Below are 71,039 nucleotides of genomic sequence, written 5' to 3' on the forward strand. Positions count from 1 at the left end.
CAAGTGTGTCTTTGTGTCTGATTCAGTCTGAGATTCATTCGTTCCTCTCCTACACTTTTCTCCTTCTTTATTATGTGTTTCCTCTCTGTAGAGTTTCCCGTCTCTCTGTGTTCCTCCTGGATGTGAGGACTCACCCAGCATCACTGTCAATCAACATCTCTCATTTGATGGAGTGAGGAAATCTCTCTCAGATCTGAAAAAACGAGTCGAGGAAATCTGTGAGCAGGAATTCAACAAAATCCCAACAGAAGGTAAGAGAAGTTGTCCTGGTGGAAAATATTCATTTGCTTAACGGTCAGTAAAAAGAGTCATAATATTCATGCAACAGGAATAAAGAGTTACATGACTGCCTAAAATTACAAAATAATAAGCTTAGTGCACTCAGTTGTGCACAATTTTAGCATCAGTTTCCCAGACAGCAACTGATTTTAGTTCAAGATCTGTCCTTATTCTGTCTGAGAAGAAGAGAGCAGTGAAAGACAGGGGGTCATAATTATTATCACCCATAATAAAAACAAACCGGACATGATTTCTGCTAATGCACAGTATAAAAACAGATCCTTTTTTGTACTATACTTCCAGTTCTCTTTGCAGAACAGACAATTCTCGCTGCTCACATTTCCCCAACCAATCCTTCCTCCAGTTTTTTAACATTTCTCTGTTTCTTTTTTCCAAATAGTGACAAAGCCACAAAGTCACATGATAGGAGCGCTCACATTTATTTTGGTGAGAACTCATGATCTGGGCATCAGGTCACATTCAGCATGAAGTTTATGCAGTGTGTGAGCCTCGTCTGCTCTTGTAGTCTGCACACCCTACGTCCACCAACAACTGATCACAAGCGATGAAGGCTGTGTAGTGTGAAAGGGCCAGTGATTCTGAGATTCTGAAACTTGTGCAGTGTGCACTTGTCTTTACTCTGATGTACGATTATGTAAAATTACATTTACGACATAAACATAAGATTCTCGCTACAGCTAATGTGATGGTCAATAACCTTGTAAGTTACATCAAGATAAACAGATAAACAGATAAACAAAGTGAATAGGTTAAAGAACAACTAATCAGTACTAAAGAGAAATAAAGAGGAAACTCACCTCACCAGCAGCTATAATCCTGGCTTAAAGAAAAACTTTATAATTAACACGTGATCTTTAACCGTGTCCAAGATTTATTCTGTGGTGAAATTTTGAGTTGGTTTTTAAGGTTAAACTTATTTCCCTGACATGTTAGTCTCTTTTCACACTGGTTAACAGTTTCCTATATTACCCACAATGCCAGTCGATTACCTGTTAATAGTGATGCCAGTGGGATTTAACCCTTATTTCATATCTACCTAAAGTGATGCAGCAGCACTTTAGTCCTTTAGTCTGTCCAGCTCTCTCACCTCCTCATCTGTACACTCTGCTCAAACAGATCAGCTTCCAAAGCTGCCATCACTCTTGTCATCTCAGAGATTATTAACTAGTTAAGCCAACTCTGCAAGTGGGTTGTATAGCTGTGTTGTATAGCTGCACTGTATTCTGGGACTTTGAGTCCAGCATTTGTTGAGTCTGCTACTTCTACATCGGAGTTCTCATTAATATGATGTTGAACATCACTGGAAAAATGGTGAGTGAGGAAAGAAGCTCACGCTCTTTTGTTTTAGGAGCTAACATCCCTAACATTATCCCTTGTGTTTGGTGTCACTGATTTTTTTTTCTCTTATTACAGTCCATCGTAAATACTGTGATATGAGCTTGGCACACAACCACAAACTTCTCATGAGAAGAACGAGAATACAGCACCAGCCACGTTCATTTGTCTGCCCGAGATCATGATGCATATAGTTTTTATATCTGCGCTTTATCTTTTACAGTGCCTGATTTTTCTCCATGTTGTCTCTGTGTCTCCACAGCAGCAGCAGTTCAGGTGATTTTACCCTCAGAACCAAAGAGCAGAGAAGATTTTCTGCCGTGTAGGTGTTCTAAGTTGATCTAAATCTGATTCATTTTTACCTGATGACTGATGTTGAGTAATATTTGAAATATTTCATAGAGAGCATCATTAGGAGGATAGAAACACAGACAGTTGCCTCACACACTCTTACTGTAAATCCTGTGATTAACATCTAACCTGTGGACATTTTATTCTTTTAGATTTCTGTTATCTGACTCTGGATCCCAACACAGTACATTCTGTCCTTATTCTGTCGGAGAATAACAGAGTGGTGAAATACTCAGGGACAAATCAGCGATACTCCGATCATCCAGAGAGATTTGACATTTACACTCAGTTGTTGTGTAAGGAGAGTGTGAGTGGACGCTGTTACTGGGAGGTGGAGTGGAGCAGTCAAAAATGGGTGTCCATATCAGTCTCTTATAAAGAAATCAGGAGGAAAGGAGGATGTAAAGAGAGTGGATTTGGATTCAACAGTCAGTCCTGGAGTCTGGTGTGTTCTTCTTCCTCTGTCTCTTTCTGGCACAACAGTGTTAAAGCTGAGCTCCGAGGTCCAGCATCGTCCAGAATAGGAGTGTATGTGGATCACAGCGCAGGAACTCTGTCCTTCTACAGCGTCTCTGACACGATGAGGCTCCTCCACAGTGTCCACACCACATTCACTCAGCCTCTGTACACTGGGTTCAGTGTAAGTTATGACTCAACTGTGAGGTTATGTGTTTAATAAAATGAAACCTTGGATGTCAAATTAAATTTCAGCTTGAGATACAGTGGCACATTTGGCTGCCTTGTAAAGACCACAAACTGTAACACTAATGAAGTATTAATATTATTATCATTTTCTAATTGCACCTATTCTATAGATTAATAAATTACACAAATAACCTCTTAATGAAGAATGATGGTTTCTAGAATTTCTAGAATGTTTCTAGATGTTTCTAGAAAAAGAATAGTTAATAAACAAATTAAAATTGTTTTTACTGCAATATCACATTTGCACAAGTTTTCAGACCCTATGCCATGACACTTAAAATTGAGCTCAGGTGCATCCTGATTCCACTGATCATCAGACATGTTTCTAAGTCCTCCTGTAGTAAACTCAACTGATTGAACATGATTTGTATTTGAAGAAACACCTCTTTCTATATAAAGCCCCACAACTGGTGGTGCATTTCTGAGCAAAAGTCAAGCCAAAAGTCAAATGAGGTCAAAGGAATCATTCATAGTGACTTCTGAGACATGATTGTATCAAGCCCCAGATCTGTGTCTTACCCTCCAGTTCTCCAGTTTTGAAGGTCCCTAAGTCCCTGTGGACATGAGAGAATCTGACAGAAGGACAACCATCTCTGCTGGCATTTCTGGTACAGAAGCCACTCACTGGAGATGGCAAAAGCCACCCAAGAACTCTTAGAGTATGCGAAATAAGATTCTATGATCTGATGAAACCAAAACCGAACACTTTGGCCTGAATTTCAAGCAATACATCTGGAAGAACTCAGGCAGCCATCATCACATGGCCAATTCCATTCCTATTGTGAAGCTTATCAGGATAGAAGAAAAGATGAACAGATCAAAGTTTAAAGATATCCTCAAGGAAAACCTGCTCAGAACCACTCAGGAACTCAGATTGCAGCGAAACACATCCACACCAATGCGTTGGGACAAATCTGTGAATGTTCTCCAGTTGCTCAGCCTGAATATTGGATGTGATTCCAATACATCATTTTTGGTGAGGCCTGAAAACAGTACTACAGCAACACGCCTCATCCAACCTGACAGATCTTGAGAGGTTCTGAAGAGAGGAAATGGAGATGATCCTCGAACCCAGGTGTGCCATCCTTATAACATCATACCCAGGAATATTTAGGGTACTGTGGAAAGTGTCTGTATACAGTAGATTTGATATTTCACTGTTTCTTCTGTGTGTTTTTGTTTCAGTAATTTTACAAACATTTTCATTATAGAGTATGATTTTGGAGAATAGTGAGAGAGTAAAAAAGATATGTAGTGTGTATGTAAATAACATTAATACTACTTCTCTTGTTAAATTTTACATGGGTTAAAAATAATTTAACAAGAGTGAATGTTTATCTGAATTTTCTACTTTGATTTCTAAGTGAAATTAAGATCTGTTCCTGGGATTGTCATCCATTAATAAGTTTAACTATTGGATGGTGGAGAGGTGATTCTGGAGGTTTTTCCAGGAATAAAAGGGATAAAAATGGATCCCTTTTATTTATTATCTATACAAAAAGGGATAATTCAGAGGTGGCTTCCTTCCAAAAGTAGGTTTTGGGAGACAGTATTCCAGTCTGGCCCATGTATTAATAGGATTTTATGGATTTGTTCCTGTTTGTATTGTACGCTGATACAGTATATGTGGAAGTAAAATTCATTTTAAAATTCATCAAACCTTTTGTCTGTATAATGATGGATGCTGCTTTTTTTATTTTTTTTTTTAACATACTGTAACCTCATATAAACTCCAGTCCTATTACAGTCATTAAGCCTGGATCAAATAAGTGCAATTTTGGCAGATATAAAGGACAGAAATTATGTGGACTACACACACACACACACACACCATCCATCCAGCACAAACTGTTCACAACCATGGTAATGTTAGCTAATAGGAGGCTAGCATCTACTTAATTTAGTAAAAATAAAACTCACTGAGTGAAGTAATGTGTGTGTTTTTTCTGTTGGCGACAGAAGAGAATAAATTGTTAATTTTATTTTAATGTCTATTTTAGCACAATTCATCTGTGTAATACTTGTGAATTGGCTCTCTAAATTTGTTTATTGATTCACATTTCTGAATGTTTTGAATGTTTAAGAGTCATTTAGGTGATTGAACACTCAAAATAATGTCTGGCTTTTATTATTATTATTATTATTATTATTATTATTATTATTATTATGTTCAAAAGGGCATTGATCGAATAGTTGTAGGAGTTTTTATTTATTTATTTATTTGCTAGATATTTATCTGTTGTATTCAATATATAGGATATTAAAATAAATGCATTAATCAGAGATTTATTTATTTATTATTTTATATTATTTTTTAATTTGAGGAGAATGAAAAAAAACAGGATAGCAAAGCTCAAATGTTGCTTTGGTCATTTTTTTGTAATTCAGTTTAGTCCACATTTATTTTAAAAGCTATCGTGACATGAAGGTGCCATTCTTTTGTGGAGTCATAACAATGAGGTACTGTCAGTGATTTATTTTAAATTCACAAGCATTGCACTGATAATGTAAAAACACATTCAAATTCAAACTTCAATTAATCTGACTCAGTATATAAATCAATAAAGTCAATCAATCACAGAGAAGCTCTTTGCACACAAAAAAACCCTCTCTTTCTGTTTTCACTTTTTCTTTTAAAACTCCCTCACTCTTTAAAGCCACGCCCGGTCTCTCTGTCGGACTATAACACACGCAGAACCAGGAAGTTCATTTCAGAGAAAAAAACTAAGAAAACTAACATCTCTCTCTCTCAGCTAAGTGTGTGAGTGCAGGAAAATGGCACAGGCCGGTGTTTCAGTAGATCAGTTGACACTGGATCACTTCAGCTGTCCAATCTGTCTGGATTTCCTGAAGGATCCAGTGACTACACCCTGTGGACACTGTTTCTGTAAGGTGTGTATTAATGGCTTCTGGGATGAGGAAGATCTGTGGAGGGTTTACAGTTGTCCCTATTGCAAAGAGCCTTTTACTCCAAGGCCTGTTCTACAAAGGAACAACATGCTGGCTGAAGTGGTGGAGAAACTGAAGACTGAACACCAAGCTGCTCCTCCTGCTCACTGTTACGCTGGACCTGGAGATGTGGAGTGTGATTTCTGCACTGAGAGAAAACACAAAGCTCTCAAGACCTGTCTGGTGTGTCAGGCCTCCTATTGTGAAGATCATCTTCAACCTCACTATCAGTCTCCTGCCTTTAAGAAGCACAAGTTAGTTGAAGCCTGTGCTGAACTCCAAGAGAAGATCTGCTCTCAGCACCACAAACCGATCGAGATCTACTGTCGTACTGACCAAAGCTTCATCTGTTATCTGTGTACGATGGATCAACACAGATTCCATGACACAGTTGCAGCTAAAGCAGAAAGAACTGAAAAACAGGTGAGAACCAGACATCCTTATTCTTTTCCATGTCTAATTTCTGTTCATTTCAGTTGATTAAATTGGTTTTATATGACCGTCATTGACTGTAAAGTGAATTGTTCTAAATAGTGAAAGTATTGCTGTTAAACAAGTCAGACCCGTCAGTGTGAACAGCCAACACCAAACAGCATTCTTACAGCATTTTACAGCTGACGTGCACAAAGACTGTGTTAAACCTCTGTAACAGTGTTATTATGCAGTTAATGTTTATATTATTTTAAAACTCTGATTTATTTTAGGTCTGTTAGTTCATAATAGATATTTTAGCCATGTTAATATTATGACATCACTAATAATAACATTATTAACATCACTAGAATGTGCAAAACATGTTTAAGGTCTCAATTGCAGACCACACCCTTAACTAAATGCCATAAAGAGCTCTGAGAGCTTGAGTTTGATTTCTCAAGCTTTGTGCTAGATAGACAAGCCCCAAAGAGCTCCAAGTTAAAGTGCTATATCTTGTGAACCTTTATTAAGAGCCCATATGTTGATCTGGTTGTAGTTGTAGTGTGTCTAGGAGATGAGCTTATAGTGATGCTGTTATCAGAATGTCCTTGGAGGAAGCATGAAGAGATTCAGTTAAAGACCTTCTCAATGTTAGCTGTAGCCAGATTTGTACAATGGAAGAGTGAAAGCTGAGCTTTGAGTGATGTAACAAAGGAATGTCATAAACCTTACAAAGTAAGCTGTGCTTTTTGACTGTGAATGATTATCAATCAATTATCACTTTATTAGAATGACTCTCTCTGTCTGCAACAAGGATTGGGAGGTTTGTCCCCAAGTGACTCAAGAGTGTAGTTTCAGCAGGTCAAAAAGGTAGTTCCAGAGACAAAAACGTCTGTGAGATCTCGGTGTGTTAGATGACATCAGACATTTCAGGGCTGCTGAAATGGTGTAAAGGGGAAGGGGACACAGACATGGCCACCAGAGTAAGAATTACCTTATAGTGCTTCTGTAATGGAACTGTGCCTGAGAGGTCCTAGAGGTGCCAGTGCCTTAATGTCCGATGAATTAAGGCGCAAATGTACTTCACTTTCACCATGTGTATGTGCGTTTACATCTAGAGGATTAAAAGCAGTGACCACTAGATGGCACATCTGAGCCATAACATCTCTGTCCATCTGGTTTCCAAGTTGAGCTTTAATGTTTAGTAATGCATGCACAGCAACATTAAATAGACAAGCTCAGTTTCTCTTTAAAACTTTCTGTTGTCGTTGTGAATGTTGTCATGATCTACGTCTCAAATCAAAACCCTTCACAATACATTCAAAATTATTTACTAATCTAGAAAATCCAGAAGCCTGGTACTCAAACAGAGCTTTCAGTAGGTTTGTTTTAATTCAAACACTTACTGTAATAGTAAAACAGCTAGTGGTAGTACTCAATAATGGTCTAGAATAGTACATAAGTATGTGATTTGAGACACGATGCTAGTTTATTTATTTAGTTGCAGACACAGTGTCACATGGTGCTATACAGTGGTATTGCACCATGAAGACGTGTCTCATTAATTTCTGAGGACGCGCACAACTGATGTAGCAAGCGACTGCAGGATGTCGGAGAGACTGAGCGAGAGTGTACGTGATCCTTGGGAGAGAGCATGCCAGTGAAAGAGAATTTATGCAATACTTCAGAGAGAAATAGCATCAGTGATTCCTAAGAGAGAGGGAGATCCTTATCTGTCTGAATGTGTGTAGATGCATGCTGTATTTCAGTACAGTGAATATTGAACTACCTTAATGTTTTTGTAACAGAAATAACATTATTGTTTCTGCCAGTGTGCCATTTTCACACTGGTTCTTTATTGTATTTTAGTTTGTTCTAAACAACTTTAGGTCATTTAGGTTTTTGTTTGTTTGTTTTCAAATTTATAATTATTTTTATTATTTATTTATTTATTTTTTTTACTATACCTCTGTAGAACATGAGTGAACTTCAACACATAAGCTGCACTTAATATTCATACACTAAGCACTACGCTCCTCATCCAATGAAAATGATTTTTTCTTAGAACGAGCTAAAGGAGCAGCAGATGAAATCCCAGCAGAGAATCCAGAAGAAGCAGGAGAAAGTGCAGCAGCTGAAACAGGCTGTGAGCATTATTAAGGTGAGGAGAGAGCAGATTCTCCTAAACATACACACACGCATTCACACACACAAACACACACACACACATATATTCTCTCTGGAGAATATAGGGTCACTGTAAGAGATAGATATTAATTAAATAATCTCCATCCTTTTGTGTATATGTGTGTGTCTTCTAACAGAGGCGTTCCCAGGCAGCAGTAGATGACAGTGAGAGGATCTTTACTGAGCTGATCAGCTCCCTGGAGAAAAAGCGCTCGGAGGTGAAGAAGCTGATCAGAGCTCAGGAGAAAGCTGAACTGAGTCCAGCTGAACGACTCCTGGAGCAACTGGAGCAGGAGATTGCTGATCATAAGAGGAGAGTCACTGAGCTGGAGCAGCTTTCACACACACACAATCACATCCACTTCCTCCAGGTAACACTCACTGTCTGATCTACAGAGGCCGCTGTTCCTCACAAAGTTTCCTCCTAAAAGCTCATTACAGCAACAATAAATGTTCCTGTCTGAGATCACAAGTGTGTCTTTGTGTCTGATTCAGTCTGAGATTCATTCGTTCCTCTCCTACACTTTTCTCCTTCTCTATTATGTGTTTCCTCTCTGTAGAGTTTCCCGTCTCTCTGTGTTCCTCCTGGATGTGAGGACTCACCCAGCATCACTGTCAATCAACATCTCTCATTTGATGGAGTGAGAAAATCTCTCTCAGATCTGAAAAAACGAGTCGAGGAAATCTGTGAGGAGGAATTTAACAACATCTGTCCTCAAGGTTAGAGAGTTTAAAGTTAGAGTTGTCCTGCCTGAAATATTTATTTGCTCTAAAGACAGACACAAAGTAATCTTTCTGAACTTCACACAAATATAATGAACAATACCTAAGAACTGAGCAAGTTAAAGAGAAGCTAATTGTCACATAAAGATGGCTCAGATAGATGCAAATGCAGTTAGGCAGTGTTTAATGGAGAGAACATCAAACAAATCCAAAACACAGGACAATATTCAGATCTAGGGACAGGCAGAGGTCAGGCGACCAGCAAACAGTGTATCTGAGGTAAGGCAACAGGCATAAAGAGAAAACAGGCACAAAATCAGCAATGTAATAATCAGGCAGGGAAAAAGGCTTGGTATAGTCACAAACACTAAGGAATGGAACGTATACTTCATGGTGAGTGAAAGTTCTGAAGGTCTTTAAATACTGTGAGTGAGTAATGAGATAATTGAGTCCAGGTGTGTGTGATCAGGAGGCTTGTGATTGTGAACGTGGCAATGTGTGTGTAATCTGGGAAATGGAGTCTGTGGCGGCCATGTTCACAGGCCGCGATGCAGGGTGGGAAGTGGAGTTTACTGATTGGGTTGACCTGGAAGTACTGGTTTCAGTCTGGAGACGTGGAATGATGGAGCAATGCGACAGTGGCATGGAAGATCGAGTTTATAGGTTACTTCATTGATTTGTTCAAGAATTTTAAATGGACCTATGTAGCTGGGAGTGAGTTTCATGCAAGTGTGAAGTTGTCTGAGGTCCTGTGTGGACAGCCATACCCGGTGTCCTGGTTGATACTGGGGGTGTTGGCTTCAATGCTGATCGGCGAATGCTTGGTTAAATTGTGCTACCTGCTCAAGGCATTGATGGGTGCTCTCCCAAACCTGCTCACTGAACCGAAACCAGTCGTTAATGGCAGGCGAGTCTGTGGAATTGGCATTCCAGGGGAATAGTGGTGGTTGATACCCGAGGATGCACTGGAAAGGAGTCAACTGGGTGGCAGAGAGTTGCAGGGAATTTTGTGAGTATTTAGCCCAGGGCAGGAACTGGGCCCAGTCTCCTGGATTGGCCAAGCAGTAGGTGTGCAGGAAACGGCCTATTTTTTGGTTCGCCTATTCTGCCTACCCATTCGATTGGGGGTGGTAGCCAGATGTGAGACTTACTGTTATGCATATTTTCTCCATAAAACTGGTCCACTCTCTTGACGTGAATTGTAGCCCTCTGTCACTTACCATATCTTCTGGTATTCCGAAATACCTGAATACATTGTGAAATAAGAGTTCAGCAGTAACAAAGGCAGATGGCAGAGTAGGAAGAGGAATGAGGCGGAGGGACTTGGATTACTAGGATCATGGTATTACTTTTTGATTCTGGTAGATAAAGCCGACAGCTAGGTGGGATCAGGGCCATTGGGATATGGGCAGAGGCAAGAGTTTTCCTGTATTTTTCCAGTATTTTTCTCACAGCAGGTGGTAAGTACATTGTGCTCCCGGATGGCCGGTGGCAACAGCAGTGTGGTCCCTTTAATATCCCTTTAATATATCCCTTTAATAAAATAAGTTTAATTCTCAAGAAGAGGTACAAAGCTTTTGTTGGTTGGACATGTGGATGGTACTTGCTCTCTGGGGGTGTTAATGATCTCCCAGTCAGTGGAGGGCAAGACACAAGCTGGTGGGAGGATGAATTCCTCACTGTCAGTACGAGGTTCTGGTGCGTGCATTCGGGACAGAGCATCAGCCTTTGTGTTCTTAGAACCAGGCAGTAGGACAGGGTGAAGTTAAAATGGGCAAAGAATAGGGACCAGCGAGCTTGTTGGGGTTAAGGGGTTTGGCTGTACGGAGATATTCGAGATTTTTATGATCCGTGTATATGGTAAAATGGTGTATATGTGTATATGGTAAATGAAGTGGGTCGCGGTATTTAACTGTGCACTGATTTAGTCCTCTATAGTCAATGCAGGGCCTGAGTACCACCCCCCCCCCCCCCCACCCCGCTTTTTTCTCCACAAACAAAAAAACAGCTGATACAGGAGATGTAGAAGGTCTGATGTACCCCTGTTGAAGAGCTTCCTGAATATAATCATCCATAGCTTTCTGCTCAATCACAGAGAGTGAGTAAACTCTGCCATGAGGAGGAGTGGCTCCAGGAAGCAGCTTGATGGCACAGTCATAGGGTCGGTGGGGTGGCAGACCACTGGCTTTGGCCTTACTGAATACGTTGTTCAGGTCCTGGTTTTCTGGAGGAATGATCAAGAAGGAAGGGCTCTCTGGGCTCTCAATGGAGGTAGAAGCTATGATGAGTTCAGGGGTTTGAAGACAGTGGGTTTGACAATATGAAGACCAGCACGTTAATTGTTTACCTGACCAGGAGAGTTGAGGGTTATGTAGTGCCATCCAGGGAAGTCCCAGAATAATGGGGTGTTTAGGAGAAACAGTGATCAATAGGGAGATGAGCTCTTGATGTGAAACACTGACTTGGAGGAGAAGGGGCTTGGTGTGATCAGTCCCTCTCCAATGGGGCTACCATTGATGGCTTGGATCCTTTTGGGTTGGAGTAGTGATTCAGTGGGGATTTTGAGCAGGTTCACAGTTTCCTGGTCAATGAAGTTTCCGGCTGCTCCAGAGTCAATCATCGCTGTCAACCCAGAAACAGATCCTGAGAGTTGCAACACTGATTGATGGGTCTGGGGACTCAAGATTTTTTTAAAAACTAAATTCTACAGATTGTCTATCACCCATTTCCATATTTCCTTTATAGTTAGGTTGACAGCAGATACATCAGATGTCTCTTGGTGACAACTCTGCATTTCCATCGCTGTACGGCACAACTGTCTAGGATAGGACAGGATGCCACCCTAATATAAAGCTATTTTTATATTGTTTTCTAGATATATTATCATGGCTCTCAGAGGTGGATGGGGTAGGATTTTTTTTTTTTTTTTTCAAGTATAGATCTCTGACAGTTAAGTGGGTGAGTTCAACATATGAATGATTTTTTTTAAAGGTTCACAGAGCCCCGCCCCCAGGACCCGGTGACCTGTAGAGTACAGTTCAGTTAGAGTTACCAAGTTCAATAATCATGAGGATTAGTATTATCCTCTTCAAATAGCAAGGTAAGCTGTTTATGAAGTAAGGCCATTGGCTTACTTTGTTATTTAGATATAGGTGATTATCTATAAAAGTACCTTTCTACTGAATAATGATAGAATAACAGAATAGTGAGGAAATGCATAATAATAAACAGTAGAGTAGTAATTATGATAATACACAGCAAAACTGTAAGTCACTACAGAATAATAAGGAACTGTGGAGCTCTCTCGATACAACCTTTTGCTTAGCATGATAGCCAAGTTATAGACTCAAGATTCAAGATTCAAGAGGTTTATAGCACTAGAAATAAGGGAAATTTGACTTGTACTGATTAGTTAGCATAGCTACACAGTTATCTAATATTACATACATTTCAAGGTGGTTAATCCAAAGCATCTCCTTCTTTAAGTGATAAAAATATATTTATTGGATTTATGTAAAGAACTCCACTGAAACAGTTCAAAGCTTACAGATTGTGTTTATAGACCTGTTGAGGAACAACATCACAAATTCCAGGTCCAGCTTCATTCCTTCATTGGTAATAAAATACTCCATCTTGGGAAATCTCTCCCATTGTTTATCCTGGTGTTACTGGATTTCATGTCTTTATGTTGTTTCTTCCCTGAAACACAGCATGATTTTCGTTAACAATTATAGTTAAAATATCATTATTTTCGTTAAGAATTATCTGCACTGGGAACTCACAGGCTTCGGTTATGTTACTGTACCTATAATTCCTGTATAAAACCACACATATTTTCCCAGAACTTCACCTGGGAAAAGTGAGTCCTTCTTCTCTCTATTTGCGATGTCGGTGATACTTGCAATCAAATGCTGAAAAATGCTACAAAAATCATAGCTGACATCTTAAATTAAATTCAATTCAATTAAAGTCGCTCTGGATAGTCTCCTTAGTGAGATGGCAGTGTCTGTATCTATTTTGTCTCTTTGTCTCCACAGATGCAGCAGTTCAGATGTTTTCACCCTCAGAACTGAAAAGCAGAAAAGATTTTCTACAGTGTAGGTGTAAAACACACACACACACACACACATTTCATATAGAGCAGCATTGGGAGGAAACACAGACAGGTGTCTCTCACACTTATTCTAAATCCTGTGATTAACATCTGACCTGTGGACATTTCATTGTTTTAGATTTCTGTTATCTGACTCTGGACCCCAACACAGCAAATTGTCGACTCATTCTGTCAGAGAGGAACAGAGCAGTGACACGCAGTGGACAGAACAGCGATACTCGGATCATCCAGAGAGATTTGACCCCTTTCCTCAGGTGTTGTGTAAGGAGAGTGTGTGTGGACGCTGTTACTGGGAGGTGGAGCATAACCATTGTGGTAATGTGTTCATATCGGTCTCATATAAAGATATCATGAGGAATGAAGGGTTAATTGATGGAGTTTTGGGATACAACAATCAGTCGTGGTGTCTCAAGTGTTGTTCTTCCCAAAGTGAAGTATATTTCCTGCACAATAGCATTCTTACTGAGCTCCGAGGTCCAGCGTCCTCCAGAATAGGAGTGTATGTGGATCACAGTGCAGGAACTCTGTCCTTCTACAGTGTCTCTGACACGATGAGGCTCCTCCACAGAGTCCACACCACATTCACTCAGCCTCTATACGCTGGGTTCAGTATGTGGTGGGATAAGTCAACTATGAGATTATGTGACCCATGAAATGTTCTTAACAGTGTATTATTATTATTATTTATAATAATAATAATAATAATAATAATAATAATAATAATCATCTTTATATAGCACTTAATTTTGACTCAAAATCTCAAAGTGCTCTACATAAAAGAATGGAAATACAATGAAGAATAAAACAATAAACAATATATAACAGGACAGAAGAGATAATGTTTTTAATATATATATATATATATATATATATATATATATATATATATATATATATATATATATATATAAAGAATTAATCAATGAAAAACAAAGAATCACAGTGAAGATAAAAGGTAAAAAAAAAAACAACATTTAAGAATAATTGTCGATAAATTAATAAAACAATTAAAATTTGGTAAAACAATCTAAAGGTATTAAAAACTCAATAGGTTTATCACAATCACAGATAGGACCATTAGAACATGCAGAATTTTAAACCTGGATTTAAAAGCATTTAAAGAGCCTGCGTTCCTAATATCCTCCTGAATGCTAGAATGAGATATTGAAAATCCTAATTGATAATAATTAATTAAATGTAAACTGATAATAAACCTGCCTCAGCTGGATGAAGAGGTTGAGATGGGTTGTACTGTTCCAGAAGATTGGTAAAATTCTGGCAAAAATATCATATCACAGTTTTTCAGTTTGGATTATGATCCAAGATTTTATCACAAAAACCCCTGATGGGATGCAAGTCCATTACGTGACTTTGAATTTACAAAATATGAAAAATTTACAATGTCTCTAAAATCGTACGCACAACATACTCTGTGCAAAGGCCATTTTTAGTTCATATCTTTAACCATTTTCTTGTTAACGCAGAGTGCATTCCAAAAATATTCAGACACATTCATTTGTTCGTCATTTTGTTACAGCCTTATTAAGTGATTAAAGTAATGAACTTTATTAATTATTCATAAGTGAATCAATTAAATTCCACAGTTTTTTAAATGTTAAATGAAATATCACCGTTGCAGAAGTTCAGATCCTTTGCTATGGCACTTGAAACTGATCTCAGGTGCGTCCCATTTCCATTGATCAGTTTAGAGATGTTTCTACAACTTGATTAAAGTTCTGAAGTTTTCTGTGTCAGCTGATTGAACATGATTTAGAAATAATTCTGTATATAAAAAGCCCCACAGCTGATTGTGTAAAAAAAAAAAAAAAAGCCATGTGCTCAAAGGAACTGTCTATAGACCTTGGAGTCAGGATTGTTTTGAGGCATAGATCTGGGAAAGGGAACTGAAAATTTTCTGCTATTTTGAAGGTCCCAAATAAAAAAATTGGCTTCCTTGATGCTAAAATAGGAGATGTTTGAAACTACCAAGACGCTTCCTAAAGCTGAAGCCAAACTGAGCATATAGGGAGAAGCACTTGAGTCATGGAGTTGACCAAAGTCACTCTGATGGGACGTCAGAAGTCCTGTGTGGAGAATCTGACAGAAGGACAACCATCTCTGCAGGCCTTTATGGTACAGAAGCCCCTCCTTAGTTAAAGAAACATGATACCTCACATTAGGTATTTCAGAATGCCACCTAAAGGACTAGTAGAGCATGACAAACAAAATGCTATAGTCTGATGTTGGGACAAGTCTGTGAATGTTCTTGAGTGGCCCAGCCAGAGCCACTGGGCATGATAGCGCTTTAGAGGTTACTCAGAGAGGAAATGGGAGATTATCAAATCCAGGTTTGCCAAGCCTGAATATGTACATTTGATATTTCTATGTTTCTTGTGTTTTTTAAACTAAATGTTGAATACATACAGTATACAAAAACATAATTGCTTCTTCATTATAGAGTACTTTTGGAGATTGATGAGAGAAAAAGCCAGTGGTTTATTGAATAATAAGTAAATAATAGTAGTAAAATAGTAAATAATAATGGATAGTTGAACACCTTTGTCTAATACTACACAAAAGTGTAAAACTTTGTATAATAAATGATAATAACTAATGCTAATTTTGAATAGTAAAGTAGTTTAATATCTTGTATAACAGGATTTCTAAATACAAACTTTCTAAATATATATATATATATATATAAAATTCTGTTTCAACATTGAACTAAAAACAATGGAATTTTATTGCTTTGCTTTAAAACCTTATTAAAGTTGAAGAGACAACACTTGTTAAGTGTCTTCCTTTGATAAATCCTGTTTAATCTGGGCGTATAAGGTGGATGACTGTTTCAAGTATGGTTGATGCTAGTTCTTCAATGTTACCCAGTAGTCACCCTTGAATAAAAGTTATTTAAAAAAAAAAAAAAAAAAACTTACTGGGATATGGTTCAGGTACAATTTACAGTAACTCATGAAAAAGCTACTTTAGTAGAAGTTGGTGCTTGGATATCAAAAATTGAGAAAATGCTGTATGATCTTTCCATGTTGCTTTTCATATTTTATCTGAAAAATAAAAAGTGGACACAAAATTCCAGTCTGCCAAACTATTGTGTTGCTATAGTAATAAAACAAAAGAAACAAACACAGTATGAATGTAATATACATGTGAAAGCAAAAGGCACTTCGAAAATTCATCACTCTTTTTGTTTATATCAGTATGGATGCTGTTTTCTACATACTGTAACATTATACACTATATTACCAAAAGTATTCGGTCACCCCTCCAAATGATCAGAATCAGGTATCCTAATCACTTGGCCTGGCCACAGGTGTATAAAATCAAGCACTTTGGCATGCAGACTGTTTTTACAAACATTTGTGAAAGAATGGGCCGCTCTCAGGAGCTCAGTGAATTCCAGCGTGGAACTGTCATAGGATGCCACCTGTGCAACAAATCCAGTCGTGAAATTTCCTCGCTCCTAAATATTCCACAGTCAACTGTCAGCTTTATCATAACAAAATGGAAGAGTTTGGGAACAACAGCAACTCAGCCACGAAGTGGTAGGCCACGTAAACTGACGGAGAGGGGTCAGCGGATGCTGAAGCGCATAGTGCAAAGAGGTCGTCGACTTTCTTCACAGTCAATTGCTACAGAGCTCCAAACTTCACGTGACCTTCAGATTAGCCCAAGTACAGTACGCAGAGAGCTTCATGGAATGGGTTTCCATGGCCGAGCAGCTGCATCCAAGCCACACATCACCAAGTGCAATGCAAAGCGTCGGATGCAGTGGTGTAAAGCACGCCGCCACTGGACTCTAGAGCAGTGGAGACGCGTTCTCTGGAGTGATGAATCACGCTTTTCCATCTGGCAATCTGATGGACGAGTCTGGGTTTGGAGGAATGACAGGAATGACAGGAATGACAGGGATGACAGAGTCTGGTGTGGATGAACTTGACTGGCCTGCACAGAGTCCTGACCTGAACCCGATAGAACACCTTTGGGATGAATTAGAGCGGAGACTGAGAGCCAGGCCTTCTCGTCCAACATCAGTGTGTGACCTCACCAATGTGCTTTTGGAAGAATGGTCAAAAATTCCTATAAACACACTCCTCAACCTTGTGGACAGCCTTCCCAGAAGAGTTGAAGCTGTAATAGCTGCAAAAGGTGGACCGACATCATATTGAACCCTATGGGTTAGGAATGGGATGGCACTTAAGTTCATATGTGAGTCAAGGCAGGTGACCGAATACTTTTGGTAATATAGTGTATAAGCACCAGTCCCATGACAGTCATTTTAACTTGAGCCAAATAAGTGCAACTTTGGCAGATATAAAGGACAGAAGGTATAAAGCAGATATAAATGCCATACACACATCATCCTTTCAGCATGAGCTGCTTGTAACCATGATAAACTTAGTTACCTGGTGGCTAGCTGTAAGGGGCAGGCCACTATGTCCCCAGCCTGCCACCAGAGGGAGATAGAGAGCTGCCTCTCTGTAATTAGTGGCAACCAGCTGCACCTGTGACTGGCCTATTTAAGAGCCGCTTACAGGTTGCTTAAAAGCTTAGTCTTGCGTTCACCCCATGAGGGTAAGACTAAGTTGGTATTGTTATTTTGAGAATTAGCGCTCTAGCCTTTCCTCTGTGCCAGGGTGGCCTTGCCTTGTCAACCTAGCCATCCTCTTGAGCCTTTGGGTTCCTTCTCTTCTTGGGAAGAAAAAAACTCTTTTGTTTCCATTTGTTATTGGCTGATGTCTGATTGTCTGCTTTCTAAAAAAAAAAAAAAAAGTATAGTTAATAATGGATTGTTTCTATGTTGCTTGTATTTATGTTTTGGAAGGGTTAATTTGCTAGGTATTTAGCTGATGTTGCATTCAAAGTGTAGGGTGTTTAAAGGAACAAAGGGGTAACGAGAGATGTGAGGAGAAAGAAGGAAAAGACAGGGCTAAGACATACACTAGACCAAGACAGAAATGGAAAACCAACACAAAGCACTGGCGATCTGGGAGCCAAACTCAGTGAAGTTACTAACTGGGTTCTCTGCACATGAAGCTACCAAAGTTTCATCTGAATTTTTCATATTTTGGATTTAGTCCCCATAATTTGTCATAACTTATCTTTTTTGAAAGGCAACTAGAGTAGGAAGCAGGTTATTATCTATAACCTGAGATTCTCAATACATTCAAATGACTGATATATTCAAATGCTTTTGATGCTTTTTGTTTGTTTTTATTAATTTCATTTGCATCAGGAGCAGTTGAAAGGCTTTTGTGACATGGATGCGTCCCTCATTTGTTGAATGAGTCAGTGTCGTAACAGTTTTATTCACAAACATTCCAGCGATGATGTAAACACATTCAAATACACAACAAAGATATGTGAAATAAATCAGACTTTAACCTGACTCCTTCAATCACAGAGAAGCTCTTTACACACAAAATTGTTTCCTATTGCTCTCTCTCCTGTTGTGTAGCTACACTTTTTCTTTAAAAACTTCACTCCCTTTTTCTTTAAGACCACGCCCACTCTCTCACAGTATAACACATGCTGAACCAGTACATTCATTTTAGAGAAAACAAAACTCAGAAAACTCAGTGTTGCTTTCTCTCTCTCTCTCTGTCATTGTGTGTGAGTGCAGGAAAATGGCAGAGGCTGACATTTCAATAGATCAGGATCAGTTCAGCTGTCCAGTGTGTCTGGATCTCCTGAAGGATCCAGTAGGTACTCCATGTGGACACTGTTACTGTAAAGTGTGTATTAATGGCTTCTGGGATCAGGAGGACTTGAAGGGTGTCTACAGCTGCCCCCAGTGTAGAGAGACTTTCACTCCAAGGCCTGTTCTACACAGGAACAACATGCTGGCTGAAGTGGTGGAGAAACTGAAGAAGACTGAACTCCAAGCTGCTTCTCCTGCTCACTGTTACGCTGGACCTGGAGATGTGGAATGTGATTTCTGCACTGGGAGAAAACACAAAGCTCTCAAGTCCTGTCTGGTGTGTCTGGCCTCCTACTGTGAAGATCATCTTCAACCTCACTATCAGTCTCCTGCCTTTAAGAAACACAAGTTAGTTGAAGCCTGTGCTGAACTCCAAGAGAAGATCTGCTCTCAGCACCACAAACTGATGGAGATCTACTGTCGTACTGACCAAAGCTTCATCTGTTATCAGTGTATGATGGATGAACACAAAGGCCACAATATGGTTTCACCAGAAGAAGAAAGAACTGAAAAACAGGTGAGAACTGGACATCATTATTCTTTCCATGTGAATTTACTGTATACAAATAATTCTGTTTCCTGTTGGTAAAGAAGTGTTAAACAGGTCAGCCCAGTCAGTCTCCTGTTAGGTATGCTACTTCATGCAATAAAGTTAAACAAAGTTAAACAAGTTATGGCTCTTAAAAGATTTCCTTCCTGATTACCCCCTTAAACCAACAGTGCCCACTGGTATGTTCACATTCCTCACTCTCATACCTCACTCTCATACCTGTCCTGTACATTTTTTTCTGCAGATTTAATAATTCATAATAGTTACTGAAGGTACTCAAGGAACCAGCCAACTCAGGGTGAACTTGATCATCAGCTTATTTATTTTACTGCAAACACAATGGTAAAAAAAAAAAAAAAGAAAGAAAGAAGGGATTAAAAACACTCTCTACTTCTTTTCTAAACACAGACACCTTCAGCTCATTGAGAGAGAGAGAGAGAGATTGTTAATATAACTAGCACAGACAGGTGTTGGGTATGTCATGTTAATTAGCATATACACTCCTGTTTAATCACGTCTTGCTACCATTTGCAAGATATTTTTTGCAATGTTTGAAAAATTCATCTTTCTAACACATTCTCACATGCAAAATTATGGTGTTTCTTTCAAAATGCCACAAAGACGCTTTTTATGAAGTGGCTTGTATTTGTCATCAAGAGTCTGTATCTTTTGCCAGATGAGAGAGGTTGAAATATGACATGTCTCTGTTGGGCTTCCTTGATGATGGAGGTGATATTCAGGTCCCACGTAAGCAAGCTGCTGATGTGTGTGGCCAGGAATTTGAATCAGTATTGTTCCCAGAAGTTGAAGGCTTGTTTGACTGAAGAGTGTGATCTCAACAGGCCAATAAGAGAGGCAAGTTTCTGTGAGAGATCCATGTGTTAGATGACACTATCTATGTAGCAACCCATGGTAGGTTACAGGAGGATGAATTAGTTTATAGTGCTTCTGTAACAGAATTGAACCCAGAGATGTCTTAGAGGTCCTAGATGTCTTAGAACTCCCACTGAACAAGCCTGAGGTAACAGACAAAAGGAAAAAAAAATCCCTTGCATAGAACTAGGAGAGAGATCACATCCTCCTCTGGCTAAGATGGGAAACAATTAGAAGTAAGCAAGGATAGAATTCTAGTTATGGATGAGATCAATGTAGTAAGATTGGCAACGGGTGGAATGTGTAAATGAGGGGATGGAATGAATAGGTGAGTAGGGTTGGGATGAACTGAGCAGGAAACGCTGTGATCCTTGGGAGAGACCCTGTTGATGAGAGAGAACATCTGACATGCTTCAGAGACAGGGAGCATGAGAGCACCTGTGATGCTTCGTAGGAAGAGACAGAGCATGTGCAATGTCTCAGAGAGACGTTATCTCACAGGAGTCAGTGTAGCAACGTTATCTCGCTGACACAGTTTGAGGCCTAGTCTTCAGCTTTTATGATGCCAAGGTAGAACAAAAAAGACTCGCTTTTAAAGGTGTTTAGAAGAATTGAGGAACATTCTTCTACACGTAAATGGCAATACTGGAATGAGAATGCATGCAAATGCACCAAAGCTGCTGTGTTTATGGTGCACCATTGCCCAAACAGGTGTGTAGAGCTGGGAAGAAGCATAGCTGTTTACTCCAGGGTGAAACACAGTGCTATGTAAGGATATCAAGTGGAGAAAGCAGCGAATGAAAAGGCTGGACAAATCTGTTGTGTTGATTTTCAAATGGGAAACTCAAATGGGAAAAAGTGAATATTGCTGAATTATCTTCATGTTTCTGTAAAAGAAATAACAATGATATTCCACACAAAAGCAACTCATTCATGTTGCGTATTTATTTTAGTTTGTTTCAGAGGCAATATTTCTAGTTTTCTTTTAGTTTATTGATTTATTTTTTTCAATTTTGGTCTCAGAATCAGCTAAAGGAGGAGCAGATGAAATCCCAGCAGAGGATCCAGGAGAAGCAGAAGAAGGTGCAGGAGCTGAAACAGACTGTGGACACTATTAAGGTGAGATTCTCCTAAACACACCCACAGAGAGAGAGAGAGAGAAAGAGATAGACTATGAACAATATCAGGTCACTTTTAAGAAAGAGTTGATCTTTAAATGGAGCTTAATCTTGTGTGTGTCTCTATGTGTTCTAACAGAAGCGTTCCCAGGCAGCAGTAGATGACAGTGAGAGGATCTTTACTGAGCTGATCAGCTCCATGGAGAAAAAGCGCTCTGAGGTGACGGAGCTGATCAGAGCTCAGGAGAAAGCTGAACTGAGTCCAGCTGAACGACTCCTGGAGCAACTGGAGCAGGAGATTGCTGATCTTAAGAAGAGAGTCACTGAGCTGGAGCAGCTTTCACACACACACGATCACATCCACTTCCTCCAGGTAATACTCACTGTCTGATTTACAGATTCAGTCTGAGATTCATTCATTCCTCTCTCACACTTTTCTCCTTCTATTATGTGTTTCCTCTCTGTAGAGTTTCTCGTCTCTCTGTGCTTCTCCTGGATGTGAGGACTCACCCAGCATCACTGTCAATCAACATCTCTCATTTGATGTAGTGAGGAAATGTCTCTCAGATCTGAAAAAACAAGTCGAGGAAATCTGTGAGGAGAAATTCATCAAAATCCGTCCACAAGGTAGGTTGTCCTGCCTGAAATATTTATTTGTTTTGCATCACAGTTAAAAGTTTAATGATTTAAGATTATGTAGAATTACCTTAACAACAACAAATGATAGCTAATGCTATTACGATGGACATTCTGTTTATGTACTATATGGCCAAAAGTATGTGGACACCTGACCATCGTGTCCATGTGCTTGTTGAAAATCCCATTCCACATTTATTCCCCCTTTGCTGTTATAATAAGCTCCGCTCTTCTGGGAAGGCTTTCCACTAGATGTTGGAGCGTGGCTGTGGGGATTTGTGTTCATTCAGCTACAAGAGCATTAGTGAGGACAGGCACTGATGTTGGGATGTTGAGGAGGTCTGGGGTGCAGTCGGTGTTCCAGTTCATCCCAAAGGTGTTCAGTGGGGTTGAGGTCAGGACTCTGTGCAGGACACTCGAGTTCTTCCACTCCAACCTTCACACACCATGTCTTCATGGAGCTCACTTTGTGCTCAGGGGCATTGTCATGCTGGATCAGGTTTGGGCCTCTTAGTTCCAGTGAAGGGAAATTGTAATGTTACAGCATACATAGACAATCTATACAATTGTGTGCCTCCAACGTTGTGGCAACAGTGTGGGGAAGAACCACATATGGGTGTAATGGTCAGGTGTCCACAAACTTTTGGCCATATAGTGTGTGTAATATATATTACAAAAAATTGTCAGGATTCAGTTGAGGACACAGGTACAGGTAACAAGACAAACAACAGGCAAGGGTCAGGCGATGGTCAAACAACCTTAAATAGGGAAGGCAAGAGCAAAACGTGAATAATAGAAACTAGACTATAAAGACTATCACAATATCAAAAAGGCTTAGGCCACGCTGAGTTCTGGGCAGTGTGGTTGGATGCTGATTTTGGCATCGACATGACAGAAACTCCCTCCAAAGCACTACCTCTGGGAGAGATTCTTCTCCTAGGCTTCACCCTAGGTTGTGGACCTGGACGATTGGGGTGGCATGCATGAAAAGTCCTGACATCGTAGGGGGTCAACTACGTTGCAAGCTGGCACCCAGCACCTATCCTCGGGGCCTTAGCCTTCTCAGTCAATCAGATACTGCAGCTTAACCTCTTGGCGTCGTGAATCCAATATCTCTTTTATGGATTAAACCGGTTTGCCTTCAATGTCCAGGGGTGTTGGGGGGTGGAGGAGGGAACGCCATCTGCAAGGGGACCTAGACTGACTGGTTTCAGGCAGGAAACATGGAAGAATGGGGCTAAGTGACTGTGGCATGGTAACCCTCGCTTGTAGGTGACGTCATTAATTCTTTGGAGGGCTTTGAATGGGATGATGTATCAGTATGAGAATTTTCAGCTTCCGTCCGTGACCCGTAGGTCTCGGGCGGAAAGCCATATCCGGTCACCTGGTTTATTGCTGGGTGTCTCTCCATGCCTCTTGTCTGCAAATTTCTTGTTTGCCTGGGGTGCATGCTCTAGATTTTGGTGGGCCTGTTCCGGTAACATGGTTAGTTGCAGAGTGCTTCAGAGAGTTTTGGGTGTACTTGGGCCAAGAGACGAATCATGCCCAGTCCTCCTGATTATTGGCACAAAAAGCCCATAGGAGACGGCCAGTCTTCTTGTTCGCCCTTTCCACTTGGCCGTTCGCTTGGTGGTAGCCAGAAGTAAGGTTTACCAAGACACCAAGTTTCTCCATGAATCTTTTCCAGACATGGGACATGATCTGAACCCCCCCAGTCATGTCTTCTGGGATGCCATAGTCCCGGAACACTCAAACACCATTTTGGACATTTCGAAGGCTGAAGGCAGTCCTGGCAGTGAATCAGGCATAGGGAATTGGAGAACTGGTCCACAATGACCATGATAACAATTTTGTTCTGAAATGGAGAGAGGACAGTTATGAAATCTAATGTATGGCGATGTGTGACCACAGTCTTTGGGGTTTGGATTATGGGAGGAGTTTTCCTGCAGGTAGTGTTTGTGGTGAGCCCAAGTGAATAATTTGTAGTCACGAGGTTACAAACTTCTGTCTCACTGGGCACTGAGTGGGGACTGAACTCTCACTCCCTGATCTCCCTCAGTCACCCTGTCAGTGTCCCAAGTGAATGTTCCAACAAAACATAATTCAGGCAGGATGCATTCTTCAGTTGTTTCACAAGGGGGCACTGGGTACTTACAGGAGCGGGAGTCAGCTTTAGAGTTCAGTAATCCAGGGCAGTAGGAGAGAGTGAAGTCAAATTTCATTAAGAATAGTGCTCAGAGGGCCTGACGGGAATTCAGATGTTTTGACGTCCAAGTTCTTGTGGTCAGTGTAGTTCTTCTTGGCAGGGGACAACTTCTTAGAGAAGAGGGCCACTGGGTGGAGCTTGGGTTTCTTCCCTGCTGCTGGGAGAGGACGGCCCATACTACAGTCTTTGAAGCATCAACTTCTACTACGAAGGACTTGGTGGGGTCAGGATGTTTCAGAATTTGCGGAGTTGAAAGCTTTTTTAAGCTGCTCAAACACTTGGTCTGGTGAAATGTCACGTTGCAGCTGTTTAATCCCCTTCTTTAATAGGGCAGTCAACAGAGCCATGATGCTGCTGAAGTCCCTTATGAAACAGTGATAGAAATTGGCAAATCCCAGGAACTGTTGTGGTTCTTTCACATTGGTAGGTACGTGCCAGTTGGTTATGGCTGAAACTTTTTGTCCTGGTCCATAAGCAATCCCTCTGGTCCTTTGATGTAGCCCAGGAAGGCCCTTTGTACACATGGAATTCACATTTTTCCCCCTTTACATAGAGCTGGTGCTTGAGTAACTGCAACAGGACCCTCCTGAAGTGCTGGATGTGACTGGTTTCATCAGGGGAGTAGATCAGAATGTCATCAATATAAGTGATCACATACTTCCTGAATATTTGCCATAGCATGTTGTTGATGAGACATTGGAACACTGCTGACACGAAAGAGAGCCCATATGGCATTATGCAGTACTCAAAATGACCAGAGGTGGTGCTAAAGGCTGTCTTACACTCATCTCTTCTCTGATGTGTACAAGATTGTAGGCACTTTGCAGATCAAGTTTAGTGAATATTCTCGCCTCACAAAGCTGTTCTGGGGCAGCTGAAACCAAGGGCAAGGGATAGCATTACTTGACCGTGATCTGGTTTAGCCAAAAATAGTCAATGCAAGGCCTTAGTCCACCCCTTTTTTCTCAACAAAGAAGAATCTGGTGGAAGCTGGTGATGAGGGGGGTGGATCTACCTGTGTTTGAGGGCATCCTCAATGTATTCCTTCATAGCCTGTGCCTCCTTGGCAGGTGTAAATACATTTGTGAGGGGGTGTCGCTCCAGCCAGCAAGTCAATCGAACAGTCATAGGGGCAATGAGGAGGTAGGCCACTGGCCTTGGTCTTGCTGAATACTTCACGAACTCCTGGTATTCTGGAGGTATGATTATGGGGGCTGTGGTGTCTGGGCTTTCAATGGAGGTGGTCACCAGCTGAACTGAAGGTGTACGTAGACAATTTGCATGACAGTGTGCAGATCAGCACATGATTTCCCGTTCCTTCCATGACATTTTGGGGGTCGTGGGTTTGCATCCAAAGGAAACCCAGCACCACTGGGAACTTGGTGGTTACAGTGACCAGAGAGATGCGCCCTTGGTGTAGCGCACTGATATGGAGGGTGGGGGTTCAGTGCCTTGGGTTACTGATCCCCTTCTGATGGGTCTGCAATCAAGGGCCTGGATTTTCAATGAGTGTTGCAATGGTAGGTAGGGCAGCTGGAATTGCTGGAGTTCAGGAACGGAGTGATCACCTTCACAGCTTGGTGGTTCTTGATCAGGGCTTAGAGTCAAGCCAGTTCTGTGAGCACATACTTCCTGAACATTTGATCAAACATTTGATCAAACACTACAATACAGCTGCAAGATGATCTGTTGGAGAAGCTACGCGATCTCGGCTTGCTGCGGGGACCAGGCCTCCAGCCCTCGGCGTCGCCCGATACCGGTGGCCGGGGGAGGGAACGTCGCAAGCGGTGCGCGAGAAAGCAGAAGCGCGGCAAGAGGGCGGGGGTTCGTGCTAGGCTAAAAACAAACCCTAGCCGGCCAGCTCTCCCGTCCATCCTGCTCTCCAATGTCTGCTCCCTGGATAATAAACTGGACTACATCCGACTCCAGCAAGCTACGTGGCGTGAGTTTAGAGACTGCTGCGTCTTTGTTTTCACGGAGACGTGGCTCAGCGACAGCGTTCCGGACGCCGCCATTCAGCTAGACGGGCTAGCCTCGTTTCGTGCTGACAGAAACACAGCTCTGTGCGGTAAGGCTCGCGGCGGCGGCTTGTGTGTTTACATCAACACGGAATGGTGCAAGAACTCTGTGCTAGTCTCTAGTTACTGCTCATAGCTGGTGAAGTTTATGACTGTTAGATGTAGACCTTTTTATTTACCACGGGAATTCACTACTGTTTTCATAATCGGTGTCTACATTCCCCCCAGTGCTAACGCTAATGCTAAGGAGGCGCTCTGTGAACTGTATGGGGCTATTAGCGAACTGCAGAATTGCAGTATGGGGCTATTAGCGAACTGGGGCTCCACAGGGCTGTGTGCTCAGTCCACTGCTGTTCACTCTGCTGACTCACGACTGTGTAGCAATGCACAGCTCGAATCACATCATCAAGTTTGCCGATGACACGACCGTGGTGGGTCTCATCAGCAAGAACGACGAGTCAGCATACAGAGAGGAGGTGCAGTGGCTAACGGACTGGTGCAAAGCCAACAACCTGTCTCTGAATGTGGACAAAACTAAAGAGATGGTTGTTGACTTCAGAAGAGCACAGAATGACCACTCTCCGCTGAACATCGACGGCTCCTCCGTGGAGATCATCAAGAGCACCAAGTTTCTTGGTGTTCACCTGGTGGAGAACCTCACCTGGTCGCTCAACACCAGCTCCATAACAAAGAAAGCCCAGCAGCGCCTGTACTTTCTGCGAAGGCTGAGGAAAGAACATCTTCCACCCTCCATCCTCACCACGTTCTACAGAGGGACTATCGAGAGCATCCTGAGCAGCTGCATCACTGCCTGGTTTGGGAATTGCACCGTTTCGGATCTCAAGACCCTGCAGCGGATAGTGAGGACAGCTGAGACGATCATCAGGGTCTCTCTTCCCTCCATCACAGACATTTACTCCTCACGCTGCATCCGCAAAGCCACCAGCATTGTGGATGATCCCACACACCCCTCACACACACTCTTCTCACTCCGTCTGGTAAACGGTACCGAAGCATTCAGGCCCTCACAACCAGACTGTGCAACAGTTTCTTCCCTCATGCCATCAGACTCCTAAATACCTAGAACTGGACTGAAGGAACACACACACACACACATATACACACACATATATACACACACAACTGAACTGGTCCAAAGGAACTCACGCATACATACATACATATATATACACACAACAGAACATCCTCTATGCACATGCACTGCACATGTTTTGCACGTCTTATTATTGCTGCTACTTCTATGTTTACACTGTTTACACTACCTCAGCTGTAATATTTGCACTACTGTCACTATCACTTTCAACAGGACTGTGTACTAGTCGGCGTCATAGTTATGTACTGTCTGTTCTGTCTTGTGCTGTCTGCACATGTTTGCACTTGTGCACTTTACGTTTAATTTATGTAATTTATGTAGTCCCCGTAGTTCTGTGTTGTTCTGTGTTGTCTTATGTGGCACCTTGGTCCTGGAGAAACGTTGTTTCGTTTCACTGTGTACTTGTATATGGCTGAAATGACAATAAACTCCACTTGACTTGAGGTCTACGTTCAGCCCCTGGTGATAGAAGACTTTGAGGGCTGGCTCATTCCAACCACTACCGGACGTCAACTTGCGGAAGCAGAGACCATATTCAGCTATGCTCTGGTTACCTTGTGTAAGGGAAATGAGCTGCTCACCTGTTTCTTTGCCCTCAGGTGAATGGTCAAACATTCACTGAAAAAGCTGTAAGAAGCAGTTGTAGGAGGCTGTATATTCTCCTCTTTGGTTCCAAACAGCTGTCGTTCATTCCAGCACTTTTCCCGTCAACAGGCTGACGAACTGAGAAACCCTTGCATCCCACCGGGTCACTGGCGTACATATTGGGGTGGGTGATGAGTGGAGCTGCAGATGGACAGACAGCTGGTGGTAGGGCTGACATAGCTGGGGCGGTGGCTCAGAGCTGATGTACCTGTTCGGTGAACATGTTGATCTGTTGCTGCTGCACTCTTATGAAGCAGCCCTGCGTCGTAGCACTTGGCGCCACTCGTCATTTCCTGCTGCATCCATGGAATGGCAAAGTATTCTATCAGGATTCAGTTGAGGAAGCAAGTGCAGGTACACAATGATTTTATTAATCATGGACAACAAGACAAAGATGTAATACAAAAATGTAGTCAAACAACAGGCAAAGGGTCAGGCGATGGGCAAACAATATTAACTAGAGCAGGCAAGAGCAAAACATGAATAACAGAAACTAGATCAGACTAGAAAGACTATCACAATATCAAAAAGGCTTGGTAACAACTGACACAAAAGGACATAGAGCATATATTTCACAAATCATGTGAGAACTGAGAGGCCCTTTAAACTGTGTTAAAAAATAAAGTTGATTGAGTCCAGGTGTGTGTATTTAGTTCAAGTGAGAGTGTTTGGGTGTTGTAGTTCTCAGCTTCTGAGCTCTGGGAAGTGTAGTTGGACACCAGTGCCGGCATCATGACAAGCCAGTTTACAATATAATCCAGCAAAAAGTAAACATATTGTTATAGTTTCAAATGGGAAATAGTTATTCCTTGTTCTTGTGCTTTGAGGTGTCAGCATTGATGGGACAGCTTGACAATGAAACTATTACCTCATGCATATGCATAATATCACCATGTCTCATTGATGGCATAATACGAATAATGTGGAAGAAATTATAACATACTCACAATAAGGACTGAGAGACAGCTGCATTTGTGTTTCTATTTGTTTTAAGTGTTTCAAACCCATACTGCTTTACAGGGTTCATGCTGTGTTTCCTCTGAATACTAAATATGGTATACAGAAATCCATTTTGTTCAGAGAAGAAACACTAACAACACGGTTACTTATATACCTTATGTAAACATGTCTGTATTGTTTATCTAAATCTGACCCATTTTTACCTGATGACTGATTTTAGGTAATATTTAAACTATTTCATATAGAGCAGCATTAGGAGGATAGAAACACAGACAGGTGTCTCACACACACACTTATTCTAAATCCTGTGATTAACATCTAACCTATGGGCATTTTATTGTTTTAGATTTCTATTATCTGACTCTGGATCCCAACACAGCAAATCCTTTCCTTATTCTGTCTGAAAATAACAGACAGGTGGTGCGCGGTGAAAAACCACAGCAATACTCATATCATCCAGAGAGATTTAACTACCACTGGCAGGTGTTGTGTAAGGAGAGTGTGTGTGGACGCTGTTACTGGGAGGTGGAGTGGAGCAGTAACAGATGGGTGTACATATCCGTGTCATATAAAGAGATCTGCAGGAAAGGACGGGGTGAAAAGTGTGGGTTTGGACTCAACAGTCAGTCCTGGAGTCTGGTGTGTTCTTCTTCCTCTGTCTCTTTCTGGCATAACAACATTCAAACTGAGCTCCAGGGTCCAGCGTCCTCCAGAATAGGAGTGTATGTGGATCACAGTGCAGGAACTCTGTCCTTCTACAGTGTCTCTGACATGATGAGGCTCCTCCACAGAGTCCACACCACATTCACTCAGCCTCTATACGCTGGATTCTGGATATGGGGTTCTGGATCAATTGTGAGGTTATGTGATCCAAAATGAAATGATCATAAAAGTGTTTAGTAAAATAAAAACTGGGATACAATGCAACTTTGGGATCATGGATCTCTTATTACACAATGATTCACCAATAGGTCATAAAGTTTATGATGTTGATTAATGAATTTCTTTTTCTTGTGAATTCTTTTCTTTTATTGACTTAATAATCTTTTTTTTAATTTAAAATTATTCTTATTACTTTTCTGCATATATCTTGTGTGTGCACTTTGGGTTGTGATGCTAGTTATTTAGGATTCTGTTGTATAGCAGCTGCCAGTGGTTCACTAAATAATGTAATTACTGTAATTATGGAGAGATGAGAATCTTTGTGTGATACCACAGAAAAGTGTGAAACTATGTATAATAATATTGATGGTAATGACTGATGCTAAAAGTGAGTAGGAAAGTAAAAGATTAAACTGTTAATTACTCTATTAAATGCTTTTTGGCAGTGAACTTTTTGACAGTGGTATTTTTATTGCTTTTACTTTTGCTTTAAAATGTTCAGGTGTCTTCTTTTGATAAATCCTGTTTAATCTGGGTGTATAAAAACAGATTTTGTCTGTTTCAGGTTGTACAGCTGATGTTAATTCTTTAATGTTACCCAATGATGTGTTTAAATGATTAAAACTTAAACAAAAATGTACTGGGAAATGATCCAAGTAACGTTTACAGTAACTCACAAGAAAGTTTTAAAGAATCTGATTTTTTTTTGGATATCAAACATAGAGAAGAAGTGCAAGGATATTTCCAAGTTGTTGTTTTTCAGGTAAGTTTTCACTATAATGTGTTGTTAGTAATAAAACAAATAAGACAAACGCAGTATGATTTTAATATATATGTGAAAGTAAAAGCTGTTTTGAAAATTAATCACTTCTGGTCTGTATAAGGATGGATGTTGTTTTTTACATACTGTAACCTCATATAAACACCAGTCCCATTACAGTCATTAAGCCTGGACCAAATAAGTGCAACTTTGGCAGATATCAAGGACAGAACTGACGTTCTACAGAGAAGGTCAGTGAAACAAGGCATTTTGTAAATAATGACCTCTCTGTTCCCCCCTTATTATTAGCTGATATTACAGTTGTAAACCATTAGTATAGCTGTATACAGTATATCCAGGTGCAGGTCATGCTCCATGCTCTCAGCACAACAAACCAATTGAGATCTACTGTCGTACTGACCAAAGCTTCATCTTTTATTTGTGTATGATGGATGAACACAGAGGCCATGATACAGTTTCAACCAAAGCAGAAAGAACTGAAAATCAGGTGAGAACTGGTGCAAGCTCACACAAATACTTTATTTAATGTCATTTCTCTTAAGTTGCTTTAGTCAGTTATGGGACACAAATTAACAGTTCAGTATGACTGGGATGTGACTTTTTTTTTTTTAATTAAAAGTGGAAATGTTTGTGGTAAGAAAATGTTAAATTTGTCCTCCTCATAACCAGCCAGCGAGTGTTAAACAGCCCACGCCCATCTGATGCTGTTTACAGATTATTAAAGTGCAAAAGTCAAAACTCTGGTTTTGATTTAACATTAACTAGTTTTAAGGTTTATATTTATATTACTATTTGGATTAATATAAAAAGTTCAGCGGTTTTACTGTTGTTTCTAAAAGGTTTTTAAAAGCTTTTTTCTTACGTGATCTTATTAATGTCAGGTTTTTTGGGGTGAGGATGTGGGGTGTTTAAGAACTGCTTTGTTAAAAGATTTTTGTGCCAGATATTGAGTAAGCAAAACACTTCATGGTGGATATAATTACAGTGAATATTGTTGACCTACGTTTACACCTCAGAGGTTCTACAAATAAATATAATAAAATATGTATACATATTTTTCTATTTATTTGTTTTACATTTTTTTCAGTTTCAGTTTCAAAACTGACTGTTATTGGGTTATCAGGTTTAATTCCTGATTTTAGTTTAGTGTGGAGTCAGGAAATAGACATGAAGGAAATGTTTACAGATGGAATAACTCGCTTTTATTACTGTAAATATTGTTAGGAGAGTTTAAAGAAAAAAAAGCGTGGAGGGATAAGCAATGGTGGTCAGTGATTGGTCACTGGGAACATTGGGGATTAGCGAATAGTTGTTGGGAACAATGGAGATTAGTGATTGTTTTTTCGGAACAGTGTTGATCAGTGATTGGTTTGGGTAATTGATTGGTGATTAGTGATTGAATGTTGTGAAGAATTGTATGAGTGATTGGTCATTGGAAACAATGCTAATCCATGATTAGTTGTTGTGTATAATGGTGATTAGTGATTGCTTTTTGGGAACAATGGTGATCGGGGATTGGTCGTCAGGAACAATCGTGATCTGGGATTGGTCGCTGGCTTTACCCTCTGATGGAAAGTACTGTGACCCTGCTTTCTCAGTGATATCCAGAAGTAAATCATATTGATCCACTTCTTCTTCTCTGTATATTCTGCAATGAAACAAGAAAGTTCCATTTAGCACACGTACACTTTTTTTTTTTCTTTTTGTAGGGTTTCCAATATCTCTGTGTCTCTTCTGGATGTGAGAACTCACCCAGTAGTACTGTTAAACAGCATCTCACGGATCTGAAAGGGCGAGTCGAGGAAAGCTGTAAAATCCCTTCATATGGTAAGAGATATTCTGCAGTATGGCAGACAGGGACATCAAATATACCAGGCTACACAGAAATGTGAAATTCCTAGTATTGCTGTTCTCTACTAGAAGGATGATTCATGCCTTTATTATTTTTAATAAAGCCGGGCATTTTAGCCAACTTTGGAGCTCTACTTCCGATTAAAATGATGCCTCAGGTGCTGCTACGGATTTTACTACGTTTCACAGTCACGTGTCATTTCCCCACCCTTGATCCATATATATCCATATACAGTCTGAAGCTCTCCTAGTCAAGAGAGAAGTAATAAGGCTGATGCGAGCTGCAAGCAGAATTCAAGCTTGCTGTTCAATGAGCAAAAAAACAATGAGCACTGAAGTAAAAATCCTTGACAACATGAAGGATCGCAGCTGTAACTTTCCAATGTGGTGACTGAAAGTGTGTAGTTATGGAACCAAGGTTTACAGGTGAGCTAATGGCCAGGTAGGCCTCCTCCATTAGCTCTAGGGAAAATTGGCTGGTGGGCTCGGTCACACTGGGGACGAGGTAAGTGAACGCCTCTAGAGAGTTCCACAACAGAGGTCCAGAAGTCTTCCCTGAACAACCATGGCTTCTGAAAGCTTATCTTCTGACAAACTTAGCAGAGATGACTTTCGGTTTAAAAACAAAAGAAATACTGTTTATTCACAAAAAAGGCTAACAGGCCCAAACTACAGGTTAAGAGACAATCGAAGACCAGGTAAAAAAGTACCATATCCAAATGGCTGATTTTGGGTAATATTTAAAGTATTTATTATAGAACAGCATTATGAGAATGGAAACACCAATAAATATCTTACTCTTAATATAAATCCTGTGATTAACATCTACCCTGTGGACATGTTATTGTTTTAGATTTCTGTTATCTGACTCTGGATCCCATCACAGCACATCCTTTCCTTCTTCTGACTGAGAAGAACAGAGTGGTAACTCAAGGTGAAAGAGATCGGCGATACTCTGATCTTCCAGAGAGATTCGAAGCCTGGCCTCAGGTGTTGTGTAAGGAGAGTGTGTGTGGACGCTGTTACTGGGAGGTGGAGTGGAGCGATGGTGTGTACATATCAGTCTCATATAAAGAGATCTGCAGGAAAGGACGAGGTTGTGAGTGTGGATTTGGATACAACAGTCAGTCCTGGAGTCTGGTGTGTTCTCCTTCCTCCGTCTCATTTCGGCACAATGGCATTAAGACTGAGCTTCGAGGTCCAGCGTCCTCTAGAATAGGAGTGTATGTGGATCACAGTGCAGGAACTCTGTCCTTCTACAGCGTCTCTGACACGATGAGGCTCCTCCACAGAGTCCACACCACATTCACTCAGCCTCTGGGTTCTGGGTTCTGTATATGGGGTTCTGGATCAACTGTGAGGTTATGTGATCCAAAATGAAACATTAGTGACATGTTTTAGTAACATTAAAACAGGCTCAGGGTCGGAGACATTTTTGGTGCTTTCAATAAATCATAAACTGTCGTAAACATTATAATTGCATCTGTTCTACAGGTTTATGTATATCACTAATCCTGCAAATTGTAGGATCCTTTTTGGAAAAGGAAGAGTTATAAATAAAGGTTAATATATGAACTATAAAACATTTATCTTACAAAAAAAAAAAAATTAAAATTTCTGTTTTGGCGTTGGCGAAGACTCTTGAGATAATAGTTAAACTTGCTTGAGCTGCTACTTTTGTTATTCTGTGAGTTTGCTTTTGTAAACACACCCTGCTGTGTGCAAAAGCCATTATGCTCTTAAATGGATCAAACGCTTTTTTCATCAATGTTCCCATCACCCCAGAAATCAGATACTTCTAACACTTTGTGTCAGTTCAAAGTTCTACCCTTCAGCCTCTGTAGTGCCACAGGTGTTTTGCGATGTATCTCACAACAACATGACAGTCAGATACATCAATCACCAGGGTGGCACAAGATCAGACGTTTCTCCATCTTGCACAGAAGCTCCTCAGGTGATCCCATTCATCATTCAGCAGCTCATCTACCACGACTGTACAATGGTGTCCAGCTTGTATGTCCATGACAGTGCTGTCCCAGATCTTGGAAAGGTTCACCAGGGCACAGTTGGATCTCTTTAATGAAGCCAAGTCAACATATTGCCAATTGTGGTTCTCCCTGGTAGACCAGGAGACACTGACCCATGATTGGCCTTATCATGCACTATACGCCAATAACGTACTGATAACAACATTGCACAGAATTCAGCAAACAGGTACCACCAAGTCACCTGTACCCGTGGTTTCGGCTCCTCAGAATAAGCTGAACATGGAGAACTGCAACCTAGTGGTCCAGGAAACACTCCTGAACACAAGAACGCCTTGAATACAGGCCCTCAGGTGGAAGCTGTTCCACGAATACTGTCACTTAGATCTTTTGCGCTTGCCATCTTAATCTAAAATCGAGGTCCGAAGAGTGTTGTTTGCCAAAAAAAAAAAAGCCTGCTGTGTAAATGAAATGATTTTTGTTTTACATAATGACACCAATTTGATATCAGATGCATAACATTCTGCTTTTTGGGCTGAATGGCTGAAAGACAGAGCACCTGTTTGAATACATTTAGTATTCACATTAATGTAATATTAATATAATATTATCCTACAGTAATGTTTTCATGATATTTAGATCAGTTTTATATTTTTACCTACATTACATTCCCTAAACTATGCCACATAATAATCGATTTCTCCTACTGTTTGAAGGAAAATTTAAATTATTATAATGCTTAATTTATACATGTTTTTCTACATATATTTCCCTCCAATTAATAAGATGCTTAATAACTTTAATCATGAGTATTTGATCATTTGAGTAACATACCCAATTCGGCGACTAGCCATGACCATCACTCCTTAAAATTTGGCGAAAATAAGCATCTCCTAGGAAATTGGTCTTTATCTCCAGAAAACAAAAGCTGCTAATATTTTTAAACCAGTACAGTATTATGCATGATATCACTCTATATCATATAACCAGTTATGTCTACATTTTCTGCTCTATATCGATTTTTTCCCCCCAGAAGCCAGTCAAAAAAAACATTAGTAAACGCTCCATCAGTAATCAGTCTTGTGTGCTGTGTGCCTTTACTTCCAGGAAATGCTTTCAGACATCCTAACTTTACATACTTCCTATATTTAGAACATTTCTTTTGCACATGGTGCAAGTCAGGAGACACACACTCACACAAATTTACAGTCTACAGTCTCACACACACACACACACACACACACACACACACACACACACACACACACACTGAAAAAGCCAATATATAAAACAGGGGGGTAAAAATTCCCCCATCCAGCATGATAAAGTACAGCTGAGGAAAAAAAAATCAATGACAATCTGATATGGACAGATACTGACCTGAAATGCTGACTCAGATTAGATTAGATTAGATTTTTTTTGCATTGTGTAAAAGTGTGATGTTTACAGATTACTTTGAGAGGTTTAATCTGGGTTCTTATCTCTATCTTAAAAGAAAAAAAGTGTATAAAATGTTCCACTTTATCCTAAATGTAATCAATCAGGCAAAACATTCAGTGGCTATGTTTACATGCAGCCTAATAATCTGCGAATAATCAGACTAACAGCTCAATCGGAATAAAAAACGCAGTTCATGTAGACACATATAGTAAACCAAATGTAATTTCTATCTGAAGAATGACGTGGGTTAATGTCTGTTAAACAGAAGAATAAAAGATGCGTAAAGATTTGTGTCTGATTCCTTTCTCTACTGGAATCTGTGCATGTGTGTTTGAGTCACGTTGCTCCTGATGTAATAAAATGCTTAAGAAAACACAGTCCATGTTACATATTTTATATATTTAAATAACTCTGAGGTTGGGTGTGTGATGCAGCTGCAGGACACAAACTGACCTCTGTAATCCCCTCAGTGTTTAATATTCGCCAAGAATATTCACCATTTATTCTCAAACACTGGTTTTTAATGTTGCTAGCATTAGAAGATCAGTGACGGTGTTTTACTGATGAATAATGTGTACATTTTGTTATTTTCAACATCTAACGCATTCTTGTTTGTGAATGCTGTATGAATATGAAAATGCTGAGTGATTTTTCTGCACTCAGGAACTCTTCTTCTCACTGTCTGTTTAATAATCACGCTTTGAATTCCATTTTTTCTGAGACTGAAATTATTTAAAATTCATTAATAATACAAACAATGCAATTAAAAAGAAAAAAAAAGCTGAGCATGCTGGCCGAACTCAGGAGATTTTCGTCGTTATGGTAAGGTTGTCACTAAACCTCACTCACACAAAGTCCACCTTAAACTACCTCTGAACAGCCGAACACTGCAACGTTACAGAGGCGGCCATATTGAAAAACAGGAATTAGTGCTGTTTCATATCACCCCACCCCTATAGGCTCCGCCCTCCATGGTTTAAAGGTGGAGCTGAAGCGGAAAGCAACAAACTGTGCAGAAAATTAAGTCCTACTTTAAGCTTAAATGTGTAAATATGAACTATCTCTGCTATTTTGAGATTATGTGAAGATTGGGGAGCAAATTCATGGAAAAGATTTTCAGAAAAATAGACTTTTCCTAATTTTTTTTTTAAGCTGCCTACACTACCTACTAGCTCCAGTGAGAAAGTCAGCATCAGGTCAGTATAAAGTTTTGTCCAATATTCAGAGCTACAATATCAATACCATACTGAAAATGAAAATATGTTATAACATGCTGTCTCTAAATAAAATATTTATAAGAATTCAGGATCCAGTGGCACAGAAGAAGTACATTATAGAACAGTGTTCTTCAGTTTCAGTCCTTAAGAACGATAAACCAGAGGAAGGGTTTAAAAATGGTGCAGTCATCCAACTGAAAGGGTAATGAAATCATTAAACCATTAAAAGATTAACGAGAAGGCATCTAGTACACGTGTGATTGAGTTGTAGCGTTTAGGTGACAACATAAACATGAATTCTGTGATGTTAAAACCTTTTAAAAATGGTTGCAATGGCAGCAAGGTATTTCATCCAACCCTGAGTTCACTGCTAGAGGTGTGACAATACATCGGAGTGACGATATACCGTGATAAAAAAATCTAAAATAGTTATACCGTTAACAGTAATATTAATTAAAATTACAATTAAAGATCATGAATTCCACATCACTCGAAATGTCCTATAACTGAATACGTGAACAGCATTTAGTATTATTTAAAACAACAAAAAAACAACGAAGCCAGAGAAAGATACAGTAATGAACTGCAAACCGTCAAATCAGATCGGACGATTATCACAGCATGAATTTACAATGTTCCTGTGTGACGCCTTAAAGGTGCAGTTTGTAATGTTTAAAGGTGTAAGAATGACATCATTTCAAAGATATATTAGGAAAAGTGAAATTCGCAACGTTGCCATGCCGAAGCATCTGGAGAACTTCATCATCGCGGGGTTCTGCTTGCATTCTTTCTCTCAGCTGCAGATCACAGGTTCATATTAATGCACTCGTTCTAATACGTTATCGTTTCTATAGTAACTGCTCATTCACAGGGACGGTTATAGAAGGAGTCTCCAGTGTCAGAGGTAAAGCTGTAAATGTTTTCAAGTTTTCCGTCTTCAGGACAGAGGAGTTTACGCTTCTTTGCATACTTTTTTTGTCTTATTAATTTCAAGAGAGAGAAAGAAAGAGAGGCTGGTGAAGGAACGACTGTTTGTAGCTGCTAACCTGTTTTACGGATGTTACGGATGTTTACGTAATCGCTGGAATAAAACACTTGGGCACATGCTGGTACTGGAAAATAATCAACTTGGGGTGGCAGGAGTAAATCTGCTTCACATCACGGTGCATCACACCAGCAAGTCGTGGATTATTTTCCTATAACAGCAGACCCCCAAGTGTTTTATTCCTTACTTCTAACACTTCGCTTTGTAGCCAACAGAGGGCGCTAAACATTACAACCTGCTCCTTTAAACCATTTTTAACTGGAAATGGAAAATTAAAAAATAATAAATAAAGGTGGATAAAAGCTACTGCAGATGAGTTAGCTTGATTTCCGTTTTGTTTTCTATTGAATTTCTTTGTATTAACTTCCGTCAGTAATTAGCGATATTTCTGTGTCCTTAATGAAATCAGATGAAACTGAAGCTCTAAACCATACACGTTCATCTGTGGTTATTATGTAGGAGTTCTGCTGCATCTGTAGGGCCCTTGAGCTCATCTCGGTGCTTGTCCCACGTATAAAAGCATCAGCTAAAAGGACAAAAAGACAAAAATAAAAACCAACATAACATCTGAACACTGCTCAGCTGTAAAACGTCCAGCTGCAGCACACGGACTTTTCTGAAACGGACAGATCTCAGAGCCGAGCTGTCCTCCTCCAGTGATATGACGACAGTGAGTGGCACTAGAGCGGCGCTTTCGTCCCTCTCAGGTGGTCTTGGGGTAGATTTTCTCGTAGAAGAAGTTCTGCGGCAGGAGGTACAGCTCGCCGTCCTTCTCCCTCACGCCGTGAGCGCGGACGAACTGGAACTGCTCGAGCGCAAACTCGTAAAACTCATTCTCCAGCTTCCAGATGGCCGACTGCTGCAGCCGAGCGATGGACTCCTTAGTGGGCGGCTTCTTCTCGCTGGTTTTCCTCAGGTGGGATTTTTTTCCTTTGGATGTAAAGAACACGTGAGCAGCTACAACATAAACAGCTGTCTCGACACTTTCTTATGTGAGATCATTTACTGTATAGACATTATTATAATTCAGCGTGAATCCCATTTTACACCAAAGCATCACAGGATGTGTGCGTCAGGACATGATCCCTTCTGTGCTTTCTTGCACTGGTTCAGTAAATGATCATATAAAGTTCATAAATTCATTCAGATTTACTCTGATTTTTACTTCTACTTCTGCTGTGTGACAGAACGTTGACAGAGTTTAGATCTTAAGCCATTACAGAGCGGCGCTGCTTTCTGCAGTAGAGCTACAGACTGAAATATCCTCCATTTATCATATTTTGTAGTGTTTCTATATAATAAACAGCATAACTGTGAAGCGTAAATATGTGCTTGTGCATAAAATGGGTGTGAGGGGCTCGCAGAGTTAAATGAAGACGAATGAAATTTTAATAATAATCAGACAAGTTTAATTATTATTTTTAAAATATTCCCAAAATCAATTTTTTATATATACATACAGTACTGTGCAAAAGTCTTTGCACCCTTTTTTTTTTTTTTTTTTTTTTTTTTTTTTTTTTAAGTACAAACTTTGTTATAGATGTTTATTTTCTGACTTCTACATTATTGATTCAGTACAAAACCATTTTAGATTCCAAACATTAGTTTTCCAGCACAAAATGAAATGTTACAGAAAAATGTTTGTATGTCAGTAAAGAAAGCAGCAGATTCCATAAGAGACACTTTTCAGATAAAAACATAATGAAGGCTGCTGGGTTTCGCTGCAGAAATAAGAAGCGAGTCGACAGTCAAAGTCTCCAGAAGAACTGTGGCTGCTTCTGCAAGATGCTCAGTAACACTTCCAGCTCATTTCCTTATAAAACTGCACACACTGCACCTCAGATACTGCTTTATTTTATTTAAAGTGAAGGATCGTCACATTAAATACTGACTTTGTTTCATTTATTACTGTTTACTGCTCTTTATAGGATTTTTTTTAATGTAGAAACATTTAATTTCATTATTTTTGAAGGCGTCTTTACTCTACAGCATTTCTTTGCACGTGCCTAAGACTTTTGCACAGAACTGTATATGTATAAAACAGTCGGTAAAAACCTCCTGTGACCTCATCAACATCTCAGGTAACCCCAAGTTTGAGAAGTTCATGCCTAAGGGGAGCGTACCTGTCCTGTAGAGCTCAGTGGCTCCTCTGAAGAATCGAGGCAGTGCCGCCTCCAGCATCATCACAAAGTCCTCGAGCTCCTCGGTCACGCCCACCAGCAGGTACTCGTTTATCAGATTATACTTGGCCTGCTCCAGAGCCCAGCGGCTGCCGATGTTCCTGCACACAAACACCACACCAACTTCAACTGTATGTTTAACAAAAATGAAACCTCCACAATGTTCACTTTACCTATAATATCTAATGTAGCTAACAAATAATGGTCACTTTTAGCCGAGATCCTTTATTACATGCTACATTAGCTTCATAGCTCTAGGACAGAATTATAGATACACAGGCTTAGCTTACATGGGGTTCAGTTAGACACTTCCTGTGTCTGTGTTACAGGTGATATATCTGATTCACACACACACACACACACACACACACACACACACACACAAGCCCAGACTGACCAGCACTCAGAGTAATGACCGCAGAAGAAGGGGATCTGGAGCCAGAGTTTTTCCGGAGCGCAGTCTGAACCTCCTGCAGCAACACACTCATCAAATGTCTGGAAAATAAAACACACACACACACACACACACACACACATACACACACACACGATTATCAAACATGCAGTCGGATCTTACCATAGAGACACAACACAAGAAAAGCTCTGACAAGCATATAAGAATATAAATTCTATGCTTATAAATTCCTGATAAATTCCTGAAATTCCTTAATCGATTATATTTTAATAAAAAAATTAAATAAAATAAAAAAAACCTCAAATAACAGCAGTGCTTTTTTTTCTTAACCCACAAATTTGCTCATTTCTGTAGGCAGCATCATCCCAAATAAAACCATTCCAATGTTTCAAGTGTCACAAAATCAGTAATGAAAATATACGGTTAATATATAATATAAAATACAACTAAATATATAATATATTTACTACAAAAAAGCAGCACATATTTAAGCTCAAAACCAACTAAACACCTAGACTAGCCTTTTTTTTGTACGTTGTTAGTTCATGTTCATGCTAATATCACACAAAACATCACAAAGCACATCAGTCTCTCCTGGATTGTAATCTCTCCTCAATTTTACACAACAGTGACACCCAGTGTTCCCAACAGGAACTGCGTGTAATGGGGCCCAATTTCTATATATATATATTTTTTTTTAAAACATGCATTTCAATCCTGGTGGAGCTTTAAATAATTATTTAAAAATGAAAAGCATCCACAATAAACAAATAACTCATAACTCCAGGTGAAAAGAATTAGGACTGGACTCCAGGTCTGCTCTGACCTTCTTGTCGCCCTGTTTCCTGCGTTTCAGCCCGGGTCTGTAATCATCCCCGAAGCGCAGGAAGTAGTAATAAGACACCAGGCGCTCGATGGGGTCACGCACTATGTTGATGTAAATGGGTTTTTTCTTCACACCAAATCTGAGAAGAGAAGAGAAGAGAATAGTTTTAGATTATTAACATACAGTTCTGTGCAAAAGTCTTAGGCACATGCAAAGAAATGCTGAAAATAATGAAATTAAATGTTTCTACATTAAACAAATGCTATAAAGAGCAGTACACAGTAATAAATGAAACAAAGTCAGTATTTAATGTGACGATCCTTCACTTTAAATAAATAAATCAGTATCTGAGGTGCAGTGTGTGCAGTTTTATAAGGAAATGAGCTGGAAGTGTTACTGAGCATCTTGCAGAAGCAGCCACAGTTCTTCTGGAGACTTTGACTGTCGACTCGCTTCTTATTTCTGCAGCGAAACCCAGCAGCCTTCATTATGTTTTTATCTGAAAAGTGTCTCTTATGGAATCTGCTGCTTTCTTTACTGACATACAAACATTTTTCTGTAACGTTTCATTTTGTGCTGGAAAACTAATGTCTGGAATCTAAAATGTTTTTGTACTGAATCAATAATGTAGAAGTCAGAAAATAAACATCTATAACAAAGTTTGTACTAAAAAAAAATATAGGGTGCCAAGACTTTTGCACAGAGCTGTAAATAACTGAAGACTTGTACAGTGGACGCTCCACATAAACGGACCAAAAACGTGTGTATTTAAGATTGATGGAAGGAGTCTCCAGTGTCAGCGCTTTGTAACAGTCAGAGGTAAAGCTGTAACTTGAAGTTTTCTGACGTCTTCAGGACAGAGGAGTTTACGCTTCTTTGCAGTTTGTCTTTATTACTTATCCAAATTGTTTTTAATTCTCTAAACATAAATCACTGTAAACATGCATGAAACTTATTATTATTCCACTTTATTAAACTAAATTCACTTAATAAAGTTCTGATGTGTAACACCTCCGACTATTAAATCACCTCCATGATTAAAGTTTAATTAATTAAAATATACTGATTACAGTGGAAAAAACTAAAATGTGCCAGGATTAAAAATATACAGTATAGATGTATGTTTTTTATGTCACTCAGCAGTGGATTTCTGACTGGATAGTTATTATATCTCACTGTGTCACAAACACAAAACTATTTACACTAAAATTAGCTTAGAGTGTCAGGTTTAATGCGCAGGGTTCTCACTTTTATCCCATGAAAAAATCTCTGGACATTTTAAAGAACATTTCCAGATGTTCAGTTTTCTTGCTAATTTTAAAGATCACAATCTGAACCGATGGAAACATGACGTGACGTGTGATAGTGCAGCGAATATCACGATATCCATCATTTTTCCTGTTTCTTCTGAATTTGCAGATTTCCAGATTTTCTGGAAATGAAACAACTTAAAAACAACTTTAGCTTTTTATTCTCTAACTGCGTTAGTGTTTCTTTTGCTCATTTGAGTGTGTCATGATTTTATTTCCGCACAGAGAGACCGCACAGAGAGACGCACACAGAGAGGCAGCACAGAGAGACGCACACAGAGAGACCACACAGAGAGAGACGCACACAGAGAGACGCACACAGAGAGACGCACACAGAGAGACCACACAGAGAGACCACACAGAGAGAGACGCACACAGAGAGACGCACACAGAGAGACGCACACAGAGAGACGCACACAGAGAGACGCACAGAGAGAGACGCACAGAGAGAGACGCACAGAGAGACGCACACAGAGAGACGCACAGAGAGAGACGCACAGAGAGGCAGCACAGAGAGACACACACAGAGAGACGCACACAGAGACGCACAGAGAGAGACGCACAGAGAGAGACGCACACAGAGAGACTCACAGAGAGAGACGCACAGAGAGAGACGCACACAGAGAGACGCACACAGAGAGACGCACACAGAGAGACGCACAGAGAGAGACGCACACAGAGAGACTCACAGAGAGAGACGCACAGAGAGAGACGCACACAGAGAGACTCACAGAGAGGCGGCACAGAGAGACGCACAGAGAGACACAGAGAGAGACTCACAGAGAGAGACTCACAGAGAGACGCGCACAGAGAGACGCGCACAGAGAGACGCGCACAGAGAGACGCACACAGAGAGGCAGCACAGAGAGACGCGCACAGAGAGACGCGCACAGAGAGACACACAGAGAGAGGCAGCACAGAGAGACGCACACAGAGAGACGCGCACAGAGAGACACACAGAGAGAGGCAGCACAGAGAGACGCACACAGAGAGACGCACAGGGACGCACACAGAGAGACGCACACAGAGAGACGCACACAGAGAGACGCACACAGAGACGCACAGAGAGACGCACAGAGAGAGACGCACAGAGAGACGCACAGAGAGACGCACACAGAGAGACGCACAGAGAGACGCACAGAGAGACGCACAGAGAGAGACGCACAGAGAGACGCACAGAGAGACGCACACAGAGAAGCGGCACAGAGAGACGCACACAGAGAGACGCACACAGAGAGACGCACACAGAGAGACGCACAGAGAGACGCACAGAGAGACACACAGAGAGAGGCAGCACAGAGAGACGCACACAGAGAGACGGCACAGAGACGCACACAGAGAGACGCACACAGAGAGACGCAGCACAGAGAGACGCACACAGAGAGACGCACACAGAGAGACGCACACAGAGAGACGCACACAGAGAGACGCACAGAGAGAGGCAGCACAGAGAGACGCACACAGAGAGACGCACACAGAGGCGGCACAGAGAGATGCACAGAGAGGCAGCACAGAGAGGCAGCACAGAGAGGCAGCACAGAGAGGCGGCATGTACCTGCCTAAAATAAATCCACAGGTGAAAATAAAGCTGCAGGGAAACACACACACACTCACTTGGAGAAGTCGAGGAATGAAACGTGGCCGTGGTACAGCGCCGGCTTCATCTCCTTCCACATCGTCACGTTCTTCACAAAGCGCACCTGCGAATTCAATAAAACACTGACATGAAGTGTGTGTGTGTGTGTGTGTGTGTGAGTGTGTGTGTGTGTGTGTGTGTGTGAGATTGAACTGATTTTATGTGTAAATAATGTACAGAAACATGCACATTAATAACACAGAAGATAAACAGACAGACAGAGTGGTAAGATCAGACAAACAGATAGACAGGTATTTAATAAGACACACAGAAAGGAAGGAAAACAAAAATATAGAGAAAGATAAACAGACAGAAAAAGAGAGACTGATAGATAGATAGATACAGAGGCAGGCAGACAGACAGATAGAGACACAGGCAGAAGGACAGACAGATATAGAGGAAGACAAAGATAAAGAGACAGATAAATATATAGACAAAAAGAGACAGATAAACAGAGACATAGACAGATAAAGAGGCAGACAGACAGATAAAGAGGCAGACAGACAGATAAAGAGGCAGACAGACAGATAAAGAGGCAGACAGACAGATAAATAAAGGCAGAGACAGATATAGAGGCAGACAGGCAGATAAAGAAAGGAAGAGATAGAAAGACAGATATAGAGGCAAGACAGACAGATAGATAAAAAAAAGGCAGAGACAGACAGATAAAGACAGATATAAAGGCAGACAGATAGATAAAGAAAGGCAGAGACAGACAGGTATAGAGGCAGAGACAGACAGATATAGAGGCAGACAGACAGATAAAGAAAGGCAGAGACAGACAGATATAGAGGCAGACAGACAGATATAGAGGCAGACAGACAGATAGATAAAGAAAGGCAGAGACAGACACATACAGAGGCAGACAGATAGATAAAGAAAGGCAGAGACAGACAGACAGATATAGAGGCAGACAGACAGATAGATAAAGAAAGGCAGAGACAGACAGATACAGAGGCAGACAGACAGATAGATAAAGAAAGGCAGAGACAGACAGATACAGAGGCAGACAGACAGATAGATAAAGAAAGGCAGAGACAGACAGATATAGAGGCAGACAGACAGATATAGAGGCAGACAGACAGATATAGAGGCAGACAGACAGATAGATAAAGAAAGGCAGAGACAGACACATACAGAGGCAGACAGATAGATAAAGAAAGGCAGAGACAGACAGACAGATATAGAGGCAGACAGACAGATAGATAAAGAAAGGCAGAGACAGACAGATACAGAGGCAGACAGACAGATAGATAAAGAAAGGCAGAGACAGACAGATATAGAGGCAGACAGACAGATAGATAAAGACAGGCAGAGACAGACAGATATAGAGGCAGAGACAGACAGATATAGAGGCAGACAGACAGATATAGAGGCAGACAGACAGATATAGAGGCAGACATTGTGTGTATTGTGTGTGTGTCTCACACCTGGTCCTGCAGGGACATGACGGGGTTGTTCTTGCTGGTGTTGATGTGCAGGACGTGGTAGTGGTTCCTGCTGCACAGGTCGTATGCGAGGTTGGTGAAGGAGGTGCTGGCTGTTTTGGGGACTCGGTTATAGATGACCACTACGTCGTTCTCTACGTCCTCGCGCGATTCCCTCAGTCCCTCCTGAGTGCGACGTTCCTCGATGTCGCGCACTTCCAGCCTTGCGATGGCGCGTTCTGCAGAGAGAGGAGCGATCCCACATGCAGAGATTTTACAGTTAGACGACTTCATCACATCTGCTGAAGTGTTAAAGGAGCAGAGGACGGGATTAGTTTTCCAGACATACTGTAAGTATTCCATACCATTCCATTCACACACGGGATAAGTGTATAACGCACAGAGACGGGCGTGTCTTCATGATGTACGTCTGGTTCCATGCGTACTACACACACCTCATTTTAGTAAATAGCCTTCATTATAAACACTTGTGGTAGGGGGCGTGGCCACACAAGTTCATCAGTAGGTCACATGACCACAACGTGTTGTATGTTGGAACTCAATAATTAATCTCAAACCCCCGGAAGTGTCACTTCTCCGACACGTCCTTTTAAACGTCATCTAGATTTGTTTGTTCTGTGTTTTAAACGTTTGGCTACGATGGGAGACGTTAGAAAAGAGAAAAGAGAAAAGAGCGAGCGCTTTCTGGAGTGTCTTTATACTGAAGAAAAAGTGCAAAACATCTTTTTCCCACGGGATATAACGCAATCTTTACCAACGTGTCAACTATAGAAAGGAAACTACGGCTCAATCTTTCCAGACGCACACGTAAACAATTACTAACACAGTGGATTGGACGAGAAGAAAAGCCTGGAGAAACTCCAGTAGTAATTTTATTACACACCTCCATACGTAAAACTAATCCCGTCTGAACAGGGCTTTACACAACGCCATCTTTTCAGCAATGTGTAGCCGATGCTTATTTAGTTTTGCACTAATGGCTGTCTGTCTCACCAAAAATGCTACTTTAAGCAAAGTGTACACTGAAAATAATTCCCTAACCTGTTACCGTGGTTTCCGACGTTATATTAAGAAAGCATTATTCGTCAGTCCACTTTGACCTTCTGGTTTAAGGCACTTAATACTCGTGGGATCTGGGAGCGAGGATTCAGATGATGAGGCATTAGAGCATTAGCGCAGCGGAAACAGACGAGCAGCTGCTACTGCTGAGTAATGAAGAGGTCACGACTAATCATAGCGCCTCATTTCCTGCTGTGTGTGAGCACCAGGTGAAAGGGACAAAATGGTGCACTAGGACCTGTCAATCAGACCTGGATCACATGGCCAATCTGGTGCGGGCGATTCCCGACTTGAGACTCAGGGAGGGTCTGAGACTCAATCAGGACTCTGGAGGTGTGGGAGACTCTTTTAGACTAAAGACTAGGGCCATGGCAGGCTTTAGACTTTTTCTGGGATTCTGGGAGCACCAAAATGACTCTTTTAGATTCGGGGAGCCCCTAAATGACTCTTTTAGACTCTGGGAACACCAAAATGACTCTTTTAGATTCTGGGAGCCTCTAAATGACTCTTTTAGACTCTGGGAGCCTCTAAATGACTCTTTTAGACTCTGGGAACACCAAAATGACTCTTTTAGATTCTGGGAGCCTCTAAATGACTCCTTTAGACTCTGGGAGCCTCTTAATGACTCTTTTAGATTCTGGGAGCCTCTAAATGACTCTTTTAGACTCTGGGAGCCTCTAAATGACTCTTTTAGACTCTGGGAGCCTCTAAATGACTCTTTTAGATTCTGGGAGCCTCTAAATGACTCTTTTAGACTCTGGGAGCCTCTAAATGACTCTTTTAGATTCTGATGGATCCTAAATGACTCTTTTAGACTCTGGGAGCCTCTAAATGACTCTTTTAGACTCTGGGAACACCAAAATGACTCTTTTAGATTCTGGGAGCACCAAAGTGACTCTTTTAGACTCTGGGAGCCTCTAAATGACTCTTTTAGATTCTGACAGATCCTAAATGACTCTTTTAGACTCTGGGAGCCTCTAAATGACTCTTTTAGACTCTGGGAGCCTCTAAATGACTCTTTTAGACTCTGGGAGCCTCTAAATGACTCTTTTGGAGTGAACACCAAAATAGACTCTGGGAGCACCAGAATAACTCTTTTAGACTCTGGGAGCCTCTAAATGACTCTTTTAGATTCTGACGGACCCTATATGACTCTTTTAGATTCTGACGGACCCTAAATGACACTTTTAGACTCTGGGAGCCTCTAAATGACTCTTTTAGACTCTGGGAACACCAAAATGACTCTTTTAGATTCTGGGAGCCTCTAAATGACTCCTTTAGACTCTGGGAGCCTCTAAATGACTCTTTTAGATTCTGGGAGCCTCTAAATGACTCTTTTAGACTCTGGGAGCCTCTAAATGACTCTTTTAGACTCTGGGAGCCTCTAAATGACTCTTTTAGACTCTGGGAGCCTCTAAATGACTCTTTTAGACTCTGGGAGCCTCTAAATGACTCTTTTAGACTCTGGGAGCCTCTAAATGACTCTTTTAGATTCTGATGGATCCTAAATGACTCTTTTAGACTCTGGGAGCCTCTAAATGACTCTTTTAGACTCTGGGAGCCTCTAAATGACTCTTTTAGACTCTGGGAGCCTCTAAATGACTCTTTTAGACTCTGGGAGCCTCTAAATGACTCTTTTAGATTCTGGGAGCCTCTAAATGACTCTTTTAGACTCTGGGAGCCTCTAAATGACTCTTTTAGACTCTGGGAGCCTCTAAATGACTCTTTTAGATTCTGATGGATCCTAAATGACTCTTTTAGACTCTGGGAGCCTCTAAATGACTCTTTTAGACTCTGGGAACACCAAAATGACTCTTTTAGATTCTGGGAGCACCAAAGTGACTCTTTTAGACTCTGGGAGCCTCTAAATGACTCTTTTAGATTCTGACAGATCCTAAATGACTCTTTTAGATTCTGGGAGCCTCTAAATGTCTCTTTTAGATTCTGACGGACCCTATATGACTCTTTTAGATTCTGACGGACCCTAAATGACTCTTTTAGACTCTGGGAGCACCAGAATAACTCTTTTAGATTCTGGGAGCCTCTAAATGACTCTTTTAGATTCTGACGGACCCTATATGACTCTTTTAGATTCTGACGGACCCTAAATGACTCTTTTAGACTCTGGGAGCACCAGAATAACTCTTTTAGACTCTGGTAGCACTTTACATTTTAGCTTTTAGATTCAGGGAGCACCAAAATAACACTTTTAGACTCTGGGAGCCTCTAAATGACTCTTTTAGACTCTGGGAACACCAAAATGACTCTTTTAGATTCTGGGAGCCTCTAAATGACTCCTTTAGACTCTGGGAGCCTCTAAATGACTCTTTTAGATTCTGGGAGCCTCTAAATGACTCTTTTAGACTCTGGGAGCCTCTAAATGACTCTTTTAGACTCTGGGAGCCTCTAAATGACTCTTTTAGACTCTGGGAGCCTCTAAATGACTCTTTTAGACTCTGGGAGCCTCTAAATGACTCTTTTAGACTCTGGGAGCCTCTAAATGACTCTTTTAGATTCTGGGAGCCTCTAAATGACTCTTTTAGATTCTGATGGATCCTAAATGACTCTTTTAGACTCTGGGAGCCTCTAAATGACTCTTTTAGACTCTGGGAGCCTCTAAATGACTCTTTTAGACTCTGGGAGCCTCTAAATGACTCTTTTAGACTCTGGGAGCCTCTAAATGACTCTTTTAGACTCTGGGAGCCTCTAAATGACTCTTTTAGACTCTGGGAGCCTCTAAATGACTCTTTTAGATTCTGGGAGCCTCTAAATGACTCTTTTAGACTCTGGGAGCCTCTAAATGACTCTTTTAGACTCTGGGAGCCTCTAAATGACTCTTTTAGATTCTGATGGATCCTAAATGACTCTTTTAGACTCTGGGAGCCTCTAAATGACTCTTTTAGACTCTGGGAACACCAAAATGACTCTTTTAGATTCTGGGAGCACCAAAGTGACTCTTTTAGACTCTGGGAGCCTCTAAATGACTCTTTTAGATTCTGACAGATCCTAAATGACTCTTTTAGATTCTGGGAGCCTCTAAATGTCTCTTTTAGATTCTGGATCACCAAAATGACACTTTTACACTCTGGGAGCCTCTAAATGACTCTTTTAGATTCTGACGGACCCTATATGACTCTTTTAGATTCTAATGGACCCTAAATGACTCTTTTAGACTCTGGAAGCCTCTAAATGACTCTTTTAGTTTCAGGGAGCACCAAAATGATGAGACAATTGATGAGACAATTCACCCCCAAGATGAATTTTTTTTTTGACTCTGGGAGCCTCAAGGCAAGTCTTTTAGACCTAGGCATCCCCAAGATGGCTCTTTTCCTAGACTCGGGGATCCCCAAGGTGACTCTGTTAGTCTTGGTGAGCACAGAGACAACTCTTTTAGGTCCAAAAGTGATTCTTTTAGACTATGTAAGACCTGGAGTGACACTTTTTTTAGATTCTGGGAGCCCCAAGGTGACTCTTTTAGACTTGAGGAGCTCTAAGGAGACTCTTTTTAGACTCAAGGAGCCCCAAGGTGACTCTTCTAGACTCTGTGAGTCCCTATACAACTCTTTTTAGACTCTAGGAAGCCTGAGGTGACTCTTTTAGATTCTAGGGTCCATGAGGTGACTCTTGTTATACTTGGTGAGCCCCAAGGCAACTCTTTTAGACTCTGGGAGCCGTCTAGGCGATTCTTTTAGATTCTGGGAGCCCTGAGGCGACTCTTTTTAGACTTTTGGAGTTCCCAGATGACTCTTTTAGACTCAGGAGCCCCAGGGCAACTTTTTTAGATGCACAGAGCCCCAAGGTGATTCTTTTAGACTCAGAAAGACCTGAGGTGACACTTTTGTTAGACTCATGGAGCCCCGAGGCGGCTCTTTTAGACTCTGGGAACCCCAAGACCACTCAACTGGAACTTGAAATATAGCAATAAAGTAAATGATGCGCACACATCATGATTTCATGATCAAGTGTTTTCCCTTGTGGCATGTTAAACTACATCCTGCCTGCAATTCAGTACATCATGTGCATTTAATAAATAAAAAAAGTCCCAAACTGCATATTCATCAAGGCAAAGATGCAAAATGGATGAGGTATTTTGTCCAATCCCCTTCTTAGACCCTGTTAGAGTTAAACGTACAGGAACAGGCCTCCTGACTGTTTGGAAACTTGAACCCATAAGTGCTCAAGAACACAAGTGGCAAAGTGACACGTGCTTTAGGTGTTAACGGTGCTGAAGAGCCTAAAAACAGCTCTGCTTTTCTATAGAGTCCAATGAGATCCCTGGAGCGTCCATTAGCACACGCAGGGTAAATAACAGGCTCTAACAGAAGAGCATCATGAGATCATCAGTTCAGCAGAAAGAGAGAGAGAGAGAGAGAGAGAGAGAGAGAGAGAGAGAGCTCATTAACGAGAACGATGGCACAGAAAACATCTGAATTACAGACAGTGTGAGGAAATAAGGAACATCAAGGCACTTAGGCTGAAATCTGACCATGCAAAGTGACATGTACCTGATCACATGACCTCAAAGTCGAAACAGCGTCTAATTTAAATACTGAGGTTCAAATATTACATTTTTAAATTGCAACATTATAAAATCTGGGAATTATAAGATTCTCTCACATTTCTGTTATTTTAAAAGGTTTTGAGACAAGATTTTAACCCTCATTAACTATTATATTTAACTATAACTTGTAAAATAACTTTAAACTGATATATTTTAACAGTCACATGGAAAAAAAGCAGCTTTTAAACTTTTTTTTTAACTCAAAAATGGACTGATGGAATCTTATAATTCCAGTTTTGTCTACTCTTTTATCGCAGTTTATGAAATTTTCACAATATTGTATTAAAGACATTGTAATTAAACAGCTGTAAGAAGGATTTGAACGCAAAAGTTATTTTAAAACACAACAATTATTCCTCCATTTAACAGTCTTTTAAATTATTGAATTAATTATTCTCCTCTTGAGCTCAGCTGATTTATTTTTAGTTTAGTGACACTGAAATCCGATTCAGCACCCAATCCCAACGTACAGTATTACTGTTCTGCTTTTTAAGTTCATTTATGAATGACATGGCTGCAGTGTCAAAAACTTGATTTGTCTGTGCTTGTAACTGTTTTTTTTTTATTTATTTTTTTTTTTTTTAATTCATTGAGTACATATATCACCTGTTGGGAGAAGTTTTCAAAAAAGTACTTCTCCTTTTATAGGGTGCCATTACTTTTATCCTGACTGAATGCTAGGCTTATCTGTGTTCACTGTGTATGTGTTCATGAATGTGAAATGTTCATTAAATTGGTGTGTAACTGAAATAAATAAATAAATAAGTAAGTAAATAAATAAGTGATTTAAGCGACAGTTATAGGATCTGAAGCCGATCAGAAGTGAAATTTCCAGAAACTCAGGAGCGAAACATGAGACACAGATGATTTTCTCCATCTGACTGGATTTTCACGATTTTGTTCACACCACATCGTGTGTAAACTTGTATCCGGTTTGATAAACAAGCTAGAAAAATGTACCGGTGAGGTAAAAGGAGAGGAGATTTTTGCGTCTAACTTCATTAACACATGTTTAATAAGCGAGACGACAGACTGAGGTCTATTTCTGAAAGCCAGAGAGTGACTCGGCTCTACAGTTACAGGCAGAACTGAGCTCTCGGCCCGTCTCTGACTCCCACAGCCGAGGATTAATGACACTCACACAGCAAAGAGACACAAATATCAATTTACTAAATGGATTCAAAACCACTGTGTGTGTGTGTGTGTGTGTGTGTGTGTGTGTTTCAGTAAAAGTACTGATTGATGGTGCGGTGTGATGAAGAGGAGTCACTGTTACCTCCCTGAAGTTGATTATTTTCCTTTAACAGCACTTTCATTCCTTTTATACAACGCCAATTTGCCAACAATTACGACTTGTCGTACTTTTTATCCGTTTATAGTTACATTTTATGTCCGCGAAAACGAGTTAGTTCCTGTTCTCACTTACGTTATAGCAGCTATAAACAGTCGTTCCCTCACCAGCCTCTCTTTTTTTTCCTCTCTCTTTCTACAAAAGAAGCGTAAACGCTTGTAAACTGCAGCTTTACCTCTGAGCTGCTGGTACAGAAAACTAATCAACACCTTCTGACCAATCAGAATCCAGCAGTGCTTACAGGAGTGGAGTGTATTTTACTACCATGTTGCTCACCTTGTAGGTGTGCAGTTACAAACTAATGGTTTATTCGCCCCAGGTACAGTGTTCTGAACCTTCATCAGGGTGAGCTTCTGACCAGAGCACCACTCCTGGATCGAGATTATGGTTCCTGGGCTGTTTCTCAACTCCTAAATAACATCTACACATGTGCATTTTGGAAGATTTTCCTCAAACAGCATGTTTATGCGTTGATGGATGTGGAAGGTGTTTTGATAATCAAAGCACCGAGAAGACAGAGATGTTGTTCCTCACCCAGCTTGCCTCTGGACTCCTCCAGCTGGTGGACCTGGTTCTCCAGGAACAGCATGGCCACTGCGAAGGCCAGCAGCGCCAGGAGCTGAAACTTCGGTGCCATCATGATCCTTAAACTCCCCATGAAATCAGAGCAGCAGATGGAGAGATGAAGACATGATGAACTTCACTGCACGACCTGGAAGCTTGTGAAAGCAAAGCAGCTGAGATCTTCGCAATTCCTGCCACTAATAATCCTCCTTCTGGACGTTTCTCTAAAAGTTTGGAACTCAAAACATCCACTATAATCTTCTTTTCACTTCTTGGTGTCTAGCTGGATTCTTTAAGCAACTAAAATTACAGCCGTAGAAGGAAGAACAGCTTTTATTTATCTAACTATTGTAACCTCAGTTGCTCTGATGGTTAGTTAACCTAGGCTCAATCCTAAAATGCGTTCCTGATGGACACATAGTGCACTACGTAGTACGCAGAAACCGTTACGTCATCCCCTATCTAGTGCGGCTATACAGGAAGTGAGGAGGCGTTTGAGATTCAGCCTTAGCGGACAAAAAATTATCCCGCTACGCTTACTAGTTAAATTAATTATTTACTAAATATAGCCATACGGATTAATCTGTAGTGTAAAAATAAAACACGCCAAACAGATCATAATTGTTTATATTTGTTTAAAAGTTTTTTAAAAATAATACTTTGCGTTGTTGTTTGCTTTCACTTCCAGGTCAACGTGTAATCTCTTCCGGCTGAAAAGTCGTAACCACTTCCGCTCAGCTCAGAAGCGGAAGAGGGCTGCAATGGCGCCGGAGGTGTATTTACTTTGGTTATTGCCGTTGCTTCAGTCGGTAAGAAACTTAAACTTAAGATTAAAGAAAGCATTTATGTATTCATGATTTATCTAAAATTAGTTTGACATTGGATAATTGAAAGGAAAGATGTTTATGAAATCGATAAGTATGCTAATATGCTAACTACAGCTAGCTACAGTTCTCGTGACGTGGCTTATTGAAATTAGCTGAAATGTGTAACTGTAAATCTTTTATTAAAATCACGAACAATTATCTTTTACAACTGATTTACAATCTTATTATTTATAATAGTAAAATTAGAACCATTTGTTGTTACAATCGTGTTTTTTTTTTAACTTCCGGCTCTTGGTGTTACGTCACACAAAGGAAATTAATACTGATATTAAAACATATAACACCGAATTTACAAAACGGACTGTTTTGTTTAATTTATTATTCATAACATAATAACTATTAATATATATGATTTCTTAATGTCTAACAAACATCCTTGATATCTGAATAGTTTGATTAAAATATATAAAAATAAATAAATCTGAGTTGTGATGTTGTATGTAAATTATATGTAAATGAAGTGTATCTATTCCTTTTAATAATAATAATAATAGTAAACTAGAAATGGCCAAGTAGTGAAAATTAAATGTTAAATGACAAAAAAAAAAAATTATGCACAAGAATAAAATTAAAAAATGAAGTGAAAATAAGAGTATAAAAAATAAACACAAGGGGAAAAGGGGCATAAATATAGAATAAAAATGTGTGTATATATATATGATATATTATAATATAATAAATTCTAAAATTATTTAAAGTGTTCAACTAAATAGACTAAAATAAAAATAAAAAATCTATGAATACCTAAACAGTAGATGTGCTTTTGATTAAAATTCCAATTTTAAAAAAAAAAAAAAAAAACATTTTCTGCTCTGATTTCTGTAACTCGTTTCCTGACGTGTTGATGTTAAAACTTATCTAACACAGTTACGCTCAAGCTAAAATTAAAGTCAAAAATAGCTCTGATGCTCGATCTGAAGATTTTTCAAAAACAGTCAGCACTTTTTGACTCTGTAGTACACAGTTACAGAAGGGAATGATTTATAATCGCACTCTCGGGTGTCACTCAGATGAGGATGGGTTTCTTTTTGAGTCTGGTTCCTCTCGAGGTTTCTTCCTGTTGATGTCTCAGGGAGTTTTTCCTCACCACCGTCACCTCTGGCTCAATCATTAGGGATAAATTCATACATTTAAAACTTATATCCTGAGTTTATATATTTCTGTAACGATGTTTGTTGTTAAAAGCGCTATATAAGTCAAGTCACGTGAGTTTTTTTTGTCGTTCCTCTGTATAGATTGTTAGTGTCGTGTACTATAGTGTAGTGTAGCAGCAGTAAAGTAAAATAAACAGACTAGAACTGCGTACTGTTTATGAGTTTATCAGGGTCTGACTGACGCTTGTGTACCGCGCTGTAGCTGGCGGCGCTGGGAGCCGAGCTGTCGTCGGAGGCGTGCAGGGAGCTCGGCTTCTCCAGTAACCTGCTGTGCAGCTCGTGTGATCTGCTGAGCGAGTTCAGCCTGACGCAGCTCGAGCCCTTCTGCAGGCAGTGCTGCCAGGAGGAGGCTCAGCTCGAGTCCAGGAAGGTACGCTCCACCTCTGTGCTCCATCACCACGTCTCTCTCCCTCTCTCTCTCACTCTCTCTCTCTCTCTCTCTCCCTCTCTCTGTCTCTCTCTCTCTGTCTCTCTCTCTCTCTCACTCTCTCTCTCTCTGTGTGCTCCATCACCACGTCTCTCTCTCTCTCTCTCTGTCTTCCATCACCACGTCTCTCTCTCTCTCTCTCTGTCTCTGTCTCTCTCTCTCTCTCTCTCTCTCTCTCTCTGTGCTCCATCGCTTTGCTAAACCTACACGATACACAAGCCATGTTACACAGTGATTATGATAATGATGATGATGTTGATGATGTACTGAGTGTTGTTTCGTGTGCAGCTCTACCCCGGAGCCATCCTCGAGGTCTGCGGATGAAAATTGGGGAGGTTCCCTCAAGTCCAAGGTAAGCTGTAGCGCGAGCATGAAATACGAGTGGACAGAACCGGAAGAATGTGATTTTTAAACAATGTGATATTACACAGTGATATACACTGTGAGGAAGCTCCGCCCCCTTCCTCCATCTCAAACTAATAATGCTTTGACTCGACTCGATTTTCCTGGTTGAAACGCGCTGACGTGTTGTCCTCGCTTTCCGTCGCCGTAGAAGGAGAACGTTTTGTGCTCATTCGTGTGAAAATAAAATGTTAGAGTATAAATATGTGTATTAAGAAAGAAGCAAAAATGTCACCTGCTGAAAAATGGTGAAAAATGGCACAAAAACATGACAAATTTTGACCAAAATAAACAATGAAGTGTCAAATCTAACACTTTACAAATAATTTTATTGGTAGCGATAATTACGATGATGATCTAAAAACACTCGACTGGTCTCACACACACACACACACACACACACACACACACACAGACGTCTTTAAACAGTTTGAGCAGCAGATCAACGGTGAAAGTGAAACATCAGCCGAGTGGAAACGTTCCACGCTTTCTACGCAGGACATTAAACGAGCGATGACGTTATTTATCCCTCTTCGGGATTGGCAGGTCTGACGTCACATGCATTTAGTGAGATTTTGAGCTTTAACCAGTAGAGAAGCTTTACAGACATCTACAGATCAGGTTCTTCTCGCAGCTTCTCAGAGAACACGACGCCGATGGCAGTAAATCACATTCAGCAGCGGGACGCAGGTTCAGGTTTTCCGTTAATAAATCTGCTCGAGTGTCGTATAATTTATTTCTGGCTGTTCATTTATTCTGAACTGAATAACTGTAAATTTCCTTTCAGCTTTCGTCAGGAGCGACAAGCCGAAGATGTTCAAGGGCCTTCAGATTAAGGTAAAACGTCTCCGACAAGTGATGCGTCTCACGTGGTTCTGTGTTAAATTTAAATGCAACCTTAAATGGAAAAAAGGTGCGAAAGCAGTGAAACTAGAAAAAATTGATCCTCGTATATGTGACAGTTTGATGTGGTTGATTTCGCCTGCCAGTGAAACACAATAAACTCTAAAGCACTGTGTAAAACAGCGTAAATAATGAAGTGCTGTGATTATAGCGTCACAGAATGTACGGAAAATATAATAAAGAAGCCCAACATGGCTCCAGACTTCGGATTTTTTTGGCACTAGTTCTGCTTTGGGTCTCGTCCATCTCTAGCTACACTTTCCCATAAACCCACCTGATGCAGATTATACTGTATAAGTGAATACTACAGCGCTGTTGGACTCTGATTGGTCAGAAGGTGTTGATTAATTCTCTATAACAGCAGCTCTGACAGTAGCGCAGGTTTATATTAAAGCGCTCGTCCTGTATTAATAGGTTATCGTTTCTATAGTAACAGCTCATTCACAGGGACGTGTACAGCAGACGCTCTGTATAAGCGGATTTTAAAATCTTTGATATGGTGAAGTTTTCTTAAAGTAAGGAGATGTTTATGTAACATTGATGGAAGGAGTCTCCAGTGTCAGGGCTTTGTAACAGTCAGAGGTAAAGCTGTAACTTTACGTGTTTCATGCTGTGCATATCTCAGCCTTTACTGAAGCAGATAATATCTTTTAAGGCAAGTGATAAAATAATGATGCGTCTCTTAATTGTTAGCTACGTTACGTAAATACATACAGATGATCGACTGCATTTTAGTTGAGGAAGAAAATTCTGTATATTTCATTAACATGGCAAGTTTATTAAGTGTGAAAAGTAAAAGTAGTAAAAATTAAATAAGAAAAAAAATAGCAGAAGGCACAAGAATAAAATACATTAAAAAAAATGAAGTGATGATAAAAGTGTAAAAATAAGGAAATAAAAAGGGGCAAAAATATTGAATAAATGTGTGTGTGTGTGTGTGTGTGTGTGTGTGTGTATATATATATATATATATATATATATATATATATATATATATGAGAGAGAGAGAGAGACAGAGAAAGAATAAATTGAATTTTATTAAAATTATTCAAAGCAATTAAATAATAAAAAGAATCTGTAAATATCTAAACAGCGGAAGTGCTTTTGATTAAAATTCCAAATTAAAAAGAAAACAAAAAATTTTCTACTCTCATCTCTGTAACTCATTTCCTATCTTTTTTTTTTATTTTATTTTTTTATTATTATTATTAATGTTAACACACATCGAACACAGCTATGCTCGAGTCTCTTTCCGTACACAGTGGATAACTTCACCTGGATATTATAAACTTAAAGCTAAAATTCTACTGAAATCAGAAATGGTCCTGATACTCGTACTGAAGTTCTTTCCAACACACTTAACGATGCGTGACTCTAAATGTATGTTAACTACATTACATACATACATACATACGCTACATGGCCAAAAGTTTGTGGACACCTGACCATCGTGTCCATATGTCCTTGTTGAACGTCTCATTCCAGATTTATTCCCCCTTTGTTGTTATAATAAGCTCCACTCTTCTGCGAAGTCTTTCCACTAGATGTTGGAGCGTGGCTGTGGGGATTTGTGTTCATTCAGCTACAAGAGCATTAGTGAGGTCAGGCGCTGATGTTGGGATGTCGAGGAGGTCTGGGGTTCAGTCGGTGTTCCAGTTCATCCCAAAGGTGTTCAGTGGGGTTGAGGTCAGGGCTCTGTGCAGGACACTCGAGTTCTTCCACTCCAACCTTCACACACCATGTCTTCATGGAGCTCGCTTTGTGCACAGGGGCATTGTCATGCTGGAACAGGTTTGAGTCTCTTAGCTCCAGTGAAGGGAAACTGTAAAGCTACAGCACACAGAGACGTTCTATACAATTGTGAGCTTCAGACTTTGTGGAAACAGTTTGAGGAAGAAACACATACGGTTGTGATGGTCAGGGGTGCACATACTTTTGGCCATATAGTGTACATACTTACAGATGAGCAACTACATTTGAGCTGAGGAAGTAAATTCTGTATCCTTTCATTAACAAGTTTATTAAGCGTGAATCGTTTGTGTACCGCAGTATGTGCGAGGCTCGGATCCTGTACTGAAGCTGCTGGACGATAACGGGAACATCGCTGAAGAACTCAGCATCCTCAAGTGGAACACGGACAGCGTGGAGGAATTCCTCGGGGAAAAACTCGACCGCATTTAACACCTCTCATCTCCTCACTTCTGTTTACACAGATCAGATCGAAACCGATGGACCGTGTACAAGTTGTTTTAATGTTCTAGTCATCCAAACAAAGTTTATAATGAAATCATTTCATCTTTTTTCACCTCGTTTATTCATTCACCTCTTCAGATTTCGACTAGGCATGTGCCAGTCTTACATTTTATCATCGTATCATGATTAAATCCTAATTATGGCATTCCTTCAGAACGGGACTCGATCCCAGGCGTCCTTCTGGGCCTCTTGATCATCAGCCCTTTTCCAGCTGTTCAATCTGAAACTGTAGTTTTGGGGTTTTTTGTTTTTTTTGTACTGTATATTTGTGTATGGACGGAGAATCCTGACGATGCTGGGTCGGCGGTGCTTGTCGTTTTTCCCCGTACGCTAGCGCTCGTGTGGAGCTACACATTAGTGAAGGCCTCACAGGAAACCAGCGAGTGGTGTGTGAGGCCTGATGTGTGTGCCGTTCTCACAGCGCGCAGCGACGGAGAGAGACATGAGCGCTCCCTCTGGTGTTTAAACTGATCTCTGTTTAATAAAGTTCTGTTTCGACACAAGCGAAATGTTTGGATCTTGAGTTTATGTAGCATCTTTTATAAACCTGAGTTTATAAAACAGTCATGATTTGGCCTTTAATGGACGTAGAAAGAGAAAAAAAAAGCAGCCACAAAGAAATGTTTTACAGTTTTAACATCCTGGTAATTAAATTTAATCAATTAAAATAATAAAATAGTGTTAAAAAATATTTAAAAATGTTTTAAAGCACAAGAAACTACTACAAATGAACTTGGGACATGAAAAACAAATCAGGCATCCAAGAGGAAATAATGTAAATATTATGTAAAGTCCAGCTGTAGATTTCAATCCATTTGCACTTATTTGAGGTTTTTCCCTGAATTTTACAGAAATACAGAAATAATCTGTTCCTGAATACAAGTGATGTAATTTTTCTTTGAGAGAGTTTTTAGACTTTAATTATCCATGTATCCTTACATCACAAAACCATTACACCAGGATGAAACCAGCTCTTATGCTTTTAAATATATATACATTTACAGTACTGTGCAAAAGTCTTTGCACCCTATTTTATTTTTTTTTTTTTTAGTACAAACTTTGTTATAGATGTTTATTTTCTGACTTCTACATTATTGATTCAGTACAAAACCATTTTAGATTCCAAACATTAGTTTTCCAGCACAAAATGAAATGTTACAGAAAAATGTTTGTATGTCAGTAAAGAAAGCAGCAGATTCCATAAGAGACACTTTTCAGATAAAAACATAATGAAGGCTGCTGGGTTTCGCTGCAGAAATAAGAAGCGAGTCGACAGTCAAAGTCTCCAGAAGAACTGTGGCTGCTTCTGCAAGATGCTCAGTAACACTTCCAGCTCATTTCCTTAGAAAACTGCACACACTGCACCTCAGATACTGCTTTATTTTATTTAAAGTGAAGGATCGTCACATTAAATACTGACTTTGTTTCATTTATTACTGTTTACTGCTCTTTATAGGATTTTTTTTAAATGTAGAAACATTTAATTTCATTATATTTGAAGGCGTCTTTGCTCTACAGCATTTCTTTGCATGTGAATAAGACTTTTGCACAGAACTGTAAATATAGGTTGTTTTCAGATAATTTCATACTAGTGATTAAAAATGATGTTGACGGGTAGAGTTAATTTTTTTTCAATAATAATTATAATAAATAATCTTTTAATATGTTTGCTTAAGAAGTAGTTGCTGTGGTGTGATGGTAGACATCATAAAGGTTAAGTGCAGTACACAAAGTACATTTATGTATGGAAGGAAGACTAATTAATGTAAACCTCTATTGATCAGCTTTGAATCATATAATTGGTATGGATTACTGCATTTTAATCTACAGATTACTCTGTTAAGTTTAAACATCTTATTTATTTCAACAAATTACACACAAGTGAAATGAAACTTTTGTGAAACCCAGTCTTTTCATGTTAATGGCATTCATTAAAGAAATATTAAGTATGAAAAAAAGAAAGCAAGCCAACACAAATCCGTAAATAAAGCTGAACATGATTAGTCATTCGTAGTGTAAATCTCTCAGCTGACGGAAAATTTAGCACAAAAGAAACAGATAAATAGAGACTGGTATGATGATTTTTTTTTTTTTTAAATAAATCAGTTCTGTCATGCCAAGGCATCTTCTTTAATTCAGCTGACATCATTGTTCCATTCCTGTGCATTTCCAAGTTGTTTCACTGCTTGGATTTCTTTCTACTGGCACTTTTCTAAAAGATATGGCCAAAAGTATGTGCACCCCTGACCATCACACCCATATGTGGTTCTTCCTCAAACTGTTTCCTCAAAGTCTGAAGCTCACAGTTGTATAGAACGTCTCTGTGTGCTGTAGCTTTACAGTTTCCCTTCACTGGAACTAAGAGGCTGAAACCTGTTCCAGCATGACAATGCCCCTGTGCACAAAGCGAGCTCCATGAAGACATGGTGTGTGAAGGTTGGACTGGAAGAACTCGAGTGTCCTGCACAGAGTCCTGACCTCAACCCCACTGAACACCTTTGGGATGAACTGGAACACCGACTGAACCCCAGACCTCCTCGACATCCCAACATCAGCGCCTGACCTCACTAATGCTCCTGTAGCTGAATGAACACAAACCCCCACAGCCACGCTCCAACATCTAGTGGAAAGACTTCGCAGAAGAGTGGAGCTTATTATAACAGCAAACACAGGGGAATAAATCTGGAATGAGATGTTCATCAAGCACATGGGTGTGATGGCCGTATATTGTATGATGATCAGGTGTCCTGTATATATGGCTTTTGGTGTATATTGTATGTGACCTGTTGGTATGTGAGAGACTTCTGGCCAAGACGCTTATAACAATTTAAAAAAAAAACAAAACAGCAGTTTCCCTGTATCATGTGCTTCCCGCTCCATTTTCTTTTCAGCTGAAAAAAACTTAATTCACATCTAATCCACCTTTTCTGTAATCTGTCTCTAAATTTTGGCATTTTCTTGTGCTGCTAAATATTATTATTAGAATAGACATGAGACAAAATAACTTCTACTACTGAGAAATTCCTTTTCTCCTGCCCTTTATTCATCATTTCCTACTTTCAGTCCTCTGTGAGCTTTACCTTTTATGGAGTTTTTTTTCTTAACTCTTTTGGCTTTTCATGAATAAGAGTTCCAGCTCAAAAATGTCTGTGAATCGCTCAAATGTCTTACAATGTGTAAAAGACATATTACAATAAAAATGACCAATGAACAATTTGCTAAAATTTATTTTTTGGTGTCTGATACCTTGTTGTTTTTATTTTTAATAAGCTGTTGCTTCTCTTAAATTTCTCTAGAAGAAGATTACTCTGAATTTAGTCAGTGTGACAGGCAACAGACTTGATGGAGGCGGGTTTGACATCTGTGTTTAGGTCTGAATAGCTGCGAGCTCACACTTAATATAGACATTAAAAATATGCAGTGCAGAATTAAATAAGAGCACTGGACCCAACATATGTTAAGATAAAAGCATATTTACTTCAGTGATTGCAAACATTCTACCGTGAAGCTGTAAGAAAAGTTTGGGGAACAAAATTAAAAAGGCACCTTTTTAAAATGCTTTGCAGTTTATTTCTCAATACAACATTCTCCAACCTAACAAACAGTGATATTTTGATATCACAAAACAACATGGCAACACGTAAAAAAAATAATAATAATAATTATTGATATCAAACTCTGTTAAGGCTTTATTAAGTATTTTGTCAAGGGCACTTCTAGGCATTTATAAGGGTCCTACATCCTTAAATAGAAACTCAAAATAGAAAAAGTGGTAAGTTCAAGTTCAAGTTTCAAGTTTAATTTATTTATATAGCACCATTTACAACAGCAGCAGCTCGCCAATGTGCTTTACAGCATCAAATAAAATAAGTAGTACATAAAACGTAACAAAGTAAATAAATAAAATCACAGCTAAAAACCAAATTACATCAACGACTCTATTTTAAAATATAACAAAATATAAGAAATAGAACCAGGATTGCCATCAAGTCAAAAACAGAGATGAAACATTCAGGGACGCTGAAAGCAATGGAGAAGTAATGTGTTTTGAGTAGAGATTTAAAAACCTGTGAAGTAGGAGCAGATCTAACATGAACTGTAAGCTCTTCCAGAGTTTAGGGCCGAAAACAGCGAAGGCACGTTCCCCCCTTTTCTTTAGTTTAACTCTAGGAACAGTGAGCAATCTAAGACTTCCTGATCTAAGAGCTCGAGCAGGGTTACGTAAGGAAAGCAGTTCAGATAAATATGAAGGAGCGAAGTTGTTTAAAGACTTAAAAACAAAAACGAGGATTTTAAACTCCACTCTGAAGCGCACAGGCAGCCAATGCAGAGAAGCTAGGACAGGAGTGAGATGGGTGAAAATGGGTGATGAGGTCTTGCTGATGCATTTTGGACCAACTGGAGACGGGCCAGGGTAGCGGCATTCATTCCACCATACAGCGAGTTACAGTAATCTAAGCGTAATGATATAAAAACATGAATTACTCTCGCAAAGTCCTGAAAGAGAGGAAAGGCTTGATTTTAGAGAAGACAGAGATGAAAGAAACAGGATTTAAGTTTCAGCTCACTGTCAAGCAAAACACGCAAAGTTTTTAACAAGGGTTTTGGCTTGGGATGTAACAAAGTGATTACTGAGAAACGGTAATTTTCTACTGGTGTGAATGGTAGTATCATGGATTATGCATATTAACTTGCAAAACTGAGGTATTTGGATGAAAACAAAATCTACCCACACACATTGTGTTGGCAAACGATGTGTTCTAGTATTCTAGCATTATGTCAGGATCCTGAGGATGTTTTCCTTCCCTGGATGAAAAAAAGACAAGATCAATCTTTACAAACCTTTTCTCACTTACCTTCAATATCCCATCATACGTACAGTGAGTCTCACTGAGTTGCCCCTCAGCGCCTTCACTGAGACTTGCAGTGTGTTTACTTGGTGCATCAGGTTCGAGTTCTCGTGCTCCAGCTGAGCACTGGACTCCAGAACATTCTGAGCACTCTTCTCAACTTCTGCTAGGGAGACCTGGAAATTCAATGACCAAAGGGTATTTGCTTTATTTACTTTTACACTAAAGATGGAACTGAATATGAATACATTATTGAAATTTAACAGTTGTGTTCTAAAAAGGTACAAAATACATATATGAATAGGAGGCACACTGTTTTGTTTTTTTTTTGAAAGATTGGCAGAAAGCTTCACAGGGCAATTGGATGCAAAAAAGAAAAGTTATGCTAGCTGTAGGTTTTTACTTTCATGTGTGAGTGCGCACGCAGATATAAAACACACTGGACAAACAAAGACCACATTCAGGTAAATGTTCATGATACATTTATAGTGTTCATTTATTCATCCATTCGAGTTGTAACCAAATATGAATGACTGGCCCAAATATCACAAAATAAATTATTTTTTAAAGATCTGCTGCTCCACAGATCAGGCAATCCACATGCTATGCACAGAACATCACATAACTGCTGGGGTCTCCACAAAAAAATAATGTTCTTAATTAAAATTAAATAAATTCTGCATTCATTGTGCATGTTTTTCACTGTTTTCTAAATCGTTTCTAATCGTTATTAAACAAAAATCATAAGGGAAAACCATATATAAGAACTGTAATGCTTAATACTCCATTTTGATTCAAAGCAGCACTGTGTACTAGCTTTGTAGTAGATGATGATAGTGTGCCCAGCAATCTTTTCTGATCCTTCTGGAACTTAAGAAATCCAAAAACTAAAGTAAATCGGATAAAATATTATTAGGTGTCTATTCCTTTCCGCTATAAACAAGAGTTCCTTGATTTGGAATAGACATTGTTGTTTAGGAAGACACTTAGCTAGCTTACTCAGTCGTATTAGATAGAAAGCTTGCCAAGAAGGCTCCACAGGGCATCTGGCTGAGATCAATTAACAAGCTCAAGTGATAAATAATGAGAGATGGCCTAATAAATGAATGTTTAAAATCCCCAACATTAACATATTTACTCCTCTGGCTACAAAAAATTTATTAGCAGTTGTGGTTTCATGAGAAAAAAGTTTACCTTAACGTCTTCATACCGGGACAAAAGGGTGCTGTGATACTGCCGCTCTCGCTCCCACTCCTAGAAGACAGCCATGGGGTAGAAGAGGTTCAAACTTCAGTGCTTAATGTTCACGTCTGTAATGGGTCATTTTAATAATATAGACACAGTGGTAAACATGTCATTGGTGCGTTGTAAGGAAATTTTACGGGAGGCCAGGCTTCCTGTGTAGTCTCAAAGTGATCGCCTGTGGTCAGGTGTGATAAAAGTAACAAGTGATGAAAAGTCAGAAGAGATTGCAGCAGTGTGTGCAGTTTTTAACATATCACTTGCAGAGCAATGTTTTAAGTGTGCAGGTATATATATATATTTTTTTTTTTTTACTTTTGTCTGTACGATTGTAAAAATCTCTTTTTATGTTTTTATCTATATTGCTATTAAGGCTTTTCTCACTTACGTTCAGTATTTCTTTGCACATCCTGTGGGTCTCATGGAGTTGTCCCTCCAGTTTCTCCACTGAGTCTTGCGGTGTTTTTACTTGGTCCTTCAGGTTGGAGTTCTCGTGCTCCAGAGTGTTCTGAGTGCATGACATTGATAGGGGACGAAGGAATTCAGACACAACAAATTACCAACATTAGTACTTTGTTGCAAATCCATTATTAGCAATTACAGCTATGAGACATATACAGTAAGAACTAACAAGCTTTCTGCAGGATTATGATTCAATTTTGGTCCAGCAAATAATTCTCAATTCCCCAGGGTTATGATGGTCCCTCTGATAGACTCGCATTTTTAATATTCCCCATTAATTTTCAATGGGCTTCAAGTCAGTAGACTGGCTAGGCCATGTTGTTGTTCTCCACTGAGCCCTGCAGTGTTTTTACCTGTTCCATCAGGATGGAGTTTTCATACTCCAGCTGAGCAATCTTAGCTCTCTCCTCAGCTTCAGCCAGAGAGGACTGGAAGTTCAACAACAAAAAATGTTATCAGCTTTATTTACTTCTACACACATTCAAACATTTTAAAGGACAGTATCATCACTCCTGAAAATAGCTAAAAGGTTTGTTACAACATTTGTAAAGACTATGCTCTAATTTACAAAATCAATTTACAAAATTTTACAGATTTTTTTACAAAATCTCACGTTGGAAATGTGCGCCGAGCTTCTATGTTCTCTGTGCTTCAGGGATTTCCTCTGGGTACTCCAGTTTCCTCCCCAAGTCCAAAGACATGTGTTGTATGGATTGGCATTTCCAAATTGTCCATAGTGTGTGTGATTTGCCCTGCGATGGGTTGGTGTCCCTGCCTTGTTGCCTGGGATAGGCTCCAGGCTCCCCGGGAAATGGATGAATGGATCCTACTCATAAAAGAGTTTCTCAAACTCTCCTCCCAACACTGTTACTCTTTATTTCTGCTACCTTTTTACCTTTTATTGCAAATATCTTGTTATCCAGACATTTTACTCTGTTATATGCATTAGTTGGCTCCTTTTTATCCCAAGCTCCTTAGGAACAAAATGTGTACAAAAAACACACCAAAAAAAGGAAGAAAAAAAACAAAAAGATGTTACAGAGCTTTTAAAAAAAAGTCATAGCTTTTGAAACCGAACATAACTTCCAAAGACATTTTTTAAAATTCTCCTATTCTCCTATTCTCTTGTCTTTTAAGAAATCAGACTGCACAGCTCCTCCTCTTTCTGCAGGGAGGAATTCTCTAAAACACAAAACACACACTGAAACGCTGTCCTGTTGTTGAGTTAGTGGTTATTGTACAGTTATAAAGAATATTCCTATTTTGGTTATTTTTTTATTATTATTTTGAATTTGTATGTCAGTTGTGTTGTCTTTCTTCCTTCTCACAACTGTAGAACATGCATGAGGAAAATGTGCATTTTGACCACTAGATGCCAGCAGATATTTTTCATCCACCTCTCACACTGAAGGGAAAGAAAATCTGTTTAAATCTGGTTTTCTGAGCAGCTACTCCACCTACATGACAGCGGATGGGCCTTATGACTGTATTCTGATAATTAGTTAGTAGGATATATGAGGAATAAAACACTTTGGGACATGCTGTTATGGGAAAATAATCCACAACAGGGCAGTGTGATGAAGCAGGGTTACTGTTACCACCATAAAGTTGATCATTTTCCTATAACAGCACGTCCCCGTGCTAACCGAGTTAGTTCCTGTTATCGCTTACGTTATAGCAGCTATAAACAGTCGTTCCCTCACCAGCTTCTTTCTATTCTCTCTCTCAAAAAAAAAAAAAAAAAACACACCTTGTCATGTTACGGAGAAACAGCAAAGAAGCGTAAACTCCTCTGTCCTGAAGATGTTGGAAAATATAAAGTTACAGCTTTACCTCTGACTGTTACAAAGCGCTGACACTGGAGACTCCTTCCATATATGTTAAATAAATATTTCTCATTAAAGAAAACTTCACCATATCAACAATCACGTTTTTTAATCTGTTTATGTGGCACGTCAGCTGTACACATCCCTGTGAATGAGCTGTTGCTATAGAAACGATAACGTATTAGAACGAGGGCATTAATATAAACCTGTGATTTGCAGCTGCACTACTGTCAGAGCTGCCGTTATAGAAAACTAAGCAACACCTTCTGACCAATCAGAATCCAGAACTCAGCTGTACTATAATATTGTAAGTTTTTCCAGGGCGGATGGAAAGTAAGTTTGTGCTCCAGTGAGAGCTTTATTGACTTCCCTTGAGGAATCTCAGCAGCTTTATTCTTCTCCTCCTCATTATGAGTCCTGTTTCCATCTGTATGGGAATTTCTGGTAAATCCCACGACTGCCCGAGCGCCACTGTTGTGCCTCAGCAGGACTCATTAATCCTCAATTACTCGCCTCTGTGCTCTGGATTCCGCCTCAGTTGTGAGATATTTTTTATTTAAAAAAATCTCTTAGAAATGGCCAGATTCCTTGGTCAGTCCCAGTGAAGGAGGCGTGGCCTATTTTTGTCTGTGAGTCTTAGTGAAGGAGGAGTGGCCTATGTGTCTGTCAGACTTAGTGAAGGAGGCGTTGCCTATGTGTCTGTCAGACTTAGTGAAGAAGGAGTGGCTTATGTGTCTGTCAGACTTAGTGAAGGAGGCGTGGCCTATCTGTCTGTCAGTCACAGTGAAGGAGGAGTGGCCTATGTGTCTGTCAGTCACAGTGAAGGAGGAGTGGCCTATGTGTCTGTCAGACTTAGTGATTGAGGAGTGGCCTATGTGTCTGTCAGTCTTAGTGAAGGAGGCGTGGCCTATGTGTCTGTCAGAATTAGTGAAGAAGGAGTGGCTTATGTGTCTGTCAGACTTAGTGAAGGAGGCGTGGCCTATGTGTCTGTCAGACTTAGTGAAGGAGGCGTGGCCTATGTGTCTGTGAGTCTTAGTGAAAGAGGCGTGGCCTATGTGTCTGTCAGACTTAGTGAAGGAGGCGTGGCCTTTGTGTCTGTCAGACTTAGTGAAGGAGGCGTGGCCTATGTGTCTGTCAGAATTAGTGAAGAAGGAGTGGCCTATGTGTCTGTCAGAATTAGTGAAGGAGGCGTGGCCTATGTGTCTGATTTAGTGAAGGAGGCGTGGCCTATGTGTCTGTCAGAATTAGTGAAGAAGGAGTGGCCTATGTGTCTGATTTAGTGAAGGAGGCGTGGCCTATGTGTCTGTCAGATTTAGTGAAGGAGGTGTGGCCTATGTGTCTGTCTGATTTAGTGAAGGAGGCGTGGCCTATGTGTCTTTCAGTCATACTTTTGAACAAAAATTGAAAAAGTTGAACAGTTTCTATTCAATTTCTTTCTTTCTTTCTTTCTTTCTTTCTTTCTTTCTTTTTCTCTCTCTCTCTCTCTCTCTCTCTCTGTCTCTGTTTCTGACTCTTCCTTCCTGAGTGACTGCGTCTCTGTAATCTGCAGGGTGGTCGACTCGGAGGAATGTTGAGAGGAGGAAAATATAAACATAAAGAAAATTACTCGCTATCTCTGCCATCTCTCTCTCTCTCCCTCTTTCCCTCTCCTGTCCCCTCAGATGCCTTCACTTGTTAACTGTCTTTCACTTTCTCTACCATCGTTTGTTCCATCGTTCATTTCGGAAAATCCTTCAAATCCCCCTCTGATGAGCTCCAGCTTCACTCTTCCTCCCCTCCTGAAGTTTCATTTAAAAAAAAATGTTTTCATTATTAGACTTGCTCGAGTCCAAAATGGTAATACCTCATTTCATCGCTGCACGTCTCGGTGTCCTCGCTGAACTGTACGGAGAGAGGGCTTTAATTGAACGCACCCGTTGCTTGGCCCGAGTTCATGCCTGCTAGTGTGGGAACATGACCTACATAATGCTTGGGATTGGTTGCAGATGCAGTGTGATGGAAGTTTGGAGGGAATTTCGCATTGAATCAGCAAAAAAAACAGACGTTTCTCTGAGAGTTCTGTTGCATAAGAGTCTTCAGATCCTCGTAGAGACTCAATGTTCACAATGAAACCTGAAAAAAATCAAAGGATGCATGTTTGTTCCACAGATACGTTGGGTTTTCTAGTTTCTTTTGAATCACCTGCTCAGGTTACAGCATGGAGTTCGAACTAAAACATCAAGAAGAGAAAAAAAACCAAGACCTCAAAGCGTAAAAACATCACAGTGTTCTCCGAGAGCGTGACTCAGTGGAGCCGCTCGCTTTTCCAGCTGCTCTGTTTTCCAGGAGAGTTGCCATCCAGCTGAACCTTTTCCATTTCCATTTCCATTGCTTAACCTTAGCGCAAATTAATGAACAGGTTTAAGGTGCAAACTTGGCTGCGCTCTTACAGAACAGCACTCTAAAGAATAGTTTAGCACGGTTTCAGTTCTTCACCTACCAATGCTTATGCTGTTATCTGGTGCTAAATAATGCTAACTTTATCCCTTTTCCTCCTGGCGTTTGTTCATGTTAGCATGTGTGAATGAAAATATATATCGAAAGAGTAAATGTGATGAGATTTATGTGGTTTTATAATTTAAAATGAGCTGTAATTTAACAATGCTAACGGTAACGAGACAGTTGCACAGTGCCAGAGCAATCATGCTAATCATGAACTCTACCTTTGAATAATGTAAAAGTGGTAGGTCTCAGTTCTCTCAATCTCTAAAACAGAGTAGGAATGGCTCAAATTTATAATGCGAAATCTGCAAAATAGCACTTAGTAATGCTAACGCTGCTAAAAATGTGTTGCTACATGAAAGCATGTTAAAGATGTGTGTAACATTTATGGAAGGAGTCTCCAGTGTCAGCGCTTTGTAACAGTCAGAGCTAAAGCTGAACTTTATGTTGTTTTTTTTTCTTATCATCTTCAGGACAGAGGAGTTTATGCTTTCTGGTGTCTTGGCAACACAACAAGCTGCGTTTTTTTTGTCTTAAGAGAGAGAAAAAAGAGAGACTGGTGAGGGAACGACTGTTTCTAGCTGCTATAACGTAAGTGATAGTATCTTTTTTCACAGATGTACCATGTGGTCCAGCATTCAGTCAGTTTTCCTGTCTCACAACTTCAGACCTACAATTAGCTCCTAT

At 40.1% G+C, this 71,039-nt stretch overlaps 5 protein-coding genes across 5 annotated transcripts in view; 4 read left to right on the forward strand and 1 right to left on the reverse strand.

Moving 5' to 3' along the window:
* LOC113539313 (E3 ubiquitin/ISG15 ligase TRIM25-like) overlaps positions 1–4,558 on the forward strand; it is a 6,736-nt gene extending 2,178 nt beyond the window's left edge. The window contains exons 4-6 of the mRNA XM_026935015.3: positions 92–251; positions 1,898–1,957; positions 2,139–4,558. Coding sequence (XP_026790816.3) covers positions 92–251; positions 1,898–1,957; positions 2,139–2,662 — 744 coding nt within the window. The 3' untranslated portion in view covers positions 2,663–4,558. The remainder of the gene's footprint in view (positions 1–91; positions 252–1,897; positions 1,958–2,138) is intronic.
* An 853-nt stretch (positions 4,559–5,411) lies between these two features.
* Positions 5,412–13,780, forward strand: LOC113539316 (tripartite motif-containing protein 16). The gene is given in 7 exon segments (XM_053239598.1): positions 5,412–6,063; positions 8,120–8,215; positions 8,379–8,612; positions 8,802–8,961; positions 13,002–13,061; positions 13,197–13,277; positions 13,280–13,780. Coding segments are annotated over 7 exon segments (1,680 nt in total). The 5' UTR covers positions 5,412–5,466; the 3' UTR covers positions 13,732–13,780.
* Positions 13,781–18,657: 4,877 nt separating this feature from the next.
* On the forward strand, positions 18,658–30,436 carry LOC128320063 (E3 ubiquitin/ISG15 ligase TRIM25-like). The gene is made up of 5 exons (XM_053239600.1): positions 18,658–19,311; positions 21,241–21,336; positions 21,475–21,708; positions 21,803–21,962; positions 29,261–30,436. Exons 1-5 carry the CDS (start codon positions 18,721–18,723, stop codon positions 29,791–29,793), a joined length of 1,614 nt encoding a protein of 537 aa, XP_053095575.1. The 5' UTR covers positions 18,658–18,720; the 3' UTR covers positions 29,794–30,436.
* Positions 30,437–35,539: 5,103 nt separating this feature from the next.
* Positions 35,540–53,871, reverse strand: hs2st1a (heparan sulfate 2-O-sulfotransferase 1a). The gene is made up of 7 exons (XM_034310454.2): positions 53,436–53,871; positions 45,913–46,148; positions 44,461–44,546; positions 41,537–41,675; positions 40,693–40,790; positions 40,239–40,396; positions 35,540–39,045 (listed from the first exon to the last, which is right to left on the reverse strand). Exons 1-7 carry the CDS (start codon positions 53,557–53,559, stop codon positions 38,819–38,821), a joined length of 1,068 nt encoding a protein of 355 aa, XP_034166345.1. The 5' UTR covers positions 53,560–53,871; the 3' UTR covers positions 35,540–38,818.
* Positions 53,872–54,134: 263 nt separating this feature from the next.
* On the forward strand, positions 54,135–59,994 carry selenof (selenoprotein F). Its single transcript, XM_026934609.3, has 5 exons — positions 54,135–54,274; positions 55,709–55,876; positions 56,222–56,285; positions 57,123–57,172; positions 59,288–59,994. Exons 1-5 carry the CDS (start codon positions 54,227–54,229, stop codon positions 59,417–59,419), a joined length of 462 nt encoding a protein of 153 aa, XP_026790410.1. The 5' UTR covers positions 54,135–54,226; the 3' UTR covers positions 59,420–59,994.
* Positions 59,995–71,039: the final 11,045 nt, after the last annotated feature.

The sequence above is a fragment of the Pangasianodon hypophthalmus genome, chromosome 14 (assembly GCF_027358585.1).
Source record: "Pangasianodon hypophthalmus isolate fPanHyp1 chromosome 14, fPanHyp1.pri, whole genome shotgun sequence".
NCBI lineage: Eukaryota > Metazoa > Chordata > Actinopteri > Siluriformes > Pangasiidae > Pangasianodon > Pangasianodon hypophthalmus.

What these genes read in the sequence shown, in the direction of transcription:
- LOC128320063 (XM_053239600.1), top strand. Translation starts at nt 18,721, where the DNA reads ATGGCAGAGGCTGACATTTCAATAGATCAGGATCAGTTCAGCTGTCCA. An exon ending in ATCACATCCACTTCCTCCAG is followed by an intron (nt 21,709 to 21,802) that starts GTAATACTCACT and finishes TCCTCTCTGTAG; the next exon opens with AGTTTCTCGTCTCTCTGTGC. An exon ending in CATCAAAATCCGTCCACAAG is followed by an intron (nt 21,963 to 29,260) that starts GTAGGTTGTCCT and finishes TTATTGTTTTAG; the next exon opens with ATTTCTATTATCTGACTCTG.
- hs2st1a (XM_034310454.2), bottom strand. Translation starts at nt 53,559, where the DNA reads ATGGGGAGTTTAAGGATCATGATGGCACCGAAGTTTCAGCTCCTGGCG. An exon ending in TCATTCCTCGACTTCTCCAA is followed by an intron (nt 41,676 to 44,460) that starts GTGAGTGTGTGT and finishes TTCTCTTCTCAG; the next exon opens with ATTTGGTGTGAAGAAAAAAC. An exon ending in GGTCATTACTCTGAGTGCTG is followed by an intron (nt 40,397 to 40,692) that starts GTCAGTCTGGGC and finishes GTTTGTGTGCAG; the next exon opens with GAACATCGGCAGCCGCTGGG.